At 47.0% G+C, this 72,089-nt stretch overlaps 1 protein-coding gene across 1 annotated transcript; it reads right to left on the bottom strand.

The window, feature by feature from the left end:
- Positions 1–15,325: 15,325 nt before the first annotated feature.
- LOC147700367 (uncharacterized) lies at positions 15,326–36,862 on the bottom strand. The gene is made up of 2 exons (XM_086935738.1): positions 36,712–36,862; positions 15,326–22,407 (listed from the first exon to the last, which is right to left on the bottom strand). Exon 2 carries the CDS (start codon positions 20,940–20,942, stop codon positions 19,716–19,718), a length of 1,227 nt encoding a protein of 408 aa, XP_086791864.1. The 5' UTR covers positions 20,943–22,407; positions 36,712–36,862; the 3' UTR covers positions 15,326–19,715.
- Positions 36,863–72,089: the final 35,227 nt, after the last annotated feature.

The raw sequence follows: 72,089 nt of genomic DNA, 5'->3' as shown, positions 1-72,089 counted from the left end.
GGTCCAACAAGGGAGCACTGGTCAGAAAAATCATGATGTGACTAAGATTCGTTGACGATATTTTTGTACTGTGACAGGGCACAGAGACTGAAGCGGATCATTTTATTTCAGAACTAAATGTCAATGATTTGAATCTGAAATTAGCAGAACACAAAAAGTAAAATATCTGTAGAATTTATCGACATTAATATTTGGGTAAATTGGAGACAACAATATTTAGAAAACCAACGGCGGGAAATACCTTTCTCCACGCCAGTCGTTCACATCCAACCGCATTGATAAAGAGTATACCTTTTAGAGAGTTCTGCAGAGCAAGGAGGGCATGTAGTACAATAGAATGGTACGATGAAGTAGAACAGAAGATGAAAACACAGTTTTTACAAAGAGGCTATCCATTCATCTTCAATTTGGGAAGCAGCCTAAAAAAAGCAAGGGGATTGAATAGGGAGAGTGTACTTTTTAACCCTTTAAAAACTGCTAGAAAAGGAAACATTTGAAGACACACAATGCACACAAATTTATAACTACAAATTGTGAGGATCATTTGCAAATTCATCAGATTTTAAACAAGCTTTGGTGCTTTGTTAAGGAGGGCCCGATTGTAAGTCCGATGACAACAAAACAACCTCAGATTACTTATAGAAAATCCAAACTGCTAAAATATTATTTGGTGACAAGCAATCTTTCAGGGGATGCACATAAAAAAACTTGGCTTCAAAAAATGAAGGCTTTAGAAAGTGTTTAAAATGCAAGGCCTGCCAGCATGGGGAGAATATCTTGACATTAAAAACAGTGTTTAATAAAACTATAAAAGTAAACGGAATACTACCATGTAAAACAGGTTTTGTAGTATATACACTCAAATGCCCGTGTGAGAAATTATATGTAGGGAGTACTACATTGTCAGTAGACAAAATAATTTTACAGTATAGGAGGGCCATAGTTAACAAAAATTGTAGTTATCCAGTGGGCAGGCATTTTGAGAAGGACCATCAGAGGAACCCAATATTACTGAGATATAGCTGCATTGCACAGATATCGTAGAGAAAAAGGGGTGGGGATAGAGAAAAGGAATTGAGGAAATTAGAAACTTTCCTCATTTTTTTTTATAATTCTTTTTATTAACAATAGGAATCAAATCTCAAGGCAGTATACAAAGTACAATAGCATGCCTCATCTGAATCAAGGTTTTCTGACATTTACAAATACTCAATGTAATTACTGGTGATACACATCATATCTACAACGGTTCATCTTGAGCTGGCACCAGCGGTGGGGTACAGAGATTCCCCCTATATTCATTCCAGCCCTCCCAGATTCTGGACCACTTCCTGGGACATCCCCTGGCCACATAGACATATTTTTCATGAAACATGCACCAGTCCATATCCTTTTTCCAATCACCCACAGCTGGTGTTGCCTGCGATGCCCCCCACTTCTGGGCTATGTTTCGTTTAGCGATCATAAGCCCCAATGTAACCCAGGTGACATGAGAGTTGTTCAGGTCTGTCGGTTCCCACACGTTCAGGAGACATCTCTTGGCCTCCCGGGGGAGTGTCTGATCTAACACTTCACTCAGAATCTCATGTATCGACTTCCAGTACCTCTGGAGATACGGGCTGTCCCATAGTATATGAAGGAACATACCTTCGCCTCCACAGCCCCTTCTGCATTTACCATCAGGTGCCCTACCAATGAGCACCATCCCAGGTCCCGTGATATAGATGCGGTGCAAAATTTTAAGTTGTACTAGCCTCAACTTTGCTGCGATGGCTACCTCTTGTGGCGAAGATACGGCCGCTACCCAGTCCTCATCATCTAGAATTATGCCGTCCCCTTCCCATTTCTCTCGCAATTTCACTAAGGGGTCCCCTGTGAGATTCACAAGCTTTTTGTATGTGAGCGAGATTGCCTTTGTCGGTAAGTAGCCATCAAGGAGCCTATCTTCGAGGGGTGCTGCATCAGGAGGGGCATCTCCCCTCTGAAGACAGGAGTACAGGGCATGACTGATTTGCATGTACCTAAAATGGTCTGTGGCGGCAAGCTCATACTCTTGTTGTAAAGGGGAAAATGACTTGACCTCCCCTTTCACCCATAGGTCGCCTTCTTTTGATATGCCAATGAGGTCCGATTTGTAAAAGCCTTTAGTTAGTGTACCATAGGTTCCCCAGTCTTTCGGAGTCCCACCGTTGCGTCGCAAGGGTTACTTTATTGTCCCATCCCATGCTCCTGGCGGCTGCCCTCCGCACCTGTACTGATTGTTTAGTCGGTCCGGTTAGAAGGTGCCCCCCGGTCTTTGAATAAAGCACCCAGTTATAGTTCCCTCCCGGTAGTATCCAGCAATCCAATGAATAGCCCAGGTCGCCGGCTTGCCTATGTGTGCCATGGTTAATAGCTGCCAAATGGGCAGCCCAATAGTACTTTTTGAGATCAGGGAGAGCGATTCCTCCCTCGTACCAGGTGAGGTTGAGTTTGGATAGCGCAATGCGCGGTTTCCCATTCCATAGCAGACGGCGTTGTAGGGTTTCGATCTCCTTAAAATAGCTGGTGGGAACCAAATCTAGCGAGTTTTGTAGCACATATAGGAATCAGGGCAGGGACATCATTTTGAACAGGGAGGCTCTACCTAGAAGTGAGAGTGGGAGTTGCCGCCAGCGCTCAGAGACTTTTTTAAGTCGCATGAGAGGTGGGAACTTTCCTCATTTTAGAGCTAGATAGCAAGGAACCAAATGGTTTTAATATAGAAGCAGAAATCTTCACCTGCTTATATTGAAAAATGCATCCCATTAAACCCAATCCTCAGAGAGAGCAAAATTTAATTATCAGGATAGAGAAAGGAAAATAGAAGGTGCTATGTTTATTAGCACTAAGTAATTTGTAGAGTATAGGCCCTTTATGTATAAAGCACTTTACACAAGTTTTAGTTATTTATTTTATAACATCAGCTAATACATTATGTAAGGCATTAGCCAAGTGTAAAGACTGATATACTGCTCTTTTAACATTGAGGACAGCCCTTTTGTTTTAAAAAAAGGGGGAATTTTCCAGATTGAATACATTCTAGTACAAAGATTACAAGTAAAATGAAAGGGATTTGGTCCAATAAGAGACGCTCATGAAGTTGAAGAAATTGAGTATTCATGAAATGTCTATTTTAAGGGTAAAAGTTAAAACTGGAATGAAATAGGTCACTTAATATGAGGAAAAAAAGAGCAATTTTGCGTACTGTAGAAAGTGGTGCTGGTTTTAATCAACTAAGCTGTATGAGGATGTTTATTAGTACTATGCACTTTATACAGTTTCTGCACTTTAAGTATAAAGCAATTTATAGAGTGTATGCACTGTTTGTATAAAACACTTTATAAATATATTGAGAACATTATAGAATGCACAATAAAAGGCACTAGCCAAGGAAAAGACTTACATGTGTGCAACATTCTTTTAATATGGAGGATAGCCTTTTTGTGGGAACGTTCTCAGTGGAATATATTGTATTATAAAGATTATATTTGTAATGAATTGATCTTTATTTATTGAGTAACATTCATGGAGTTAAAGAAATGTATCATCCATGAAATGTCTGTTAGGTAGGTTTTTAAACTCTGTATCAATAAGTCACCTGACAAAAGAAAAAAGAAGCATCTATGCATGTTTCAAAATGGTGCTTGTTTTTACGAGTTATAGTGTAAGGGGATGTTCCACATTTGCCCTCTCTATGTTTGATGTAAACAAGTTTGAACGTTTAAAAGGCTACAAAAAACTGGTGCTCGTCATCGTGAACAAAGCTGCGCCTGACAGCCGAAACTCATTAAATAAACTCTAGTGAAACCTACAGGAGTGCCGATTTCATCTTTGTTTTACAAAGGGTGATTTTGGAGGGTGATTTTTATGTGATATATACATACACAACTCCCTTGAAAGAAGAGAATATGCACAGGGGGACTGCAGGATCAAAGCTTTTTCTTTAATTTGTTGGGCCTCCCCCGACCCAGCATTTCACAGAGACGAGTTTTGGCAGATCAACTGTCTTTCTCATTATATGCATGCAGCACCTTAAAGGCAAAATCTCAAGCACTCTTTAGGTACATAGATTACTGTTATGCTATGTACTTGTTCTCGATTAAATGCAGAGTATTGTGGTGAAAAAGGAGTTTAGAAGTAATTGTAATTTCATACTTTTTCTGTAGCTCCTGGTTCCAGTGTTTCTGCCATACTGAAATATAGTACCTGGACAATATCTGAATCTTAAGTGTGAGCACCATCTCATGCACCTTTCCTGTATTGCAGATTTTACATCTTTCCAATATTCAGTTTTTCTATATACATTTAGTACATATAAATAATCTAGAACACGGGTACTCATGGTACAGCCCGCGGGCCGCCAGCGGCCCGGCAAGCCTTCCCTGGCGGCCCGCGGACCTTGCAGACAATTTACCCGTGTTATAAAAAAAATAAAAAATTAAAGAGTGTCTAAAAAATTAAAGAGTGTCTGCAAACACTGCGCGCCACGACTCTGAGAGAGACTGCTGATCTGTGGGGGCCCGGGCATTCCAGTGATACTCAGAGTGCAGCTGCAGGGGCGCTAAGAGGTGAAATACAAAAACCTCTGTTGGACTTGGCCTTTTTCCCCCAAAATTTTTCGCTTTTGACCCCCTTACCTAGGATGTCTCCCCATTGGGATTAAACCTGTATAAGCCATGAGTGGTGTGAGACACGTTGTAGAAAATGTAAAATTACATGTCATAATGTGAGCACTTGTAAATATCCCCCATTTTGAAAATGTATCTGACTAAAATGCTCTGTGATTTTAAAATGGATGCCATGGCACTGGGTAGTACCGCCTGACTGCGTTAGGTTGGCGGTCTAGTTAATATTACCCAGCTACCCCTAGCTTTTGGAGGAAAAGCCTGGCACCCAGGGTGCTCACCCCCTTCCCTAGAACCAGATTAGGCCAGATTTGCCAACATTCTAGAAGGTCCTGGCACTGCCTGGGAGGAGGGTATAAATAGGGGGAAGTGTCACCAGAGGTTCAGTCAGCGCTGGGACAAGGAAGGGAGGGGGACCTGCTGTGAGGTGCCACCGCCACATGGGCCTGTGAGCTGGGCCCTGCACCCCTATAAACCCCCCCGCTGCTGTCCCCATGGGCCCCTGACAAGGGAGGACCCTTCATAGGTCCCTGACGCCGTGGGACCTTGAACTACGCCAGCGCTGAAGGAAAAAGGTGCCCAGAAGAAGAGGAATGCTGTGGGCTTGAACCCCCCAGGAGGTGAGGAGTGTGCCCCTGGGGCTGGCTGTGGAGCTGTTCGCCCCCCCCCCTCCGTGAGGAGCCTACTTGGAAGCCCTGGTTTGCCTACCTAAGCGCTGTAAATTCCAAGACTGTTGCTGTCCTGACCTGAACTGTCCTGCCTGGGAAGCGTTATAAGTTGGAAGCGCTAGAGAAGGACTGGGAGGAGCTGCGTGTCCCTAGAAGCCCTGAACTGCCTCTATTCTGTTGGGCTAAGAGGGAGGAGCAGTGCGCTGTAAATAGCGTCATCTGCTGAGGAGAATCGCGCTGTGGCCTGAGGGCACTGTGAGGAGGATCGAGTGTGAGGAGCCTACCCTCGATTTGGTGCTGTCCGCCATTTAATTAATTAATTGAAAAGGGAGCCTACCCCTTGCACCGCCGATTTCACCGCCGCAGCCCGGCGCTGCGAGGAGTCCTTTCCCCGCTGTTTGGCGCATCGTTGCGGCGGCCCCCGGTGCCAGGAGAGGGCCGCCGATGTGAGAAGTGGGCCGCGCTAGGCCCTGAAGCTTGCCTGACCCGCATCACGTGACTGGGGCGCCGGTGACGTCTACCGCCACGCCCCCAGCCACGCCGCGCACAGATTGGTCCTTGCGGCCGCACCCCTGAAGGGCCGCATACGGATTGGTTGCCCCGCCGGGCAGCAGGAAGAGGCCCGAAAAGCCCCGGGTTCCCGTGAGGAAGAGGGAACCCGGGTGAAGCCACTGAGGTCGCTGCCGGCCGGGAGACCAGAGGAAGAGGCCTGAGACCGGAGCGGGAGCCTACCCCGCCGGTCCGGTGGGCCAGGAAGCCTGGAGTGAGCCGGAGGAAGACCGGAGCGGGAGCCTACCCCGCCGGTTTGCAGCCGAGGGGTGGAGTGGAGAAGGAGGCGGGGCCGGGGCACTCTGCCGGTGCCAGCCCCGCCGCCACAAGGGAAGCGCCACCGCCAGACCGGGAGTTGTATTGGGACCGGGGAGGGCTCGGGGGAACCAGAGAGCCCCTCCCTTCCAGCACCATCGCCGGAGGGCCCCAAAAGAAGCCTGGGCTCTCCCCACACCGGACACCTCCGCAAGGGGCCTAGTGAGCCCGAAGAGACGGGTAAACCCCCGAAAAGGGGAAGGTTGTGGTTGGGCCCCATTGGCCTTAACGAACTACCGCAGAGGGAGTTCGCCCCTCCCTGGGGGGGGAAACGAGTGACTATTGGGCCCTGGAAGCTAACCCCTGCCTGGGGTAGAGAGATTTATCAGGAAGTGCTGGGCCCAGCCCCAGGGATTAATCCTACTTCGCCTAGTAACCTGCTCAGCCTAGGCCTTGTGCATGGCTTATCTGTTATGAAATGTTTGCTCTTGCTCAGAGAGGTGGTTACTAGCCCTAATGAGATGGTTGCCTTCCACCAGGAGAGGGTTGTTCTTACATAAGGAGAAGTTGCCTGGTTCCTAAAATGCCTAGTTATCCCCCGGGTTGCTCCTTTGATGAAAAGTTTATGGAGATATGCTATGTCGAATATTGCGTTACCCCCTTTACTCCTGCAGTGAAATGATTCTTAAACTGAGCTGCATTGTGGTGACATGTTTAGTGTTATGCCTAAGCTAAGGTGATTGGTGCCCCTAAGCTGGCCTGACAAGTTATTCTAGGCCCTGTATATGCCCCTTGATAATGAGCCTGCCACACTGATTTCTGATAGGGGTTCCTGGCTAGTATGTGCTGTAATGCTATATCGTCTTTCCTTACAGGGGTGGGGATTGGCGTCATAACGCCTGAGGTGTATTGTTGCATGATGTGGGATTTTGAAAGTACAGCTTCCCTAAGGATGAGACCCTGAGTTGGCCCCGCCAGATTGGCCCCAGGTCTAGTGTTTAATTAACCATCCTTTTTCCTTACAGCTATGGACTATGGACTATGGACTCAACCCTTTTGTCCCATGTAGATAATTCCCCTGATGTACTTGGCTCCGGTGCCAGTTGGCGCCTTGTTGTGACTACCACTATTTTGTTCCTTTTTACCTTGCAGGTTGGAGACATAACTAAACTTAATCTTTTTCCAACCAAAGGTGGTGTCGTGACTCTTTTTGTAGTGTGATTTGTGTGTCGAAAGTGGGTACTGCGTGAGTGCTTCACATGTCCTCAAAGTTTGGCCTGCCCGCTTGATGCCATGCTACCCCCTTGAAGATTTGGGTAACACCCCATTTCCTACATTGGTGGCAAGCGGTGGGATAGGACTTGTGCTTGCGCAGTACCACAGCGGCCACGGGTTACACTGCAAATAGAGCTTTGGATGTAATCTGAGCCTTGTTGTGGGGATTATTGTTTTTTATTGCTTCCTCCTGAAGAGTGTTCTGAATTGTCCCCTTGTTCCACTGGGAGGGTGTGTCCCGGGTGTACCTCGCCACGATGGGGTTGATCTACCAGGAAGTGGAACTGATGGAGTACACCGAACAGGAGGTGATAGACTTCCTCCTGGAGAGAGGGATACCCCCAGTAGGGAACATTAGGAGGAACCTGTTTCTCTATGAGGCCCTCAAGAGGGGAGAGCCCTTAGAGATTGATGGGGACTTGTCTGACTAACCCCCGAGGTTTTAAAGGGTCAGTGGGTTAGAGACCAGAGAGAGGGCTCCCCATCCAGAACCCTGGGAGGTAGTTATTCCGATGAGGAGGAAGAGTTTGAGAGGGCGGAGACGCCAGTAGCTGTGGAGGACACCGAAGATAGGGAGTCTCGCACTGGGTCCAGCCCCGGGGGCACTGCCCCATCCCTTTCCCTGTCCCCAGAAGAGTGGGTAGATAGGAGGGAAGAGAGGGAGTATCAGCTGGCGCTGGCAAAGCTCAGGCATGCCGAGGGCTTAGCGCAGCTGAGGGTAGAAGAGCAGCGACTGGAGACTGAAAAAGTCCTAGCGCTGGAGAGGATGGCGGAGGCGGAGAGGGCCTTCGCCAGAGAGAGATCAGCTCAGGTGGGTAGGTTGACCCCTGAGAGTGGTTTCAGGAGTCTGGATTCACCGAGGTGGGTGGGATCCAGTGATGGCAGCGAGTGTAGGTCCAGTGCAAGGTTTCCCACTCCCGAAGCCCAGGAGACTGTGCCTGATTCCCCAGAGGAGGAGGACGGGTTAGTGTTGAGGGGCAGGGGAAAGCTGTCCCATCAGTCCTGGGGAGAGTTTGAGGAGGAGTGTTGGACTGTACTGGAGGATTGGGTGGTGAGGAGAGCAGTGGAGGATTGGGAAGGGCTGTGCCATGCCGTTATCCGGGAGCACATGCTGAGGAGTTGTTTCCCAAGACTGCGTCACCATCTGTTGCAGTGCGGGTTCTCAGACCCCAGGGAACTTGCACGGGAGGCAGACCTCTGGGTAAGTGCCAGAGCGTCTGGGAAGGCTGAGGGGAATGATCCCGAAGGGAGTGAGACGGGGAGGTGTCCCAAGGTACCCCAGCTGCGGCCACCAGGCCTGAAGTGTTCTTTAAGAGAACCCCAGCTTGGGAGGCTAGGCTGCCCCGATGTGTTATCCAGAGGGAGGGATCCCCTTATGTCAGGAGAACCCGGAGCATCATTAATCAGAGCTTCGGTGGTTCGGGGGACTGACCAGTCACAGGGTCTAGATCTTGGACTGGGGTTCCAGGTTCAGGAGTTGCCTGGCCTGGAGGGTGGGGTTCCTGTAAGGCAGGTCCCTACCAAGTTGACTCCCAGGGGTACCACTTCCAGTGGGAGGGTGCGGAACTCTGGGAGGGGGTGCAGAGGGAGGAAGGTCTCTTCTCTGTCACCAGCTCAGCCACAGGGCGCAGATCCCGGGTTGGGTGGCCAGGGACAGGAGTTGCCTGCCCTGGTGGGAGGGACATCTGTAATCAGAGTCCCCCCGGAAGTGACTCCCAGGGGTACTTCTCCGGGTAGGAGGGTGCAGAATTCTGGGAGGGGGTGCAGGGAGAGGGAGGACTCGCCCCTGTCACCGGGTCAGCCTGTGGGTTTCGACTCCAGGTTGGGGAGAGAGTGGTTGTGTGAGGGTGTCCCCAGGCGTAAGAGATGGAGGAACCCAAGGAGGAGAAGTAGGGGGAGGGGAGCCTCGCCCCTAAGGGCTGGTCAGCCTGAGGGTGTAGACCCCAGGTGGGTGGACCAGTGGAAATTTGGAGAGAGGAGAGTGGTTCAAGAGAATTCCAAGCCTGAGGCTAGAGCCTCCCACTCTAGGAAGGAGAAACATCCCACTAGGGAACACCAGTGGGGTGGTTTTGTTGGTGAAGGGAGGGTTGCGAAAGAGAACCATTGGGTTCCAGAGTGGAGGAGAGACTGCAGGTGCTCCTGTAGTTGCAGGCCTGTGCCCACCTTTTTCCGCCCCAAGCAGGGAAGCCCATCAAGGCATTGATCGGTCTACCCTGGCTTTTGGCTGGGGGGGAGTCGTGTTGGACTTGGCCTTTTTCCCCCAAAATTTTTCGCTTTTGACCCCCTTACCTAGGATGTCTCCCCCATGGGATTAAACCTGTATAGGCCATGAGTGGTGTGAGACACGTTGTAGAAAATGTAAAATTACATGTCATAATGTGAGCACTTGTAAATATCCCCCATTTTGAAAATGTATCTGACTAAAATGCTCTGTGATTTTAAAATGGATGCCATGGCCCTGGGTAGTACCGCCTGACTGCGTTAGGTTGGCGGTCTAGTTAATATTACCCAGCTACCCCTAGCTTTTGGAGGGAAAGCCTGGCACCCAGGGTGCTCACCCCCTTCCCTAGAACCAGATTAGGCCAGATTTGCCAACATTCTAGAAGGTCCTGGCACTGCCTGGAAGGAGGGTATAAATAGGGGGAAGTGTCACCAGAGGTTCAGTCAGCGCTGGGACAAGGAAGGGAGGGGGACCTGCTGTGAGGTGCCACCGCCACATGGGCCTGTGAGCTGGGCCCTGCACCCCTATAAACCCCCCCGCTGCTGTCCCCATGGGCCCCTGACAAGGGAGGACCCTTCATATATCCCTGACGCCGTGGGACCTTGAACTACGCCAGCGCTGAAGGAAAAAGGTGCCCAGAAGAAGAGGAATGCTGTGGGCTTGAACCCCCCAGGAGGTGAGGAGTGTGCCCCTGGGGCTGGCTGTGGAGCTGTTCGCCCCCCCCTCCGTGAGGAGCCTACTTGGAAGCCCTGGTTTGCCTACCTAAGCGCTGTAAATTCCAAGACTGTTGCTGTCCTGACCTGAACTGTCCTGCCTGGGAAGCGTTATAAGTTGGAAGCGCTAGAGAAGGACTGGGAGGAGCTGCGTGTCCCTAGAAGCCCTGAACTGCCTCTATTCTGTTGGGCTAAGAGGGAGGAGCAGTGCACTGTAAATAGCGTCATCTGCTGAGGAGAATCGCGCTGTGGCCTGAGGGCACTGTGAGGAGGATCGAGTGTGAGGAGCCTACCCTCGATTTGGCGCTGTCCGCCATTTAATTAATTAATTGAAAAGGGAGCCTACCCCTTGCACCGCCGATTTCACCGCCGCAGCCCGGCGCTGCGAGGAGTCCTTTCCCCGCTGTTTGGCGCATCGTTGCGGCGGCCCCCGGTGCCAGGAGAGGGCCGCCGATGTGAGAAGTGGGCCGCGCTAGGCCCTGAAGCCTGCCTGACCCGCATCACGTGACGGGGGCGCCGGTGACGTCTACCGCCACGCCCCCAGCCACGCCGCGCACAGATTGGTCCTTGCGGCCGCACCCCTGAAGGGCCGCATACGGATTGGTTGCCCCGCCGGGCAGCAGGAAGAGGCCCGAAAAGCCCCGGGTTCCCGTGAGGAAGAGGGAACCCGGGTGAAGCCACTGAGGTCGCTGCCGGCCGGGAGACCAGAGGAAGAGGCCTGAGACCGGAGCGGGAGCCTACCCCGCCGGTCCGGTGGGCCAGGAAGCCTGGAGTGAGCCGGAGGAAGACCGGAGCGGGAGCCTACCCCGCCGGTTTGCAGCCGAGGGGTGGAGTGGAGAAGGAGGCGGGGCCGGGGCACTCTGCCGGTGCCAGCCCCGCCGCCACAAGGGAAGCGCCGCCGCCAGACCGGGAGTTGTATTGGGACCGGGGAGGGCTCGGAGGAACCAGAGAGCCCCTCCCTTCCAGCACCATCGCCGGAGGGCCCCAAAAGAAGCCTGGGCTCTCCCCACACCGGACACCTCCGCAAGGGGCCTAGTGAGCCCGAAGAGACAGGTAAACCCCCGATAAGGGGAAGGTTGCGGTTGGGCCCCATTGGCCTTAACGAACTACCGCAGAGGGAGTTCGCCCCTCCCTGGGGGGGAAACGAGTGACTATTGGGCCCTGGAAGTTAACCCCTGCCTGGGGTAGAGAGATTTATCAGGAAGTGCTGGGCCCAGCCCCAGGGATTAATCCTACTTCGCCTAGTAACCTGCTCAGCCTAGGCCTTGTGCATGGCTTATCTGTTATGAAATGTTTGCTCTTGCTTAGAGAGGTGGTTACTAGCCCTAATGAGATGGTTGCCTTCCACCAGGAGAGGGTTGTTCTTACATAAGGAGAAGTTGCCTGATTCCTAAAATGCCGAGTTATCCCCTGGGTTGCTCCTTTGATGAAAAGTTTATGGAGATATGCTATGTCGAATATTGCGTTACCCCCTTTACTCCTGCAGTGAAATGATTCTTAAACTGAGCTGCATTGTGGTGACATGTTTAGTGTTATGCCTAAGCTAAGGTGATTGGTGCCCCTAAGCTGGCCTGACAAGTTATTCTAGGCCCTGTATATGCCCCTTGATAATGAGCCTGCCACACTGATTTCTGATAGGGGTTCCTGGCTAGTATGTGCTGTAATGCTATATTGTCTTACCTTACAGGGGTGGGGATTGGCGTCATAACGCCTGAGGTGTATTGTTGCATGATGTGGGATTTTGAAAGTACAGCTTCCCTAAGGATGAGACCCTGAGTTGGCCCCGCCAGATTGGCCCCAGGTCTAGTGTTTAATTAACCATCCTTTTTCCTTACAGCTATGGACTATGGACTATGGACTCAACCCTTTTGTCCCATGTAGATAATTCCCCTGATGTACTTGGCTCCGGTGCCAGTTGGCGCCTTGTTGTGACTACCACTATTTTGTTCCTTTTTACCTTGCAGGTTGGAGACATAACTAAACTTAATCTTTTTTCAACCAAAGGTGGTGTTGTGACTCTTTTTGTAGTGTGATTTGTGTGTCGTCAGTGGGTACTGCGTGAGTGCTTCACATGTCCTCAAAGTTTGGCCTGCCCGCTTGATGCCATGCTACCCCCTTGAAGATTTGGGTAACACCCCATTTCCTACAACCTCATTAACATACAAATGGTCTTTTAAAGACCTGTGAAGTGCTCGGGTGCGGCTGTGTGTGTGTGCCAGGAAACTGTCTCAGCCTGGGCACACACAGGCAGGTGAGATGAAGAGGGTGACAGAGGGAGGTAGAGGGAGGGAGACAGAGGGAGGGAAAGGGAGGGAGACAGAGGGAGAGCGAAGGAGGGAGTGAAAGGGAGGGAGAGGGAGGGAGAGCGAAGGAGTGAGATGAAGGGAGGGAGAGCGAGGGAGGGAGAGGGAGGCGGACAGTGGGAGAGCGAGGGAGGGAGGTAGACAGGGAGGAAGGGAAAAGGAGAGGAGGGAGAGCAAGGGAGGAAAAGGGAGAGAGAGCAAAGGAGAGGGAAGGAGGCCGACAGAGGGCGAGCAAGGGAGGGATGGAAAGGGAGGCACACAGAGGGAGAGCGAGGGAGGGAGGGAAGGGGGAGGGAGAGCGAGGGGGGGAGGGAAAGGGAGGGGGAGGGAGAGCGAAGGAGGGAAAGGAGGGAGAGGGAGGAGAGCGAGGGAGGGAGAGAAAGGGAGGCAGACAAAGGGAGAGCGAGGGAGGGAAGGAAAAAGAGAGGCAGACAGAGGGAGAGCGAGGGAGGGAGGGAAAGGAGGGAGGCAGACAGAGGGAGAGCAAGGGAGGGAGGGAAAGGGAGGCAGACACAGAGGGAGAGCGAAGGAGGGAGGAAGGGAGAGCAAGGGAGGGAAGGAAAAGAGGGAGGAAGAGGGAGGCAGACAGAGGGAGAGCGAGGGAGGGAGGAAAATGGAAGCAGAGAGAGGGAGACAGAGAAAGGGAGAGGGAGGGAGACAAAGAGAGGGAGAGGGAGGGAGACAGAGGGTGACAGAGAGAGAGGGAGGGAGACAGAGGGTGACAGACAGAGGGAGGGAGGAGGGAGACAGAGGGTGACAGACAGAGGGAGGAGGGTGACAGACAGAGAAGAGGGATGGAGGAGGCGACAGAGTGAGGAGGGTGACAGAAGGAGGAGGGCGACAGAGAGGGAGAGGAAAAGGAGGAGGGTGACAGACAGAGAGAGGGATGAGGGTGACAGACAGAGGGAGGGAGGAGGGTGACAGTCAGAAGGACATAGGGAGAAGGGCGACAGAGGGAGGAGAGCGACAGAGTGAGGAGGGCGACAGAGTGAGGAGGGCAACAGAGGGAGGAGGGCAACAGAGAGGGAGAGGAAAGGAGAGAGAGGGAGGCAGAGAGGGAGAGGGGAGGAGAGAGGGAGAAGAGAGAGAGAGAGGGAGACAGAGAGAGAGGGGGACAGAGGGAGAGAGGGAGTGAGACAGAGGGAGGAATAGGGAGAGATGGAGGGAGAGAGGGAGGGGGAGAGGGTGGGAGAGGGAGAGAGAGGGAAAGGGAGGAGAGCGAGGAAGGGAGAGAAAGGGAGGCAGACAGAGGGAGAGCGAGGGAGGGAAAGAGGGAAAGAGAGGCAGACAGAGGGAGAGCGAGGGAAGGAGGGAAAGGAGGGAGGGAAAGGAGGGAGGCAGACAGAGGGATAGCGAGGGAGGGAAGGAAAGGAGGGAGGGAAAGGTAGGCAGACACAGACAGAGGGAGAGCGAAGGAGGGAGGGAGGGAGAGCAAGGGAGGGAGAGCAAGGGAGGGAAGAAAAAGAGGGAGGAAGAGGGAGGCAGACAGAGGGAGAGCGAGAGAGGGAGGGAAATGGAAGCAGAGAGAGGGAGACAGAGAAAGGGAGAGGGAGGGAGACAAAGAAAGGGAGAGGGAGGGAGACAAAGAAAGGGAGAGGGAGGGAGACAGAGGGTGACAGAGGGAGAGGGAGGGAGACAGAGGGTGACAGACAGACGGAGGGAGGAGGGAGACAGAGGGTGACAGACAGAGGGAGGAGGGTGACAGAGAAGAGGGAGGGAGGAGGGCGACAGAGTGAGTAGGGTGTCAGAAGGAGGAGGGCGACAGAGAGGGAGAGGAAAGGGAGGAGGGTGACAGACAGAGGGAGGGAGGAGGGTGACAGGCAGAGGGACATAGGGAGGAGGGCGACAGAGGGAGGAGGGCGACAGAGTGAGGAGGGCAACAGAGAGGGAGAGGAAAGGAGAGAGAGGGAGGCAGAGAGGGAGAGGAAAGGAGAGAGAGAGAAGAGAGAGAGTGGAGACAGAGAGAGAGGGGGGCAGAGGGAGAGAGGGAGTGAGACAGTCTGAGTGAGACAGAGGGAGAAATAGGGAGGGATGGAGGGAGAGAGGGGGAGAGGGTGGGAGAGGGAGAGAGAGGGAGAGGGAGGGAGAGAGAGAGAGAGAGAGAGGATGACAGACAGAGGGAGGGTGACAGAGAGAGGGAGGAGGGCGACAGAGTGAGGAGGGCGATGGAGGGAGGAGGGTGACAGAGAGGGAGAGGAAAGGAGAGAGAGGGAGACAGAGAGGGAAGGAGAGACGGAGACAAAGAGAGAGCGAGACTGAGAGGGAGAGGGAGACAGAGAGAGGGAGTGAGAGGGAGTGAGAAAGTCTGAGTGAGACAGAGGGAGAAATAGGGAGAGATGGACGGAGAGGGAGAGAGCGGTCGAGAGAGGGAGGGAGAGAGAGATAGAGAGATAGAGAGAGAGAGAGAGAGATGTGTGTATGCCGGGTCTGGTGGCTTAGTGGACGAAGGCGTCCGCTGCAGGTACCGGTGTTCAACCTCATGGTCACAGTTTTTTTGTTCCTCTAGCTCCACCCCCTCCTCCACTGACACTGCCCCCATCAGGGCAGCCCTCGGACACAAACTAAACTGTCAGTTTGGCCCCCAAGAGAAAGTTTGTGAGTACCCATGATCTAGTAGAATGCCACCAATAGAATGTAAACAACCCGCTCATGTTTTCTTTTTTTTAAAACTGTTTTTAATAACATCATGGCAATACAGATTTAAGTGATCTAGGTTACATTACAGTACACAAGCTCTTCAAAGGTAATGCGGCATAACATCTTTGCTTGATTTTAGATGTTAACCTCTGAGAGTTCACTCATCCAAGGACAGGCAGTTGAACATGTTATATAGAAGCTGATATATCAGAAGAGGAGGTGAAGTAATGCCCAGTGTGAAAGGATAATACTCTCAAAGCAACTAAAGCACACCCCATGTTGCATACCTCCCCCACCTGCAATAAGCCAACCATTTTAGTTGTGCAGTAAAGTAATAAAGTTCTAGATCAGGGACTGCCAAACTGCTACTGTCAATGGGGAGCTAGAGTTTGACCAGTGCCAGTCGTCGACATCCCGTCCCCCAAATGAGATAAGCCGGATCCGGAGTGCTACAAACTAGTACAAAAGGTGGGCAAGAAATACCATTTTTGACAGCACAAGTATGTTGGCAACCATATGATAGATACGGACACCCAGGTAGCGAAATGAGCATGGTTTCCAACAGAGATCAATTCCTACTTCGGACAGTGAAGAGTTGTCTCTGAGGCATGTATCAGGTAAGCGTTCGATTTACCCCGAATCACATGAAGACCAGATAAACAATTAAAGATCTCCAGGGCGCGGCAAGCACCCTCAACATCTGAACGTTCCCCTCAGAGATATAATAAGATATTGCATGCATATAGAGAAACATAGAGGAGACGGCCATCCATTGGTTCCAAGTATAAAAGCTGTGTCAAGGTAAGGAAACCGCTCCCCAATAACATACTGGCCATAGTGGCATAGAGAAAGTCCCAGCACAAAGAATCAAAAGCTTTCTCCATATCTATGGATATCGCAAGAGCTTTACGATAGTCTGCTGGAGAGGTGTGAGAATGTACAGTAATTGAAGGATGTTAGGAATCATGCTGCATACGGGTATTATTTCTGTTTGATCTGGATGTTTAAGCTCGATAGCATCTTGGAGAAGTCTGGTAACCAGGATTTCGCTGAGTATTTTATAATCTACATTTAATATAGAAAGAGGTCTTTAAGACGTCAATTTTCCCCATCTTGGGCCTTCTTGAGCAGGGGCACCAATAGCTCCACCAGCTGTCTTTACCATACTATAAAGCATGGTTAAGACTGGGGCCAGGGCATCAGCACACGTTACCCAGAATTCTAGGGGAATCCCATCCAATCCTGCTACCTTGCCCCTGGCCAGGGCCTTACATGCCCTCCTGAATCCCTGGACCATGATTTCACTTTGAAGGGAAGCAGCTTCTGTAGGAGGCAGCTGTTTGTGTTTGCTGCTAGTATATAGTCGTAGAGTGGAGGTTGTGTTAGGATAGCTATAAAAGAAGTAGTAATAAGTCGAGAAGGTTGCATTTGCTGATCTCAGTATCAGGGACTGTCCGGGACTATGTCAGGAACACAGTCAGGGACTTGAGCAGGACTGGGGACTGGGTAAAAAATTTACTGTGCTCATAAACAGTAGTACAGTGCTGCCCAGGATCACACAAGGAGTCAAATGAGAAAAAGGGATCCAAAGGGGAAGCCTGTACAAGATGGCTAAGACTCAGAAAAGAGGGGCACTCACAAGGCAATTTAGCATTCAGACGAACTACACCCAGGACAGACATGCAAGACATATATATAATACAACTTGAACAATAAAGGGAATGTGGGTTAAAGCACTTAGTTGCTCCACATGGTAAGACTGAAGCTCAGTAAGTTCCTCACCCACAATTGCTGTTACAGATACTGACTGAAAATAACCACATATAGGATATGTATGCAAAGGCAGGGTCTGTGGAGCTTATACCTATGGTGATGTTATAACTGTAACTCAAAGACAATACTCACAGTGAACAAGAAACACCACCTAGGTAGTCGGCTGTGCTCATGGATCCTGGTGCTCAAACAGGAACACGCAAGGCAGTAACAGCAAAGGGGTAGAACTAAACACAAGCACAATAGACAAGGAGCTAGCAAGGAGGAGTGCTTAACGGGAAAGGAAGGAAATCACAGGGCACACTTGGCAGAAAGCAGGTAATAAACATACAAGGTAACAGAAGCAAGACAGTATAATAGAAAGACAGCAAATTAGAACTGGAACCAAGGAAATAGGAAGAAAGGAAGGGACAGGAAAAGAATATACAGAAAAGGAGGCTTCAAGGGTATATTAGATAGTGCAGGTTCAGGAATCAAGAAAACAAAGTAGCATAGAAGGCAGCGCTGGGGCAGGAACAAGAATTGAGCCAATGCTTAGGAGTCTAGGTAGCACTGTAGGCAGTGCTGATTCAAGAACAGGGAAATACTATAGCTAAGGAGTCAAGGTAGCACCGCAGGCAGATTACTAAAGCTTCAGGAGTCATGGTAGCACTGCAGGCAGTGCTAGTTCAGGAACAGGAAATTACTAAAGCTTCAGGAGTCAAGGTAGCACTGCAGGTAGTGCTAGTTCATGAACAGGGAAATGACTAAAGCTTCAGGAGCCAAGGTAGAACTGCATGCAGTACTGGTTCATGGAAACAGGAAATAGTTACAGCTAAGGAAAAAGGGAGTAGCTATAGCTCTGGAACTCGGGAAACAAGGTAGCACTGCAGGCAGTGCTAATTCGGGCACAAGGAATAGCTATAGCTCAGGAATCAAGGAACAAGGATTAACTAAATCTCAGGAAACACTGGAATCAAAGGCTCAGGAAACACTGGAACAAGGATCGGTCTCACCAGTATACAGCTACAATGACCAACACTGGGCTGAAGGGAGCTGGGGCTTAAAAGAGCTCACAGTATTCATGTGCATCAGGTGTGAGCAGGCTAGCAGCAGCCAGCCACAGGTGAGATGAATTCCTCCACCCATCCTTGGCCTGCAGGGGTGGAGACAAAGCAGTGAGCAGGGGATTATAGGTAATGGAGTTTCCAGCATGAGCAGACTGGCTTCCACAAAACCCGGTATGGATTGGGAATGGATGTCAATTCCTAAATGATGACCAAATGCCTGGAAGTCAAGATATGCATACAGGGGAGTATCTGGAAGCATATTAGAATACTGGAAAGCCCTACAATTCAGCCCCCTGGTGGTGGGAACGAGAGCACAGGGAGGGAATCGGGACACTCAGGCTAACTACAGACTAGGTCACCCGCCTGTTGTTCACAGATGAAGTATATGAGAGCCTTGGAGATCAGGGTAAGCCAACCATGCCAACAGTCTTCCAGTTTTGTTACATTCCCAATGAGTCCTAGTGATGTAGGCTTGATAGGTGTTCTACTGATTCAAACTGCTTCTCCCTTCAATCTTACATCAGTCCTGAGGCATTGGTCAGCCCTCTGTAAGAAATTCCAATCTTGTTAATAGCTGTTCCTGGGTCAAAAGTCAGAATCTCACTGTGCAGTTGGGCTCAGATCCCCACTGTGGTCAAGATGAAGCGGCCCTGTTCAACGGTTTTGAATGCTTCCCATTCCATCAACGGACAAGAGGTCATTCCAGTGTTTTTCCTGAAATAATTACCAATTTTGTCCCCTAATATTGCTTTGAAGATGGGGTCATCAAGGGTCACGCTGCTGAGCTTCAAGTTTGGGATGCAGGACCTGGCTTTTGTCCAGTTGAGGGGACACTAATAGCAGGTTATGGACAGAACATTTGTATTATTATAGAGTGTAATGTTTTCCTGATTCATTTTTCCTTGGTCTTGTTACCAAAATTAGATACAATGAAAGAAAGAAAAGGTCCTTCAACAATAATTGTAGAAATTGTATCCTTTTATTTGATATTTGCAGGTTATCCTGCTTAACTTTGCACTATATTCCTTATCCTTGCTCAGTAGTTTAATGAATATTTTTTGTTACTCCGATTGCATTACTGATTTTGTTCATGTTCCACTGGTTTACTAGAATAGCAACACATTAGCACTCAATCTTATCCTCGCAACACTGCAGAGTATTCAGAACATTTAGGTCACTACAATTGTCAGTACCTCTGTAGATTTAGGATGGTTTCCTGTACTCATGCAAAATCCTTAATGCCTGAGTCTCCCTCTGCTCTGTCAGGAGTAGCTTTTCAATTTAATTATTGTTGAAATGCAGACTTTTTACATGATTTACTGATTTCTATGATGTGAACTAACTGATGCCATAAAAGACGATAATTTGACTTGAAGGACTTGTCACATTCAGAACACCTATATGGTTTCTCACTAGAGTAAATTCTCATGTGTATTATTAGCTATATCTCTGTAATGAATGTTTTATCACATTCAGAATATTTACATGATTTCACTCTGCTAGGAATATCATAGGATATTTCTTCCCTATCTATTCTTAGATGGAGTGATAGATTACCTTTTTAATTCAAAAGCATTGCCACATTCAGAACATTAGCATGGTTTATCTACTGTAAATGATCCCCCATCATTGGATCTCCCACTTTAGTGTAGGTGTGTGGGTTATCAGATGATAGCATAGAAGACTCATTTGATTAAACGCTTTATCACATTCAGAACACTTAAATGGTTTTTCTCCAGTGTGAATCCTCTGATGAATTATGAGTGTTGCCTTTGTAATGAAAGCTTTGTCACATTCAGAACATTGATATGGTTTTTCCCCTGTGTGGATTTTTTGATGAACTGAAAGACTAATCTTTTGATTGAAGGCCTTGTCACATTCAGTACATTTATACGGCGTTTCCCCAGTGTGGATTCTCTGATGAACTGAAAGCCCACTCTTTTGCTTGAAAGCCTTGTCACATTCAGTACATTTATATGGTGTCTCCCCCGTGTGAGTTCTCTGGTGTGCATACAGATTACCATTTTCCTTGAAAACCTTATCACATTCAGAACATTTATATGGCTTCTCTCCAGTGTGAGTTCTCAGATGCATTGTCAGCATGGTTTTTCTAACGAATGCCTTGTCACATTCAGAACATTTGTAGGGTTTCTCTCCGGTGTGGTATCTCTGATGTACTATTAGTTCACCCTTCAGATTGAAAGCTTTGTCACATTCAGAGCATTGATATATTTTCACTCTGTTGTGATTTCTCTGGTGTAATGACAGCACATATTTTTGCTTGAAAGTCTTGCCACATTCAGTACACTTATAGGGTTTCTCTCCAGTGTGATCCATTTGATGTAGCATTAGATTGCATTTGTTTTTGAAAGTCCTATCACATTCAGAACATCCATAAGGTTTTGTCTCAGTGTGAACTCTCTGATGTACTGAAAGCTCACCTTTTTGCTTGAAAGCTTTGAGACATTCAGAACACTTATATGGTTTCTCACCGGTGTGATTTCTTTGATGTATTATTACCTCATTCTTTGTAATGAAGCATTTGTCACACTCAGAACATGTATATGGTTTCTCAGCAGTGTGTGTTCTGTGATGTCCTGTCAGTGTTTTCTTTGTAATAAAGGCCTTGTCACATTCATAACATTTGTAGGGTTTCTCTCCGCTATGATGTCTCTGGTGTACTATTAGTTGACCCTTCAGAATAAAAGCCTTGTCACATTCAGAACATTTATATGGTTTCTCCAGATGATGGTTTCTCTGGTGCAGTGACAGCACATATTTTTGCTTGAAAGCCTTGTCACACTCAGTACACTTATAGGGTTTCTCCCCAGTGAGATCCATCTGATGTTGCATTTTATTCCATGTGTTTTTAAAAGCCTTATCACATTCAGAACATCCCTAAGGTTTTGTCTCATTGTAAACTCTCTGATGTAATGAAAGTACGCTTTTATGCTTGAAAGCTTATGGACATACTGACCAGTTATATGGTTTCTCACTGGTGTGATTTCTTTGATGTATTATTAGCTTTTTTTTGTAATAAACACTTGTCACACACAGAACATTGATATGATTTCTCTCATGCCTTCTCAAATTAGTTTTTTGACTAAATCATTATGACATTCAGAACATCTATATGGCTTGTCCACAGTGTGAATTTTCTGTGACGATAAAGCATTCTTTAAATTGAAAATCTTAGCACATTTAGAACATTCATATGATTTCTCACCAGGATGATTTTGTTGATTTATCGTCAGCTGTGTTTTTGTAATGCATATCTCGTGATACTCAGTACAGTTATATGATCTTGGTTCAGTACAGCCAGTCGTTTGCCAGTGGGAGAGCCATTTGTGATTAAATATCTACATTCAAGACATTTTAAATATTTTTTTAAGAATGGATTTGTTTGTCTACCATTAAATAGCCTTTTCTAATAAAAGTATTGGTAAACACTGTATATTTATTCTGTCTTAATATGCTAAGTCTTTGATGTTTTCCAGATGGCTGTTTATATAGAAATCTATGTCACATTTCATGCATTTGTGCACCTCCTCCAATATGTACACATTATGTTTAAATAATTATGTCCTTGTAATAAAGTCCCATAGACACTGAGTAAATGCATGTACATTCACATGTGCCTGTGATAGTACTTTCATGTCAGGTGCATTTTTCCAACATATATTAATGGAAATGTAGAATCTCAGCACTATTGTAACTTCAAAGCGGCCGGTGATATCAGATGAAGTGCAAAAGTGTATTTGTTCTATATGGCACTTGATGTGTTATAAGACAGCCATTTCTCATCTTCTGAAAATTTCTCATTTGCAGTGTTTGTTTACCAGACATCACTCTTGCTAGCCTCTCATTCGGAGATATACTCATGTGTTTATAATGAGTTACCTTTTATACAGAAGACAGTAATAAGTAGTTCCTAGTTAATTTAGCCTGGAAAGATTTATCACATTCTATACATTAGTGTGGTCTTGTTCATTTGTATGTCACTTGGAAGCTTAGAGTTCCCTGGAATGTTAATATGTTGTCATATTCATCAGATACTCCTCACACCTTTGCTGTAGAGCACTGTGTCACATTCATCAGACACATCCTTCAACTGGAGTCTAGTACCAACTCTGTAACGAAACAGGCTGTCTGCATATGGAACACACATCAGTAACAATCGTAGAGCTTCTTTGATGGACTAGAGTCTCAAAAAGCACTTTCATCCTTTTCAGGCGGTTAGAGTCTCCAAAGTGGAATTGCAATTTCTGGTGTCCACGATATTTCTGAGACTATTGCTTTCATTCTGGAACTCTTTCACCTATGTGAAAAAAAAGGAATTAGCATTTTATGGGCCTAAAAATACACATTTCAGCATTGAAAAAAACAGTTGTTTTTCCTATATGGAACTGAAGTACTGAAAGCCAGGAATGGTTTTTAAAGTGACATTTACGGCACAGATTAGCATAGAAATAGTATGAATATGATTTAATGACCACCGTATTTTTCACACATAAACCAAAATATTAGCAAACCAATTAGAGCATAGATTAAACCTCATCCACTGACAATGCCCACAGCTCAAAACATTACAGCCACTGTGACACCTGTAAATCCAATGACCACTGATGCAGCAAAAAGAATATGCAAAACTTTTAAACATGAGTCTCTCGACAACATGAATGCAAATTAAACCCTGGATATCCAATGATTACAGCAAAAATGAACACTGACATAAAGATACCTGACATTAAATGGTGACATGCACTGCCTAAACTGAGATAAATAAGAATGTTTATATGAAATATTTAAAGTTATTCATTGAGCATGCAAATACCAGTTAACATTTTCGATATTAAAGTAGAGGAAGCTGCATCAAGAGTGTAAGGATTTAATGAATGAATGAATGACTGAGTTTGACATAGTAATGTGCATGGCTGGTCAGTGGGCTTCCCAGTGCAAAAGCAGAGGCTTGAGGCACACACAATGGTTAAAAAAGCCAGGTATTGAGTTTCTTATGGAAAACCTCAAGGGAGGCAGCAGTTTGAACTTGACAGGGAAGCATGATCTTTAAAAGACCAGCCTCCTAGCCTAACCAGCTTTACTCTAGGGACAGCCACAAAGCCTAGGTTACCTAAGCCTAAAGCTTAGGAACATAAGGAGAGACCAGCTTAATAAGCTCAGGAGCACTCTGGGCCATTGCTTTGTGCATGATACACAATGCTTGAACTGAATCAGTTTTTTAATGGGTAACCAGTGAAGCTCATGCAAGTGAGCGGAGACTGAAGAATGACGAGGACATGACAGAGTAGCCTAGCATGAACTCCAAAGCTGAGGCTGGTTGCCTACCACCAGGAACTCATTTTTATTTCCATTTAATTTTAAGCAGTTGTTTTTCATTCAGAGTGACACTGCTGTCAGACAGGGCCATAATTTAAGGCCACTTTTATACTTTGTAGGGGATAAATAAAAAAAAATTGAGTATCATCAGCTTAAGAAAACAAGGTAATAACAAAAGTCTCTACAAGATCTATCAGGTGTTGGATGTATACATTGAAAAACTTGGGTTTCAGAGAAGACCCCTAAGGAACCCCATAAAGCAGCTTGTAAAGTGCAGTGGAAAAGGTATTCAAGATCATTTGAAATATTCACTCCTGCAAAACGGAGTGAAATCAGAGTAGGGCGCACCCCCTATAATATATAGAAGGCTGGATTCATAGAGCTATTTATTCTTTTATTGAGATAGTTCACACACGTGTCTCGGCAAGCTTTGTGGTAAAGTTTTTTTGTTTTTTTTTGTCCTCATTAGCTGCATTGTCGTTCCAAGAAATATCCAACCACCATTAATGTCCTTGAAAGGCTGGAGACCAAAGTGGTCTCATTCTTTCCCAGGGCAAAGGTATCAAATTGGCGGGAGGTATCTTCTGGAAGGTCTTACTCCGTCGAGGCTTATTTCAAGCTGTCGGCCCAGTTTCGTCGTGGCACGGGGGCCTCCCTCTGGACCTGGAGTACAGGGCCTAATCATCGGACCCAGGGGGAAAAAAAAAAACTTGGATACCCAGATGATTTTTCATCTCCACTTAAGTAGAACATCCTGAAGGCGAGGCTTCTGGAACTGCATGATCTTGCCATGTCCACTTTAGATATTTCATAAAGCGATGTCATCCACTCTGCATGAGTCGGAGGGTTGGTGTTGACCCAGTTTTTACATATTTGCCGTCTTGCTAAAAGGATAGCATAGAACAGAAATATTCTTTCTGCCCTCACTATGTTGTTGCTCAGTCGGAACATAACTAGTGACAGGCAAAGAGGGATCGGAATTTTAAGGATTGACTCTAGAGAAGTCTTGACTTCCTCCCAAAATGTACTAATGTTAGGGCATTCCCAGAACATGTGGACATCGGAAGCTGCCAGAAGAAGGCATGTATTGCAGCACTTCCCTGGTTGGAACTTAGAGAGTCTTTGGGGAGAGAGATAGGCTCGATGCAGAGTAAATAGATGGTTACCCCTCAACCAGGCAGGCTTGATGATTTTGTACAGGAGGCTGAAAGATCTGGTCCATAAGTCCTCCGTCTGAACTTCACCATCACCTCCCCACAGTACCCTCGGGAGATCGAAATCTCCGTCAGCTTCCTCCATGATGGACCAATACCAAAAAGCCACCTCTTTGGGGCCCCTTGATCTATCTACCAGATGTTTTTCTAGAGAGCTATAACCCCCAGGTTTTACATTTTTCTTTAACTGTTCTCGGAACCAACTGGCCAATTGCATGTATTTAAACCAGGATAAAGCTGAACCGACCCTCTCAGAAAAAATTTCCCATTCTACCAAGATCCCTCCCGCCACCAACTCTCCCCATCTTAGTACCCCTGCATCCAATAAAGGAGGTGTAAGGCTATCAGCAAGACTGGGGAGGAGGTCCGGGGAATCCAGATTGAAGCAAGATTAGAAAAATATGCCAACCCAACCCTAGTTTTATTTGGGTCCATTCTTTTACGAAAAGGTATAGAATCTTTAACCTCACCCTCTTGAAACATCTCTGATGTCCAAATTTGAACAAAAAAAATTCAGTGGTAGATTAGAGCCAGATAGCATTGCCTTAAACATACACCCGTTTGAGTTGTCTTCGGGGGTCTTCAGCAGCATCCTGGAATGAGACAGGTGGAATGCCCAGGCGTAATATTCCAGGTCTGGCAGTGCAAGGCCTCCCTTCTCCCTCCTTCTCCTTAGTTTTTTCCAGGCCAGCCTGGCGGACCTAAATCCCCAGATGAAGGAGTTAATATATTGTTGGCATTTGTGGGGTTGTTTAGAGTCGAATGTCAGAGGGATAGCATTAAAGATAAATGTATATTTGGGGAGGATGGTCATTTTCACTAAGCTTGTTCTCCCATAAACCGTAGGAGGGAGGAAGGACCATGCTTTCAGCTGTGCCTTGGACTCGCGGGAAACCCGATCTAGATTCGTCTGGGCCAAAATACCGATATCATGGGTAATTCTGACTCCCAGGTAGCGAATTGAAGGTGTTACTGGAAGTTGAAGGTTATCGATATTCCAGGTCATGAGATTGGTTTTCCCAGCATTCATTTCATAACCAGAGTACCTCCCAAACTCCTCTGCCCTCCTTACGACCGTGGGGAAGGCCTGACCGGAGTCCGTTGTATAGATAAGAATGTCGTCAGCATAGAGCCCGACCTTTTTTTCCCAACCATGGAAAGAGAAAGGCGGTATGCTGCAGTCATCCCTAAGAGTCTGAACAAAGGGTTTGAAGTATAAATTAAACAGGAGGGGGGAAAGCGGTCACCCCTGTCTTGTCCCCCTCATAATTTGAAAAGGCTCTGTATGGGCGCCGTTGACCAAGAGGCTGGCCCTAGGATCACTATATAACAGGTTTATTGCTCGACAAAATTTAGGACCGAGTTGGAATTTCCTCATTACGGCATCTAGATAGGGCCAGTTGACCCTATCGAATGCTTTTGTGGCGTCGAGCGTCATGATCGCGAGAGGAAGAACAAAAGTTGAGGCGATATCAATCGCCCCAACCAGGTCATAAGTCAGGTCAGCCAGTTGGCGTCCCCGGATAAAACCCTTTTGGTCATGATGGATAATCGTACCGATCTCGCTCCCAAGACGTGCTGCCAAAATTGCTGCAAAGATCTTATAGTCGTTATTTAGGAGCGAGATCGGGCGATAAGATCTTCAATCAACCGGATCCTTTCCCGTTTTTAGAACTAGGGCAATATTTGCCTCACCCCATGACATGGGAGGCGCCACTCCGTTCATTAAGATGTTATTAAACATGTCAGTTAAAGTTGGAACAATAGTCGTGTCTAGAACCCGATATAGTTCGCCGGGTATGTCATCAGGCCCTACGGCCTTCCCCCGTTTCAACTGTTTGATTGCTCTGGTGACTTACGCTTCTGTTACCTCCTTATCAAGACGATCGCTCTGTTCCTTGGTCAGCATAGGGAGGTCCACCTTCCCTAGCCACGCATCCCTCTCCCTTGCGTTAATTGCGATTCCATCAGTATATATGTTCTGGAAAAACGCCCGAAAGGCTTCCCCTATTTCTGAGTTAGAGATTCTAGTGGTGGCTTCCCCCTCTACTCTCACCTCTTTAATGTAATTTCTAGCCTGGTCTGCTTTGATTTTCCAGGCAAGCAATTTGCCTGCAGCCTCACCATATTCGAAGTGTGAGAGCTTACTGGCCTCCCACCTCTTCGCCACTCTCTCCTGCAGTATAGAATCCAGTTTATCTTTTAGGTCGTTACGTCTTGTTAGATTTACTGGAGACACAGGGTCATTTGAGTCTATGAGTGCCAAATCCCGCTCTATGTTTAATATCTCTTCTCTGTATTTCCTCTTTCTATAAGAGGCACGGTTGGTGATACATCCTCTTACATACGCCTTCCATGTCTCCCACACAGACACTAAGGGGCAGAATTTAGATTATGTTCTAAGAATGCGGCGGACTCTTTTATAAGAAATTCCCTCTCGTCTTCTTCGAGTAAGATGGTACGATCAAAGGACCATGATGTGTGTGTGACATTCTGGCCTAATACTAACGTGAAGAGAATAGCCGAATGATCGGACAGATGAGAGGGAAGGTAGGTCAAATTTTTCAAAGTGTCCTTGAGAATAAAACTGAACAGGGCATGGAAAGAAACCCCCAAGGTGTTACCGGCTCTCTCCCGCCAAAAATCCACTAACCCCAAGTTCGACATACATGTAAGAAGGGTTGACCTTGCCTTACTATGTGGTTGTGCTCTAGAACTAGCTGATTTATCCAATTTTGGATTTAAGACAAGGTTGAAATCGCCCATCCATATCACAGGGTTCTGAGAGGTGATCAAGTGGTTCTGGATTGTATTGAGGTGGGGAGGGTCGTCCTGATTGGGACCATAATACCCAGCCAGGGTGAATGCCCTCCCATCAAACTGGACATTGGCTATTAGTATTAGTATTAGTACGAAATACAACAGGCGGGTGCGTCCATGTATGAGCGGAGCCTGGTGGTACAAGGTACAGCCGTTGCTCGTCTGGCACCAGGCTCCTCTCATACACAGACACACCCGCCCATTGTATTTCGTTTTCCCAGACGCCCTCATCTGCGGCGGCTCCTTGCACACGTACACCGGGTTGGAATTATCACCGGTCCTTCGATTCTGGCACAACGCGTTTCAAGCCCTGAAGAGTCACAGGTAGCGACCTGTTGACGAAACACATGTCGGCTGGCGTTGTTTTCTTTTACGAACATTCTTGCATAAAACAACCTTCAAGAAACTATCGGTGTCGACTGTACTATAATTTCAGATTTGTATCAACTGTGTACTATATACATGTGCCCAGGATTTGTACATATTTATCTGGCTTTGAGCTCTTTACTCATTCCTTACTCAGGGGATTGGGTTCTCCCCTGACCTGGTTGCACGGTGAAGCATTTGTCCTTCGTTTCCTTATAACCCTACACTGTTACCTGCCTGAGCGCCACACATCTGCTACCTCAAAACCCTTGCAGAAATCAACTCCATGATGAATGCTGCCATGTAGATTTTTGTCACAAATGCAAGACCACAAAAGTACAGATTAAAACACAAACATTGAAATATATGATCTAAATAACACACCATGGATAATTCATGGATGGGAGATTGAAGTGTTCGTCCCCCTGTGAGGTACAATGATATGGGCTGTTTTCTATCATTAAGCAGAACCCAAGGAAGGTATCAATACTAGCGATCCTGACCAAGTGTGGACACTGATCGCCGTAGGGAGAACTATCTCACTGTGGTGGACTACAATTTGATTGTTATTGTTATTGTACCTATATGTTGAAGCATCTACTTCTTACCACAATATTGTATTATGCCAAACTGCTCTGAATATATCAAGGTTTTCATTTGCTAATTGTCTCAACATTGTATGTCATGATGAAAACAATAAAAATGGAAAAAAGTGGATAAGCCATGGAAAGGCATGGTCAGCATGGATATATTTTAATACAATGATCAGAACTTCAGTTAACATAAAAACCAAGGGCCTGGTCTAGTGTTTGGTGGAGGGACTACTTTGTGCCTAATTTAAAGTTTGTTGCCGCCCCAGCTGTGATTTCTGTACCTTATCAGGAACCACAGTTATGGCTGTTCCTGTCAAGGCCAACATGTTTACTGGACAGCCACTGTCAGTCGTGACGGCTGTTCACCAAACTTAACTATAGAGTTTGTTTTCAAACACAAACTTCCAAATAGGGAGTTGTTATAAAAAAATTTAAAAGTTAAAAAACATTTAAAAAAATTTAAAAAAGTTGAATGACCATCACACCTTGGGAGTTTTTATCCAGGGTGTGGGCGTCCTTATCTGTTTTTTCCTATCTCTCACTGCAGGTTTTATCGCCAGGTGAAAGACAGAAAATAAAACATCACATTGTCCACCCTAAATTGGACAGGCAGTGCAATGTCCTTCCTTTGTCGGCCACTACTCTGTCTGGCTGTTGGAGGGTGTTTTCCTTCACAGCCAATGAGGACATTGTCAACAGAAAACTGGTGATACTCCCAACCTTAAATAGGGTGGGAGGAGGGACCATTAGTTTGGCATACAGGGTGCTCCATCACATTTATGGTGTAGTACTCTCTCCACCAAACTCTACATGTACCCATAAGATACTTGTAATCAAATGTACACAGAACTGAATTACAAAGAAACCAAAATATCTGTAATGCAATCAGCAAGTGATCAGCATTGATTTTCTCATCATTTGCAAATTATATGACTAGTTAGCAAAGAAATTCAGTTAAAATGTGATTTATTCATGCTTATATGCTACATACAAGCCATAAACAGGTTAGCACACATTTAAGTCGAACATTAACATTTTTAACCATCAAGTTGTTTCTAATACTTACCCTTTCTAAAGTTTCTCTCGCCTCATTATCTATTTTTTAAGAGTTTTATATAGCGCAAACTAGACCCGAAGATATCAGGTATCAGAGCGCTTTACATGAGCACTAAGTTTTGTTACAGACGGTATATCCTCTCTATGAATCGTAAGGGTCTGAGGCACAAAAACTCCACTAAGATTAGATGAATTCATGGTTATATTAGTGAAATAACATACAAACCGTAAACAGATTAGCACATATTCAAGTCTATCATTTACATTTTTTACCCTTATGTTGTCTTTAATACTCACCCTTTTCAATTGTTTTTGTCACCATATTCCACAACCATCCCCTACTTTTATACCCATATCTATTTCTTAAAAGTATTCTTTTCCGGTCCCTCTCCAATACTCTGTTTGAAACCTAAATATTACACATATCCTTAGCTTTAATTACCTTAAACTATTGCCAACCACCTCTTTTAATAAGTATTCCCCTCTAGGCAGCATATTAACCCCTTGGCTGCGGGGGGTTATTTCCCTGCTGTGCTGGGGGGCGCGCACAGTGCCCGGGTGCTCATGGCAAGCTCAGCTCGTCATGAGCCACGGTGCTCATGACGAGCTGAGCTCGTCACAACCACACCCGTTTTCTTAGAACGCTAGGCACAGCAGGGGAATTAGCCCCGCGTGTGAGCGTTCTAACCGCCATGACGAGTTCAGCTCGTCACGAGCACCGTGGCTCATGACGAGATGAGCTCGTCATGAGCATGGGAGGCATGAGCATGGGAGGGGTTAAAGATGTTAACTTTGTCAGAGTAAAATCCCATATAACGTAGCAATCGTCATAATGTATCAGTGATCCATGTTAGTATTAATGAAGACTCAGAGGTAATGGATGGGATGCTTACAAAAGCCTGTACCATTGGCAATCATTCTGGGCCGCATTGCAATCTATCATTTTTCATCAACTATGCCCCTCAGCCAGAGACCAATCATATGCAAATCAGCATTCGTCCTGCACCAGTAACAACAGTCCAGGCTAAATGGTCACGCCAGGTCTTCTCTGCATGGAAACACAAGCAATCTCAAACTAGTTTTGGCCTACTTAGCATTGCGTTTGTGTCCTGAGGCGCAATAAGCCTGTGGTCCATTTCTGGGCATAACGAACTTAAGTCATCACATCGAAGAAAACACAAAAGTGATGCGTAGGATCCTCAGCTACTGCTGATTGCTTGATCGCACATTCCAACCTATTGTTTATAACCCACTTTGCCACTTAAGACCAGCCATATGTGCTCTATTAGGAGCAGTTCAGCATAACTGTTAGACTAGATCCCATAAAAACTGGAGCACAAGCAACACCGGCCACTTCTGACCTAATCAGACCTCATCAATGTTAGTGCTCCTTCATCTTGGGCATAGTACCTCTGCCCGTACTGCGGTCTAACTTTTAGAACCGTAGTGCGCATGTGCAGCAGACCCTCAACACATACAGGACAAACCTTTGTGTGATCGTACTGAATTCTTGTTCACAATCATTACGCTTATGCTGATTAATCCTGTAGTGTAATTTAGCCGATCAAGTCTACTGCCAGCCTACAGGCAATGATCTTGTGCTGCTATTTTTAGTCATCTTAAATTGTTTGCCTATGTTTTACCTTATTTGTTGGGCTTATTTGCTGTTTATACAGCTTCTTTTGACTTTCTACCATAGCTCCGTTCCTATATTGAGAGTAATACCTTTTAGTAGCTTTTAGGACTATACTCAACATGTGCAGAAGGCCCTCAACACATATAAGGCCTAATGCTTCGCAGAATGTCCTCCAGAGCACCAACTCTGCTTTTCTGTCCCCAGTCACCACTAAAAACAATGCACAATGGTCTGGGAAGCTTTCAAAACCGTACTGAATAGTTGCTTGCACATACCACGAGGAAAAGGAGGGCTAAGATAAGGGAGGTGGAGGCTCTTGAGGGCCAACTGTTTTTCCGTGAGGCTCAATATGTGATGACCCCCACACCACTACTCCTACATCAGGTCCACATGGCCAGGGTCAAATTCCAGTGATTGGGGAGGATACAGCAAAGGCACATTACAGAGCACACCAACACTGTAGGAAGTCAGAAAGAAAACCGAGAAACTGCTGACATGGGTAGAAAGATTGGTTAGGGACAGAGGTGGATCAGAACGCTAGAAACCGTGGGGGGTATGATAGTCAGCAGGGCACTGCGATACCCCAGACATTTGCGTTGCACTTAGCCGAGCTGTACTGGGCCCAGTGTGGGGGACCAGGGGAGTGAGAGAGAAATTTGTAGTGGATACACCCCTACAGATCGTCAAAGAGGATGGCAGACCAATACTCGACTGTGACCAAGTTAGGGGAATCAATCAGACAACTTAAGAGGGGAATAATTCAAGGCCCAAATGTTTCCTTTTCTGAGTTTTTGAAAGTGTGGGAGGGAAGCTAATGGTCCCACTCCAAGACATATTTTAGATGGTTAAAGAAAAGGGATGACTTCCGTGTGATCTACCATCCACAACTGTAGTTCTTATACATAAACAGGGCAAACCAGCGAAGCACTGCTAATTTTGCAGGCAGATTACGCTGCTTAACACGGAAGTTAAGATTTTGGCGAAGGTTCTTGCGAATCGTCTTCTACTTGTCATAGATTAATTGGTATCCCCTGATTAGTCTAGCTTTGTGCCCTTACAGTGATTTGCATCTCTATTACTGGTAGACCCAATTGCATGTGGTTAATGAAGTGCATTCGCTGCCCAGCATGCAAATTATGGACTTGGAGGGATACATCTGTAGGTTGTACAGTACATGACTGGTCAGACCTCTCTCCCCGATAGACTTAGTAATTACAATATGGAAGACAGACACACATTGGATGGGATGGGAGGATGATGCTGGAAACCCCATTGTGGGACACGAACGAGCTGACAGAGCTCCGATCCCTGGAGTGGCGGAAACTATGGGATATGCTGGGCATCTCCAAGGTGGGAGATGTGTGGGGCTCCCAAGGGATGATCTCCTTCCTGGAGCTCTTGGGACAGTTTGAGCTCTTCAACAGTCAATAACTGAGCTACATACAAGTACACTACACACTCAAGAGATAGAGTGATAAAGAGCAAGACACCGCAGAGGAGACACCTCTACAAAATATACTGCTTGAAGCCTCACTGAGGACACACAGTCTCCCAGAAAAACAAGACACTTATCCCACACACTAAACCACAGTAGGTGGCTTTGAAAGAGAGATAGGATAAGGATCTGGGGATCCTAGAGGAGGGGGCTGGGATGAATCATGCCGATACTCCAAAGAGGTGGCCATTAGTGTTGGGTTTCCCCAAGTCCAAGTCAAAATTCGACACAGGGCATACATCACCAGAACTAATTTATGACACATGAGGAAGATAGACAATGACAGATGTATGAGAGGGTGCTGTTTCCCCAGGTACTCTGCTTCACACAATTTGGGACTATCCAAAGTTATGCTCCTACTGGGTGCAAGTGGAGAAAGGGATCACAAGGGTGGTAGGGAAAAGTGTGCTCTGACCTAAACGCTGGTCATCCTGGCATTTTGAGGAGAAACAACACTGTTGAGATATACACTGCTATTCTGCAATCTAGCCCTGACTTTATCTCATGGAGATTTGTAGAAGTCTACCAGGTAGCTCTAGAGTGAGTTCTGTATACAAATTGATCTGCTCAACAATATAATCCAAAAACCCACCAGCAATAAAGAGGTTGAAGAAATTTATAGGCAAGAACTCTACACCCTGCAGCACCACTAAAAACAGGAAAAACAGGCTGCACCAGGGTTCAGCACTTCTAATTGGAAGCCTTCCAGCCTCTGGCTACAATCCAGCTTTCTCATGCTGCACTACATGCACATCAATATCCTTCTCTAAATGAAGAACTTCATTAGGCCTAATAGTGGATTCATCACCAGATGAATCTTCTCAAATAGATATCTCACTGCAAGAATCTTGCGCTTGGTCCTCTGTCTCACTTGCAGCATCAGTCTCAGAGCCATGTCTAGAAGCAGATACCAAAAGCAAACCAAATACCTGTTGTGCGGTCAACCTGAGAGCAGTCACAATGCTCATTAATAAACCTGTCGCAAAAAACAGACAACTATAAACATCACTGCGTTCAAATTAGAACTCAACTAACTGTGGCTGTATCAAATAGTAAATACAACTATTGAAATATGACACTATGCAAAGAAACTATCAATACAGACCACGCAATGAATCGTTTAGGAACTTTTACAATTATGGTGATATGTTGCATCTATCCTCTCTAAAGTGTGTGTGGTGCATGGAAATCTGATTTCAGAGCCACTAAAGAATTAGCAGGGACTCTTTAGACTGCATTTCAAAAGTCTGGTTATGACCATAACCTAACAGACTTATTAGTGAGAACATCCTTAATATTGTGGAGGTGTAACTAACTATCAACTGGTCAATTTGAGAATTTGGTGATTGTGATGGTTCAAGTTAAGTTACAAAACTAGGATGAAACAAAAGATTTGGACAGGGAGGTATTTGATATATTTGATATTTAATAATGTATACAATGCCTGAATCACCCCATCAGGGATATCACCGCGCTAGGACTGCTAACTTCAGCCAAGCAAGCACACATTAGAACAGATAAGTCTTTAGCAGCTTTCTAAATTGTAAGTAGTCCAGACAGTGACGTAAGTGAAGGGGAAGTTGGTTCCAAAAAAAGGGGGCTAGATGAGAAAAGGCTTTGCCACCCATGCAGGCTTTTTTCGAACCGACGGGTGCAAAGAAGTGATTCAGATCCTGACCGTAGGGACCTGGAAGGTAAGTACCTTACAAATTTGTCTGATAGATAATTCGGACCCAGGTCATAAAGAACTTTGAAAACAATGCAGCAGATCTTAAATTCAATCCGCTTCCGCACTAGGAGCCACTGTAGTTGTTGCAGAAGGGGTAAAGATGCAGAGGTGATAAGGATTTTGCTACACTGTCTGATGGGCCGTTCATTTATAATTATCAGGAACATGAATCTGAGTAATCAATTTATATTTTCTGCCATCAAGCATTCCGTTTTATTGTGAGACATTTTCCAATGTAAATTAAATGCTTGCATCATATGTATGGACATATTCTTTGATGTGTCGGTGGCTCTTATCTGTACTGCAGGAGGGACGTGACAAGTCTGATATAAGGAGGGACATTTTCCAAGATCGAGCGTGCATTACTGGATTAGCTTTGCCTTCAAGAAATTATTTTATTTGAAATTATTCTCTCTTTATGTTGAAATAAGATGCAGTGGTCCAGAGCTGTTTAGTTCTGCAAATGGGGGTGAGAGGGGTCGGAGTGCTAAGTGATGCAGCAAGTCCAGAAGAGGATGCAGATTTGAGGGGCAGCCATTGTACACCTCCCACCATTGGATGGATGTGATTATAATTCCTTGCTCCTTTTATCAGACGCCCACACATCTGGTGGTCGCTCTTCTATCAGGTAAACTTCCAATAAAATGATATAGATCGCACTTTACACGGATTCACATTTTCAATATTTCACTGCATTGTGTATTAACAGATATGCTGAGCTCCTTCAGATGTGATCACTAGACATAACGTAACTTTTGTTCGCCAGGTATTAATTTACAACCTGATAAACACTAAGTGCAGTGAAATGAATCACCATCAATATCCAAACTTTATTTACAGCCAAATAATATCTCATTTTCTAAGGTAATGAGATTCTTATACTGATGAAAATAGTTAAACTACAGAGATCTGAATACAAAAAGAAGATGAGCATTTTGGACAAACTTCACTTAAGAGCACTATATAACAAATGGAGAACCGAGGGTTGAGGCACAAGCAAACACCCCTCTCTACTCCCTATTTGGAAGACCCAAAAACCAATACAACAATGAAGGAATTCCGCACACACAGAAATTCTCATGAACAGTCCATCAAATACCAGTCATTCCTGGCCATAAGAAGAAATTCACAGTCTTAGGCTTTTGAACTTTATCAAGTTTGATGCATCTTCATTGTCAATAAAGAGATATATCTGGGTATAAAATATCAATATAATGACTGTGCATTTCTTCTAATCTCCAGAAATTACTGTTATTTGATGGACTCTTTATAATTGTTCAGGAGATTTTCTTTGTGTTCGGAATTCCTTCATTATTGTATTCACTTGAGAGCACCTTCACTTGGTTTCTAGTTGTCCCTACACTCTCTCCTGTGAGCCTCATATTATGTTCAAACTGCAAAGAGGATCAGGGCCTGGAAAGATGGGCCTTCAGAGACTGCCTGATCTATGCTTGCCATGCACTGCTAAGCACACCACACTAGAAAATTTTGTTTTACCCAGGGCTTTAAGTGGGCCGGGTCTCAAGGGGTCTGAGCACCGGCAGTTTTTTTCAGGGGGCCTCGAAACGGGTCTCTATCGGGCTCTGTTTTGAGCCCTGACACAGGCAGTCCGTTTTTTCCCCAGACTGCAGTGACAGCTGTTTGCTATCACTGCAGTCCGGAAAAAGTGCCAGGGCGCAAAACAAAGCCTGATAGAGACCCGTTTCGAGACAGCAGGCACATGGATGTGCTCTGCTCACACTGCTCACTTCTCAGTAGTAGAGAAGTTACAGCATGACGTCATGCCAGGTGAGCGTGTGGTGTAAGGGAAATCCTTTAAGAGTCATTTATTTTCTTTCTGGATTTCCCTTCTCTTTCTGAAACTCAGGAGCAGCAACATTGTGGTGGGGTCACCAAGGATTTAAGTGGAAGCTTTGTCAATATTATATACAAGTCATAGTTGCAGCTTATTTATCTTCTGCAAGTAATAACCATTGACAAAGTCAATATCCTTTGCTTAATGTAGGTATGATGTTACTTGTATCAAATATATGGATGCAATGACAGATACAGCAAAATACCAGTCGGGCGGCGCACTATGCTAAACACAGATTTTTTGCGCAAGTGATTTTAAGCCACGCACCGAATTACACTGACCACGCCCCTTTGAGAGACCCCCCCCCCCCCCAGTTTTTTCATCCCACTTAAAGCCCTGGTTTTACCCCCAGGAGTTGCAGCGAAACAGTGTGATCCTCTGCAGCTTTAGAACAGACGTGGCCTGTGGGTCCACCCCATGAAACAACACTGCTTCCCCCACTGAGAATCCGCTTCCTGTAAACTGAGCAGCAGTTTAGTTATTAGGCAAAGGTTTATCCAAATTCAGTGACCTTTACTTACCGGATCTTAACGCGGGTGGGTTACCTCCTCTCTGTTTGTAGAAGAGAGTTTACCATCAGACTAGGACAGCAGGGCTGATGGAAGACAGCCAACAAGACCCCGGGAAGGCTATAAATAAGGATCAGAAAAGCATAAAACTACACATTCTCTACAGAAGTTAGGACCACTTAAGCATGGGTTGAGATTTGTTCTTTAGAGTTCCCCAAAAACAGGACATGGTCATGCAATAGTCAGACACGGGCTACTGAGCATGCGCAGAAAAAGGATACCGACTGAAGCGCATGCGTACTAAAGACGCAGAAGTCGTATTACGTTACAAAGTTTACGTATGCGTGAGACACCGCTCTTCAAAACGAAGGTCCAAATTTGACATGCGTAGAAATGAAATACTGCTCCATATAGCATGCGCAGATAAGCACGATTCTTAATCTGACAGGCGCAGAAGTGAGATACGACTTCTTGGCGCATGCGCAGAGAGGAGTTGCTGTCGTGCTTTGGATAATTGAAACACTACTTGGTAGAGCGTGCGCAGTAGTGTACAGTTGCATCATGTATCAAAACCAGATGTGGTGTCTACTCTTCCGCTTGACCCTGTGCAGTGGTTTTCGAAAGAGGTTTCAGGATGTGCTTTCAAACGTCCAACACTCGGTTTAGGTCAGGCACGCCATGTTTAAAAATCCCCAAAATGACACTTTTTACCGTTCCAGCAACTTGAATTTATTTATTGCATAAGTTAATTAAAACCATTGCATTACAATAAAACCATTAAAAGTACAGAACAAAGCTCAGTGTTTAAAGAACTCTAGGCTTTACTAAACACAGTGGAGAAGTGTGGCTCACTGGTTAGAGGAGGCAGACCTGGAAGCAGAAGTCAGCCCGGGACCAGGGTTCAATTCCCGGCTCGGCGGGGTCTTGAGTCCTAAAATGTCAATGGACTCGACAATTCTTGCTCCCCGCGGCGGGATGCCTGGCTTTCACCTTGCGGATACCCTGCCGGGGTTATCTCACAGGGGAATACCAGGACGGGTTCCCTACGCAAGCGCTTAGAGACCGGTTGGTGATTTGCGCTATATAAATTCCTGTACGTTTACATTTACAACATTGTGTACGGTCATTCCTAGGTCCTCACTGAATATACATCAATTTTAGCGTGAAGAGTTTGCCGTACTCTAGGCGTGGAGTGAACTGCATTCAAAAACACGATAAGGGTACTGGGATGCTGCATGCTGTGGGGGCAGGGGGCAGTGAAGCGAGGGATGGGGTGAAATGTGTAGCCAAAAATCACCTTCATGTAACTACATATAATATAACGTGCTGCTTAATTTGTACTTTTTTTTTGCAGATTTATATAGGTCGAACTCAGCTTGAAGGTATTGGAGCGCTTTACATGAGCACCAGTTATGTTACACAAGGGCACATTCATTTTTTTATTTTTTTGTAGGTGCGGGGGGATTAAGTGATTTGCCCAAAATCACAGGATGCTGAGCTGACACCGAGGCTCGAACCCAGTTGCCCAGATCCAAAGTCAGCAGCTCTAGCCATAAGGTTACATCCTCTCCCAGAAAAATCGAATAAAGTTAGTCGGATATGCAATATGGTACATTATGAACATAATTAGTTATTGCACTGTAGATATCAGTGTGTGTAACCAGAGAGAGTCTTCATTGGTGCAGTGCAGAATAGTGACTTGTATATTTTTAGTGCTACAAGGTCCCAGCCTGTGACTGAACGCACTGTGAATATGTAAGTCATTATTTTAAACTTGTGTTACACACAGTATAAGAAACAATGCTAGAAAACGTGCAAAAAGGTTTAATATCTAAAGGTGCTTCCAAAATATAGATTTTAGTAATAGCTAGACTGTGCAATGTGCAATAAAAAAAAAATAGCTGCCCCTTAAAAGCACCACATCACAGCTCTGCTAGTAACTCCCTTGCACATACTTGCCACCATTTTAGGACAGGGATGTGGGAGATTTTGAAACAAAAATCAGAATAATGAAACTTACTCGTTGACTAAAATAAAGCAATTTCTGGCTTGAAAAATCAGGATTCTCCCGCCGGAAACAGGTCTATTGGCATGTACCCTTGTACTACCACTCAAAAAGAATAAGTCTGTGTTATCAGGAAGCTTTAATTTCATCAAATAAAGCCTATACTGGCTTCCAAGCACACTTAACATTTGCAGATTAACCAGTTGCACACATTTACATTTTTTCAGGCAAGCAGGCACCGTGGCAAGAAGGATTGTTTCTTGTTTAGCTGTTTGTCCCGTCTTCCATTTCACAGCAGAGGAGACTCCGGGCCCGATTCACAGAAGTAACTTAAGACAACATCCTAAACTTACTACCATTTGATATTCACAGAAGGCACTTACTCATTTTGGTATTCACAGAAGGCACTTACTCATTTCGGTCCTAACTTTAGGACTCCTAAACTGAGAAAATCCTAACTTTAAGACCTTCGGTATTCACAGAAGGCATTTAGGAGTCCTAAAGTTAGGAGTCCTAACTTTACTACTCCTAAACTGAGAAAAATCCTAACTTTAAGACTTTCGGTATTCACAGAAGGCATTTAAGAGTCCTAAAGTTAGGACTCCTAACTTCTGTGAATACCGAAATGAGTAAGTGCCTTTTGTGAATACCAAAATCGTAGGAAGTTTAGGATTTTGTCTTAAATTAGTTCTGTGAATCGGGCCCTCCCTGTCTGACACTTCAGCTGAAGCCCTTAAACTATCGAAATTGACCATCCGGGGGCAGTAGTCTTTTCATAATAAGTCGGGGAACTGTTTTTCAAAATTAAAAAAAGTTTGGACACATCGTGCCCCTCCAATCATGCTACTTCGACCTCCGAGGTGACCAGACATCCTGGATTTGGCTGGAGGATTGTGTTTTTTGAAGATTATTTCCCAGCACCCCAACAGTTCCCATTAAAATAAATTTGTGTCTCGGTTTTTAAGAGACACTCATTAGCACCTTAGGAAATAATATCGTTTATGCTCATGTTTCTACTGGTCTTTAGGATCGCTGCTTGGCCAGTATCTTTCCAGCACCACCAGTAATTTAAAGTACTTTTTTAGTTACTGTGACTTACAAGGGGCTGCTTGTCTCCAGTAATCAGCGTCTGTCAATGATTTGACTGTTGAAGTGAAGAACCGGTTAAACCCACTTATTGGGTCTCGGCGGAGGGGGAACCGCCCAAGTCTTCCATACCTTCCATACTTAGTAAAAGAAGACACAGGAGCCTTCGTCTACAGGAGGAACACAGATTTATTCAATAGCCCGGGCTATGGAACAGAGTCCCAAGCTAGTCAGAGACAAGACAGAGGAGGCTGCTGCTTTACTCAGCAGCTTACAAGCCTTTTATACTTTTTCATCTCAGTCTTTTGGCTGTTAGTTCATTGTTGAATTAGGGCAGTGTTCGCAGTTGATAACCAGACCCAGACGACGTTTGTAGATGGTGACCTGGTCAAGGCTTGGTACACAAATCATTGTTCACTTTGCTTGATCAAGGCTCAGTCTTGCAGGTCATTGTTTAATCACCTTGATCAAAGCCCGGTCTTTCAGGTCATTGCTTAATCACCCTGATCAAGGCCCAGCAGTCAGACCGTTGTCCAGATAACCTGATCACGGTGTAAAGGATATTTACCAGGCTGGGAGCAGGAGATGGAAAACAAATCATTTACACAGGGTGTGAGTGTCTCATGGCTTTCTGGTGAACCGCAAAGAACAGGGGGGGTTGGGTGTGCGACAGTTCCTGGGCAGAAATGCAGGCTGCAAGATGGTTTCTGTCGTGTCAGTTAGAATGTCCTTAGGCATCAGCAGAAACGACCAGGTGGGTCGTGTGGAAGGGTTTGACACGAGATGGTAATGAAAAAGCAATGGAGTCCAGGTACATATGATGCAGATCAGAAGAACACTTTTCCTCAGAAGTAACAGTGTAGGATGGAGTTTGTAGGCATTACTGTTAGCCCCTCCGTAGCTTTACAATATACACTTCACACTACACTCATAGCCATAGTAACCTTGAATTTATTTCATTAACAAAATGAACAAAATGCTAAAATTATCGCGATACGAGACTTCATTCCTGACGTTTATTCAGGTCGACTCCCAACCACTCCCAACCACTGATCTCCATTCACGAAGGGACAAGTGTTGAGCAGGAAACCTGCATTCAAATGAGCACGGCTTATGAAAAGGAGAATTAAAAATTCATATTTCTGGTGTAGGAAGGTGAAGTATTATGTGGTGATGCGGGTTAGGCTTCATCAAGCAATACTCTCACAGATCCCAAAGATGGTCCTTGGATTCACAACAAGAATCCTTTCCAAAGAGTTTCATACATTAGGAATAATGATTCGGAGAGAATTGCAATTAGGAAATCGGTATTCCTAATTTTAGTACATCTAGCATCTAGTTAACAAATGCAAATAATGATAAGAAATGAAACCGTTAACATTATAAAACATAATGAAGGCTGCTCCTGGGGTCAGACCAGCATCGAAAATGGCTGATCTTCTCTCAAAGGGGCGACAAAGCGAAGGAAAAGAATTGGCACCCCAAAGTGAAGGACTGGGTTATTTAAGACCCAGTGGTGCCAGGGGACAACACCTGAAACCTTCGTGGGTAACCTGTTCCGGCGTACAAATGACAGAGACACGGGACACTTCCTTCGGCGTCAAAGATTCGGGGTTTATTTACTGCAGGGAACACAGAAGTCACGTGAAGTACACAGCAGGTATGTTCGCGGGATCTGATTCAATTTGCTACTGTGGATCGCTCCTTTTTATACACATTTCTCTCATAGGTTAACATGGTACACAAAGGTTTACAACTTGGTTCCCATAATTATCCCCGAGAGGGGTCGCTTTGATGTATTCAAGGTCCGGAACATAAGTACAGAAACATTTGGTGGTTCCCAACTGTAAAAACCATCTTCCCACCATTAGTACATTCTAATCGGCAGTAAACAGATCGAAGAAGGAACAGAGACAGGTGCAGAGGAAGGCAGGACAGTGGGGAGATCGGAAAGGGTGTAAAAGGGGTGGTATCGGGAAACACGAGCTACAGGCATCAAAGGGACGTGCCTAATGAGATGCACGGCTGAGACAATAGTCCGGCACGGCAAGATGAGCCTCGAGCGGGGCCATCTGCCTTACAGTATCATCCCCCTCATCATAAAGACACTTTCAAAGGAAATGTGTCTTCCGCAAGAGTCTTGGGAATCCCAGGGTCGCGAAGCGGACAGCGTCCGTTCGCTGGCTACTTGAGGGCAAGAGACAAAATGGATGCCGTATCTAAGATGGAACCCGTGGGTACAGACAGAAACCCACGAAACAAACGAACGGTTCAGGTTAGCACAGCGAAACTGCGCACACCCACTAAACTCGTCATTTGCGGTTCATAGATACCAGACTCGACCATATTCGTGCGAGTCGAAAACACCACTTACGATCGTCACGGAACCTCAGACGCTCCTTTTGCCCTCATGTAGGCAAGCACTAGTCAGAATCATACTCGATATTCATCAGACCATCTAGATGTTGCTGTAACATAGCTCTGTCCAACCGAGCTCCTTTGGTAACAGGCGGCTGTCTCATACACGTCGTAGCACAGAGGCCACATAAGGCAGGACCACACTGCACACAAAGGCAACACGTGAACAGGAACGCCACAACAACTCCGATGATCATCAGAATCTTCCAGCCCCAAGTCGACATTAGGCCCCAAAACCACCCAAGCAGCGTCCAATCCCCTACGTCCACGTGTATGGACTCAGAGATTTTATGCAACTTTGAGATGGCTTGATAAACAGTCGGAGCGTTATCTGGAATGAAAATGCAGCAGCTCGAATGGATCACCTTACATACTCCACCTCGATCTGCTAAGACCACGTCTAAAATCATACGGTTTTGTAACGTCATAAGCCTATCCGCCTGAAGTTCTGTGGTGATATTACCAAGGGCACTGGCAGTGATATTAGCTGTCGATTCCACCACTCGAGTCAATTGTCTCAGGTTCCTACTATTGACCATAGGTCCCCAAAACGGGAGGAAACCCTTGAAAAAGTCTCCTGCCTCTTGACCGGCAGTGTCCTCTTCGCTAATCACGCCTCTCACAACTCTAGTCTTGTGATAGTCTGCATCAACAGTGAACGTCGGGGGCAACAGATTTGCGATATAACATGAGCCCACAAAGTCGGAGGGCAATCACGTATACGCACGATCATGGCAGACAAAGTATGTACCCTTGGCAGCCAGAAACACAGGGGACGAGACCATCGGCAGGATATAAGTCTCGGAGCAAGCACTCTCTCCAAGACGAGCTTTCGATCTTCGGCCACGACCCATTAGACAGAAATTACCAAGGTGGGGTACGACCCATATAGGAGGCGAGCTTCTAAGCTGTTTTTCACCAGTGAGCGCACTATACTCGACCTTACTCAGGACCCTATAGGCTTGTACTTCTTCTTCTGGAATGAGCGACGGTTCATAGATATCTCTATCTAAGTCCTCTATCGCTATAAACAACGGCTTCTGATACGAGCCAGGACCAGAGTAGGGAGAACGTGGCTCTCGATTGGGGTAGGAATCTAGTGCACTTCGAAACATTGTTTGAAATGCTCGAGCTGAACCCTGGGAACTATAAGGTAGGACCAGATATGGAATTCCCTTATCTGTGGTATGTGGCATTAACCCACACACCCAACAATTAGTAGTGTTAACCACTAACTGATGCTGATGAAGGAGCTGAATAAAGGAATTATTTCTGAATTCCGCACGTCTAGCATGTTCGTGTTCGGGTAAGATATGGAAAGAATGAGGGGATGCAGTGGAGGTAGATTTAGGTTCAGAAGTAGGATTAGGTAAGGCAGAGGGTAAGAAGTACGACATCATGTAATACACCCCACCCGCCAATAACGAAGAAAGAACCAGAAACAGAAGAAACACTTGAAACACAAAACATTTGGTACAAGTTATCTGCTGTAGTTTGAATCTTTGCGCCTGAGCTTCTTCCAAGTCCATCAGCTTCGAGAACGCCATCCCCTAAGACCGTCCGCAACGTTTCTTGACGCACTTCGTTCTGTGTAGCAGTAGTCAATCCCTAGGAGTTCCCAGGAACCGACGGTCTTTGACCTAGTGTCAAGACCTACTAACCAGAAGGAAGTACACGCGCGGCCCTACGGTACACCTGGATGCAAGGTATCTTATTCACAATGTATATACAAAAAGTCTCTTAGCTGTGGAAGTAAAAACACATATGTGGAACGAAACTCAATATTTACAAGAATAATCACAGTTATACGGGTGTTTTTGACTGAGAGTGGCAAATGGGATAATGTAGATGTCGAGGGACAAAACGAAATCTTTATTAGTCTCTGGTGCTGGTTCGCAAAAAGTATCGAGTTTTCCCAGGACGTGTCTGTTCGTCAAACAAAGAATCCGATGAGGGGACAGAGTTCTGCTGATCAGTCGATTGTTCAGATCTTGAGTCTTGCGATGGCGAATGTTCAACAATGTCTTTCTGCTGCACTGAGGATTCTCCGACAGGCTGTGCGTCGCTAAAGGGTACAAAGGTCTGTAGTCCTTCGGTTTCAGATGAAGCAATGCCCTTCCTCACCCACGAGTCTGCCGGTAAAGGTATAGGAACCTTCTTCGTATGGGTGGCGTGCACCCAATTTTTGCGCCCTTCCAAACGGACAGCAGTTCTCGTGGCAAGGAGGACCTGGAAGGGTCCAGTAAAGCGGGGTTCCAAATTCTTTTTTCGAGCAAAATTGCGAGTAACCACACAATCTCCGGGTTGGAGCTGGTGGCCTGGACCCTCCGTCTGCGTCGGCAGTGCTTCGTAAACCTGTTGGTGAATTAACCTCAGTTTAGCAGTCAGATCATGAAGATAATCAATCAACATTGGATACTCAAGATTGGAAAATACACCCGGTCTAGGGACCCCCCAAACATTCGCAGGACGGCCGAACACTATTTCATAGGGACTGAGCCCTACTCGGGAGTGTACGGTCGCCCTTGTTGACAACAAAGCAAGGGGCAAAGCGTCAGGCCACGAAAGACCAGTCGTAGCCTGAATCTTAGCCAGTTTGAGTTTAAGGGTGCCATTATATCCCTCAACCAAACCTGCTGACTGGGGATGATTGGCGCTATGGAATTTTTGATTAATTCCAAGGCCCTTACACACACTCTTCATCACACTCCCCAAAAACTCACTTCCGTTATCAGACCATACAATCCGAGGCATTCCATACCGAGGGAAGTATTCCTTCAGCAGGATTTTCGCAGTAGACAGGGCAGTATTGTCTTTAAGAGGGTAGGCTTCAATCCATCGGGAGAATGCGCAAACCACAACTAAAACGTATTTCAGGTTATTGCATCGCTCCATATGGATGAAGTCTAGCTGGATTACCTCAAAGGGATATGAAGGGGGAGCAAAATGGCCAGGAGGTGTGGGGGTTCCCTTACCAGGATTGTACAACATACATATCATGCAATTCTTCACCAATCTCTCAGCACATTTCGTAATACCGTCATTCTTCCACACAGGAGACAACAACTTACAAATACCTTTCGCACTAATATGTGCTAACCCGTGTGCCATCGTCACAACAGCCAGCACATACGCATCTGGCAACATCCACCTCTTATGCTCCGACAAATCGACCCAACAACCATTCGCATCCAACTTTCCCGTACTCTCTTTCCACTTCGTCTTTTCAGTATCAGTGGCCTCATTCTGAATCGTTTTCACACTTTGGATGGTATCCTCACACATACTAGTCTCTGTAGGCCACCTAACCGAACTCGTCACATACATTCTAGTGCTAAGGTTCCGGGCAGTCTCCTTAGCAGTCTCATCCGCAAACGCATCACCACGGCCAACATCATCCGTCACCTTACGATGCGCACTACATTTAACAATCGCTACCTGCTTAGGCAACGTAAGTGCCTCCAAAAGATCATTCACAAGCTGTCCATGCTGAATCTTCGTGTCATGCGACGTCATAAAACCTCTCTCTCCACAATCGTCCAAAGCTATGAGCGACGCCAAAAGCATATTGGCTGTCGGTAAACACATTCACACGTTTCCCTTTCGCCAAGACACACGCTCTAGTTAAAGCGATCAGCTCTGCAGCCTGGGCAGAGTTCTGATTCAATCTTGCAGCTTCCACAACAGTATTCAAAGTTACAACAGCATACGCAGTCGTGACATCACCATTTGGCAATTTAAAACATGAACCATCCACATACAAAGTTCCATCGGGATCTTCCAAAGGAGTGTTTTTAAGGTCCACTCGACCTTTTGTTTCCTCCTCAGTCCTTAAGTAACAGTCATGCACTGCTACTTCATCTGACTCTGTACTGATTGGCAATAAGGTCGCCGGGTTTAGAACATTGCAACGTTTTATCTGAATATGACTTGCCAACAACGTCAACTCGTACCCTGACAACCTCACACTCGTCAAGTGTTGGGTTTTCGTACGATTCAAAAGAGTGTCAACTGCATGTGGCACCATCACCGTAAGCATATTATCCATGACCAATCCTGCTGATTGTCGGATGGACACCGCAGCTGCCGCTGTTGCTCTTAAACAACTCGGTAATGCTCTAGCTACCGGGTCCAAGGTCGAGGAAAAATATGCACATGGACGCTGCTTATCACCGAAAGGTTGCGTTAAGACACTCAACGCACAACCTTCCCTCTCGTGAACGTATAGTGTAAACGGCTTGCTATAATCAGGAGTACCTAACACAGGAGCCGAACACAACGCATCACGTAGTTCAGAAAAACTTTTCTGACATTCTTCCGTCCATGGTAAAGGAGTCGAAACATCCTTGCACGTAAGAGCCACCAATGGTTTCGCTAACAATGAAAAATTCGGAATCCACTGTCTGCAGTATGACGTGATACCTAAAAAGGCACGCACATCTCTTTGGGTTGTTGGCACAGATATTCGTGCAATGGCTGCAATTCTCTCTGGGGTCAACCTTCTTCCCTCCTTTGACAATAAGTGACCGAGATAGGTCACTTCTTGACAACAATATTGAAGTTTAGAAGGGGACACCTTGTGATGTAAGTCACAGAGATGTTGCAACAACGACACCGTAGCTATTTTACAAATGTCCTGAGTATCTGCGGCCACCAATAAGTCATCAACGTATTGGATTAAAGCCGCACCAGCCGGCAACATAAACGCATCCAGTTGACCCTTCAAGGCTTGACTGTAAATCGATGGACTCTCAAGGTAGCCCTGAGGAGCACGTTTAAACCGGAAGCTACGACCACCAAGAGAGAAACTGAAAAGGTCTCTACTTTCTTCAGCAATCGGGATACTGAAGAACGCATTTTTCAGATCGATCACTGAAAACCATGATGCTGAAGCTGGAATCAGAGTCAGTAACGCTGTGATGTCAGGCACAACAGGGAACTGAGGAATCACAATTTTATTTACCTCCTGTAAATCGATAACAAAACGATAAACAGGTGGTTTGGAAGGATTGGTACGTTTCAGAATAGGCAGTACAGGGCTGTTGCACACGTTTCCCCGAGTCTCCTCAATAACATCTTTCTCGATCAGATCATAGATGATCGCCAACAGCGCCCGTTCACCGTCAAGAGAGATTCGATACTGGGGAATACGTGGCAGTCGCACGTTAGATTTCAGCTGAACAACATAAGGGGAGATGTCAAGCAGGCCCACGTCATTGGGACCTGTTGCCCACAAAGATGCAGGAAGAGAACTCAATTCCGGTGGAAGCTTATCGAGAGACAAATACATTGGAGAGACAACTCTCTCACCCAAAGTAAGCTTTACTCCCGCAGGAGAACAGTACAAAGTCGCATACAAACGTTTTAGCAAATCCAGGCCCAAAAGATTTTCACCACAGCCAGTGGTCAAAATCAACGGAGCTTTGAGCTCACGTGGCCCAATTGTAAGTGGCAAAGGGCACGAAACCGGATTGCTAACAGGGGCGCCAGAGAATCCAACGGAAACATTTGTTAAGCCAGACAAAGGTGCGCCAGGGAGTTTCGAATGCATGATGGAACTTTTCGCTGCACCAGTGTCCAACAGAAAAGGCTCAACGACGCCCGATGTGGCAACTGCGACGTAAGGCCCTCTCTGATCAACCGGAACTGATACTACTCCCTCTCCTTGTCTACGGCTGTCCTAGTAATTACCGTCGTCAGTTCCCTGATCGACGTAATAATCATCTACATTGTACTGCGCAGATCGTCCTTGCGATGATCCACGTTGATCAAAACAATTGTTGGAATTTGACGAATTGTCTGAACGATCATTGGGAGCACCACGACCCCTACCACGTGATGTCTGCTGAGAACCACCACGACCTCCTCTAGATACATTACCACTGTTACGCTCATTTAGGACCGGACAGTTGAATTTTAAATGACCCTCCTGTCTACAATAGGCACACTGATTGTACCCTAATGGAGATCTCTGCGAAGAGGAGTCATTTCGCGATTGCGACCTATTAGATTGAGACTGCGATCAATTACGTTGTTGCGAATCATTCTGATTCGAACGCGGAGGATACGCTTGCTGCAACAACACTTTAGTTTTAAGTTCTTTCGTCTTTTTATCAGCACGGTCATTCTCTTCTTTCTCCCTGTTCTCATAATATTGTGCCGTAGCCAATATTTGAGCGGAAGTAGAGACAGCCCACGCACTCTCAGAATTTTTTAATTTATTGCTCAGGTCGGGGAATAAGTTTGAGACAAATTTATCCACAAACAACCGCTGACCACCCTCAGTGCCCATATCCTGACCACTATGGTCGATGAATGCCTCCTCAAATCTCGTAAAGAAGTCGGAGACACTCTCGTCTTTCTTCTGTCTGCAAGCTGACAGCTTGTCCCAGTTCACCCTCATAGCTGGCATGAGTGTTTTCATGAGGGTAATAATTCTCTGAGGGAGATCCGTAATAAGCTGTTCAGGTTTAGCCCCGCCAATTTGTCGTGTATCTGCCGCCGTAAGAGCAGCCCAATCACCACCTAATTCGTTTGCATGGTCTTCGTGAAGAATCTTGGCCCACACCGGTTGCGGTACGACATTGCCAAACAGCATATCAATATCGGCAAGATTCATTATCGTAGCGTCTACGAGCTGCGACAATTCCTTATAGTACCCTGCAGGATTTTTGCGAGGGTCAGGCAAAGATTGCTTCACCTGTAAAACTTCTGATCGTTTCCATGGGAGATGTATCCATACTCTCTGGAAATGTGCCAATACCGGAGGTTGAGCCTGAGGATTAGCTGGCATCCATACTGGAGGAACCTCGCGCATGGGATACTGACCAGACGCATCTAACTGTCTCTCAACGTCCTCAACGAACAATGCTTGAGGTATCGGAGAGGGACGGAGGGCCAACAACTGCTCGATGGCACGTCGAACATTGGTACCCACTACCATTCCACTCGAAAACTGAAGCTGTAAGTTGGTCAAAGCAGTTAATACATCTTCCGATGCATCTGCCGATATTTGATCGCGCAAAACCTTGCACATTTCTTCAAAAACATACCTCTGTGTCGGTATATTGAACTGACTAAACGTATTCAACACCGAACGTGGAGGATTTCTATAAGGATGCAACATCCATGACATCGCCATATTATACAACGCGGCACGTTCCCTATTACCAGGAAGCTGACTACGTCTTTGTGGACCATCCGAATCAGCGGATTCAAGAATAGGTCCAAGAGAATTAGCAAAAGTTGCAGCCATTGAAGGGGTAGGACGTCGAGTAGTTGGAGAAGTATACGATAGAGTAGTAACGAGAGAAGGAGTAGGAACAGAAGAAGCAGTAGGAGTAAGTAGAACAGGAGCAGTAGCGGGAGCAGGAGTATGTGGAAGTACAAGCGGAGGAGCAGTAGGGACAGCAATAGGCAAGGGAGCAGGAACAGTCGGAAGAACAGGTTGAGGAGCAGGTACAGGAGCGGGTACAGGAGCAGGGGCAGGGGGAACCACAGGAGCTGCGGTACCCTGTACGTACGGAGGTGGCGACTTCATAAGATAGGAGATTAAAGGATCCTCAACTAATTCCTCCTTCTTATCCGACTCCGTTGGCAAAGCGGGATAACATTTATCTATAGTCATACGCTGAAGCCTGTCAAAAACTTCCTTTTCCTTTTCCTCCTTATCACGCTGAAACTGCTCTGCTTTCTTTACAATGGTAGCAACACCATCTCTCTGATTACGTTTTGTCTGTCTGATCTCTTTCTGTCTGGCTTCTTTGCGCCATAACCGAAAGGCATCAAACATGGCCGGCCTCGACTTTTTCTTAAACAATTTAGCCTCAAGATTATCTAAAATCGGGGTCTCAAAACTACCATGAGGTGGCCAACTAAGAACACCATCTTTTTTGGTATAGCGAATCCAATATTCATTAAAGGTAATCGGGCCTAACCCGTGCTTACTATAGAGCTCATAAGTGGGAGTTCCAACCGGAGGTATCGGACACGAGTCCTCCAGTCGGGAATCCGCACCACAACGTTTGAAACAACTGAACAAAGTACTGCGACCAGGCATCTTGCACACTAGCCGAGTTTCACAAACTTCAAGGGTTACGGGATTTACCAAGTCCCAGCAAAGAACAAAAACCCTCGGTTTTTGGCAGCTGCAGTCGTCAAATATCACAACAAAGAACCAAGTACGAAGAACCACAAATGCAATGGAACCATGCAACAACTAAGCAACCACAACCAAGAACTTTGGGAGCGACCCACAAATACTTAACTCAAAGATCGATGGCGTCACCAGGAAGGCCCGTCAATCGTCTCGCTGTACCAAGGTCTACGCCAGGCGCCAAAACAGGTCTACAGTCAGGGCAGCAGTCCGTCGCAGCCGTCAGGAGGCGGGAATCTTCGCGGGAAAAGTCGTCGGGCCACTTATTTCGACAACAGGATCGATGAAGCGGGGTGCACCTTCCCTCGGAGATTTCACACGAAGTTCCTCACGATCGTCGGGCTTGGACCGGTACCACTGATGCAGCCCCACGTTGGGCGCCAACTGAAGGACTGGGTTATTTAAGACCCAGCGGTGCCAGGGGACAACACCTGAAACCTTCGTGGGTAACCTGTTCCGGCGTACAAATGACAGAGACACGGGACACTTCCTTCGGCGTCAAAGATTCGGGGTTTATTTACTGCAGGGAACACAGAAGTCACGTGAAGTACACAGCAGGTATGTTCGCGGGATCTGATTCAATTTGCTACTGTGGATCGCTCCTTTTTATACACATTTCTCTCATAGGTTAACATGGTACACAAAGGTTTACAACTTGGTTCCCATAATTATCCCCGAGAGGGGTCGCTTTGATGTATTCAAGGTCCGGAACATAAGTACAGAACCATTTGGTGGTTCCCAACTGTAAAAACCATCTTCCCACCATTAGTACATTCTAATCGGCAGTAAACAGATCGAAGAAGGAACAGAGACAGGTGCAGAGGAAGGCAGGACAGTGGGGAGATCGGAAAGGGTATAAAAGGGGTGGTATCGGGAAACACGAGCTACAGGCATCAAAGGGACGTGCCTAATGAGATGCACTGCTGAGACAATAGTCCGGCACGGCAAGATGAGCCTCGAGCGGGGCCATCTGCCTTACAGTATCATCCCCCTCGTCATAAAGACACTTTCAAAGGAAATGTGTCTTCCGCAAGAGTCTTGGGAATCCCAGGGTCGCGAAGCGGACAGCGTCCGTTCGCTGGCTACTTGAGGGCAAGAGACAAAATGGATGCCGTATCTAAGATGGAACCCGTGGGTACAGACAGAAACCCACGAAACAAACGAACGGTTCAGGTTAGCACAGCGAAACTGCGCACACCCACTAAACTCGTCATTTGCGGTTCATAGATACCAGACTCAACCATATTCGTGCGAGTCGAAAACACCACTTACGATCGTCACGGAACCTCAAAAGGGAAGTGACCCCAGGGGCAGCTTCTCTAACATACAGAAACGTATTCCCTGGTGTCTAGTGATTCTCCAACACCCCCTGGGGCAGAGCAGCCTAAAATCTGGCTGATCTGCCTCCCGGGGGGGAGGGAGGTGTAGAAAACATAGGATGTAGATGGCTAATACTGTGGAACTCTAAATTTGCTCAACTCAAATGTTTGCTTTTCTATCAACGTCTTTAAGCATAGGATTAGCACAGTGCTATCCACGCCGAGCTGCAAAATGACAAAAGCATTTTACCACTCCAGGCGCAGTATTACAGCTTTGAATTAGCAAAGTACCAACCAAGCCAACCTGAAATGAATAAAAGCAACCTCTGACATGTGTTTCGCTATCATTATAGCTCTTCAGAGAAGTTTAGCTTTATCCAGATGTGAGAAGTTGGCCTGATATGTAGTGCTCACTATTCTAGTGATCACTGTGTATCATTCCAAACGACCCTTATTGATGATTGGTTGTAAGTCAACCGTTAGACCAGCTATCCTAGTAGCATGGACAAGAGCAGTCTTTAGGCTAAACTCTAGAGGGCGTGTTAAGCCAGCTGTTATACCATCACATATACCCCTTGAACACCAAGTGAAAGGACACCACACAAGTTGTTATGAAAATAAAGTATATTTATTTAGAACACAACAGCCCTGGACTCTTTATGAGGACAGGGCGCTAAGCACAATACAAAGCTCTTAGGAAAATACGCAAAGTCGCACAATTTACACAAATGCCCGAGGTGCACGAAAAACCATATACTCTAAAAGTGGAATGCAAAATTACTAGCAGGTAAGTACTACTCTAATAGGCTTTAGGATCGCTAGGACTTGACTACCGAACCTTCAGATTACTAGCAGGAGGCCTAGGGAGATCGGGTTCAGAGTGTGCACTCTCACGCGGGATGCGGGACAAAGTCTATGGATGCTAGATTTCGTAAAGTTAGTGTTATCGGACGAATCCGACTAGGTAGAGCTGAAACGAAAAAGGATCTGGACCTTTGGATAGCAAAGCTATGCTGGAGCACCGAAATGCTGAGTTTACCTAGCCCAGGGGCTGCGGATGCATAGGTCTGGAAAGACGTTGGGAATCCTCGTTGCAGTCTATGGAGCCTGAAAGAAGAAGTTGCTGGCAGGCGACCAGTGTTGAAGTTCGAAGTGATCCAAGCCTGGATCGAAGATGGAAGACACCTGTAAGCAGAGGGGACAAACTTCTGAATCACTAGCCAGTGATTAGATGGGCACCAGGATGGCACCGGATGGAGTCACCTCGACCAGGTGAGTGGGCGACGCTGGGCTCTGCAGTCTCACGGACCAGGAGGCGTTGTCGGCGACCAGGATGGAGGTGCGAGCTGTCCCACGATGGTATCTGCTGTCGACGTTGCTGGACCCAGGATTGGGGCAACAAGTCTTGGCAAATGCAAGCCCACGCGGTGGACTTTAAATGGCGCCTGGAGTAGACCAGGAGGGTCCGGGGTGCTCCTCTGTTGGAGGGGAGCAAGGGCCAGTCTGGAGCAACCAGACCAGTGTTGGAAATGTCGTCGTTCGTCGTCGGGAAGGCCACAAGCCAGCAGGCAAGTAGCCAGACAACGAGGTGAGCAGCAAAGAGCAGAAGGGCCCCACGCAGACCTCGTGGATGCTGGGGGGCTGGACTTCGGTGCTGGAGCTGCTCAGGGTTAGGGCTTCTCACACCCCAAAGCACTCACTCGAGGATCCCTCGGCGGTCGTGCTGGGCAAGCGCCGTGCAGTCCTGAAGATGGCCGGTCCCTCGAGGTCTCGTCACACCCATGAATCTCAGCTGGGCTGATGATGCAGGTAGAGGTCAGAGGTGCCAGGGAAGCCGGTTCTCGTCGAGCTGGGCAGTCTTGATCCGGAGGAGAGTCTTACAGCAAACCGCGATGCTTGGATGGTGCCTGCGGGTGCAGGGTGGCTACTCCTTAGCCACAAGGGAGAGTCTTCTGAAAGGTTCAAGAGTTCTTTCGTGGAAAGTCATCAAGATTCGGAATTATCTAATTTGGAAGGGGTCCCCTCTCCCACCTTTATACTAAAGAAAGGGGCTGGTACGGGACTAGGTCCTGCTCATGGTTGGGACCAGGAAGGGGGGTGATTACACCCCTCTCCTATGCCGGACTTTCCCCAGCTCAGGGGCTGGTGTGCCCCTGGAACCGGTTCAGACTGGCAGATGCATAGTGAGCACCGGGGTGCCACTTGCAGTCACCTTCCTATTCAGCCCTGCCTACCTAGGATACACAAAACCCTGTCTGGGTCGGTGCTAGCACCGCCCCTGACAGGAAACCCTTTGTCCAAGCTCTCCTCGCTGGAAGGACTCCCAGCAGCAGGAGGTCAGACTTGTGTCTGTGGTGGCAGCATCCATTTTGTGATGCTGAGGCTCGAGTTAACTTTAACCGGGGTTCACAGTTACATACATGTTGTGTCCCTCTAGAAGGGTGGAAGGCTAACCCCGTCGCCAGAATTGGTGAGGGGTTAGTATTCCAATTCGTATGACACCTTACTCGACATGTTTTGATAAAGCGATACCAAAGATAGCAAATAACCGCGAGGATTATAATGCACTTAAGAGTATATGGTACGCGTTATCATAGAACAGCTATTAGGACTTGGTTCCGCAAGCTGCAGACGGGCTCAGCTCATGCCAGAGCACCATCTCACATGATTCCACGCACTCTGCCTTCAGGATTGTTAAGGCCTGCCATAGGAGTGACTGATAGGAATCTATGTGTCCATTTTAGGGTTAGATATAGGTATACTATATCTACAGCAAAGGGTGATTACACCACCTTGCCCCAGCTGTCGTGCAGCCAGTTGTGTCAGATTTAGATGGCCAGCCAGGGGTGGCATAATACATGCTGCAGCCCCTGATAGGCCCTGGGTACACCTATGCCCTGAGTTACAGGGTCTGATAAGGTGGCCCAGTACCAATTGGTAAATGCACCTAAGGTACATGGAATCCATTTTACAGAGAGAGCAGTAGGCCTGGGATCCTGATTGGCAGGGTCCCAGGTGAACTAAGTCGAAAAACCAGCAAAACACCAGGCAAAAAGTTGGGGGTAACCATAGTCAGGTATCCATCTTCCTACACAACCCCCCCCCCCCCCAAACGAAAGGAGATAAGGCTATCCTTGACCAGGTAAGCCTATATTGCCTGAGTGGCCATATGAGGTGGTACATGCACTGGCATGGTTACCCCCTGTATCATGGTCCACTAAGCAATCCCTCACCCTAAGGGTATCTGAGGGTCTCCACCATAGGGAATCACTACCTGTGGTGTGTTTTGGCAAAGTAAAAGGCTGGTGCTGGGATGGAGTACTGAAGTGAGGCTCCACTAAGGTTGGGCTTAACTTCCTCCAATCACTATCCACCATATATGCCTTTCTTTCCATGACTGAGTTGCTGTGAGCTTTCAGGGTCAACCTCTGGCTACCTAAAGCTGGAGGCTGGGTCCCTCTGTTTGGCTTACTGGAGGGACAGGTCAGGTTTGGGGTTTTTAGGCCCTAGGTTTGGCTGTGCCCAACAGTGTCCAGCTGTGGGAGGTCCCTAACTAAGTTTAAGGGGGATCCCTCAGGAGTCTGCTTTATTTTCACTTGGCTAGGTCTACTAGCTTCAGTGACCCTAATCTGCTGATTGGGGAGTTCTTTTGGACAGGGGGCCCTTTGGGGTCCACCACTGGCCTCCCTGACCTCTACAGCCCTGGGCTGACTGAGGCAGGGTAGAGAGGGGCAGGTTACCTGCTCCAGACTGGGTCCCACCTTGGAAGGGTCCACTGACATCAGGGGCTCTGCCAGGCTAGGCCTGGCTACCTCTGGGGCAGTTCCTTCACAAGGGGTCAGATCAGTTCCCTGAGGAGGCTGATCCTTTCCTAGAGTCTGGTGGGAGGGAGATTTCTCTTCCTCATCAATGCTCTCTGTCTGAGTGGAGTGATCCATAGTTTCAGGCTTCACAACACTATCTGTTTGAGTAGAGGCTGAGACCATTACAGCCTTACCAACCTTTTCAGGAAGGCACTCAGTTTGTGTTTGGGCTGTGACTGTCACAGCCCTCCTATCCTGTTCTGGAAAGTCTGTCTGAGCCTGGGCAGTGGCTACCACTGCACTTCCAACCTTTTCAGGGAGGAATGGTGCTTGGACTGGGGCTGTAGCTATTACTGCCCGCTAACCTTTCTGGGTAGGCCTATCATCCTGGAGTGGGTTTCTTGCTCCACCTCAGCCCATGCTGAGAGTTCCAGGTCATTCCCCAGTAAGCAATCTACAGGTAGGTTGTCTGCCACTGCCACTCTAATGGGCCCTGTGACATTACCCCAGCTGAGCTCGATTACTGCCATGGGATGCCTTCTTTTCACTCCATGAATGTCTGTCACCTGATAAATGAAAACAGGGGTCAGTTGAGCAGAGGGGACCAGATGGTCAATCACCATGGTGATGCTGGCCCCTGTGTCTCTGAATGCCTCAACTTTCTGACCATTGATAAGGGGCTCCTGTCTATACTTTCCCAAAGTGTGGGAGCCAGTAGTGAAGTTGGCAAAGGCCATGCCGTTCTCACAGACAAGAGTTGAGTTAGGGGACCTGGCTAGGCCATAGTCCACCTGGTTTCCCAAAGTAATGCCCACCACATTCTTGGGGGCACTCCCACCACCTGGGGGATTACCACTAGTGGTAACAGGAGGTCTGAGAGTAGTACCTGGGGGTATGTTTTCCTTATTGTTGTTGGCCTTTGGGCAACTGCTGTCACTTTTGTAATGCCTACCTGTTTGCAGGTATGACAATAAGGTTTCTTTTGGGTGTTGGGAGATGTTTGGGACCCACCCTTTTCAGAGGATTTTTGGGGCCCTGTGGTTTGATCAGAAGATTTATTACCACCCTTCTCTTGAGGCTTGGTTGATTCCTTCTTTTAGTCACCACCCTGGTTCTTAGGCCTAATCCTGGTTCTGACCCATTTGTCTGCCCTCTTACCCAATTCTTGTGGAGAGGTCAGATCAGAGTCTACCAGGTGCTGGTGTAATAACTGGTTCTGACAATTATTTAAGACTTGCTCTCTCATAATCAGATTGTGCAATCCTGTGTAATCAGTAACCTTACTACCCAATAGCCAGCCTTCTAGAGCCTTAGTGGCACAATCAACAAAGTCAGCCCAATCCTGAGACTGAGTTTTCTGGGTGTCTCTGAACATCAACCTGTACTGTTCAGTTGTTAAGCCAAACCCATCAATCAGTGTATTCTTCAGGACTTGGTAATTGTTAGCATCCTCAGCTCTAGTAGTGAGGAGCTTATCTCTACCTTTGCCTTCAAAGGAGAGCCACAAGACAGCTGCCCACTGACTCTGGGGGACGCACTGGACAGTGCAGGCCCTCTCCAAAGCAGTTATCCATTTGTGGATATCATCCCCTTGCTTAAAGGGGGGCACTATCTTACTCAGGTGTCTAGTGTCTAAACTCCTGTCCTTCTCTCTAGGTAAAATGCTGCCCCCAGTGGGGTCTACCCCACTCAATTTCTGCCCTCTGGCAAAGGCAAGTCTCTCTTTGGCCAGGGCAAGTTCTTCCCTTTCAATCCTCAGATTGACTTCCCTCATTTTAGCTTCATGCTCTCTTCTCTGAGGGGAGGTCATCCCTCTGTGAGAAGAGGTCTGAGAGCCATTGGTTCGAATGGATCTGTTAGAACCTCTGGATAGAGACCTAACTCGTCCATTCCCAATGTTAAGTCTGCCTGAGAGTGGCCCTGGGGGTCCCCCAAATCCATTCTCATGCCTACTTAAGTTGGTCCTGGTTAGTCTACTGACTTCTCCCTGACCCTTGTCTGCCTCATCCTCTGACAACTCCTGATCCTCCTCCTCACCTTCACTCACTGTTCTATTGTTTTGGAGGTCAGGGTCCCCAAGGGTTCCCTCTAAGGGGGGCATATTCCCATCTGGATGAGAAAGATCTGTGTTGGCAGTCCTCCTGGCATCATAAGTCTCTCAAAGACCAATCAGAAAAGGAATGGTAGGGTTAGAACCCTGTTTTAGCTTCCTGGATGTACAGATTTGTCTCATCTCCTGGAAGCTAAGAGCAGCATATCGTGAAGTGACCTGTGGAGGGTCCACTGACACAAGGGGGGCTTCTGAGTTCCCTCCTTTGTCCGACATGCTTCTAGTGTGGTGTAAGTGATGCACCTACCTACACTATTTGTTTGCCTACTGATCCCTTGCTAAGAGTTGTAGTCAGGGTGTGCTAGGACCTGTTGAACTACAACAGCTGGTTCAGTAGAACTCAGAGTATTCTAAGCTAAGTTATATGTACCTTGGTACTTATGTGATCTTTCACAATGATATTCTTAGGATACGTGTGGTAAAACAACAGCAAGCTCAAATCCCAACCGCTGCTCACCAATGTGAGAAGTTGGCCTGATATGTAGTGCTCACTATTCTAGAGATCACTGTGTATCATTCCAAACGACCCTTATTGATGATTGGTTGTAAGTCAACCGTTAGACCAGCTATCCTAGTAGCATGGACAAGAGCAGTCTTTAGGCTAAACTCTAGAGTGCGTGTTAAGCCAGCTGTTATACCATCACATATACCCCTTGAACACCAAGTGAAAGGACACCACACAAGTTGTTATGAAAATAAAGTATATTTATTTAGAACACAACAGCCCTGGACTCTTTATGAGGACAGGGCGCTAAGCACAATACAAAGCTCTTAGGAAAATACGCAAAGTCGCACAATTTACACAAATGCCCGAGGGGCACGAAAAACCATATACTCTAAAAGTGGAATGCAAAATTACTAGCAGGTAAGTACTACTCTAATAGGCTTTAGGATCGCTAAGACTTGACTACTGAACCTTCAGATTACTAGCAGGAGGCCTAGGGAGATCGGGTGCAGAGTGTGCACTCTCACGCGGGATGCGGGACAAAGTCTATGGATGCTAGATTTCGTAAAGTTAGTGTTATCGGACGAATCCGACTAGGTAGAGCTGAAACGAAAAAGGATCTGGACCTTTGGATAGCAAAGCTATGCTGGAGCACCGAAATGCTGAGTTTACCTAGCCCAGGGGCTGCGGATGCATAGGTCTGAAAAGACGTCGGGAACCCTCGTTGCAGTCTACGGAGCCTGAAAGAAGAAGTTGCTGGCAGGCGACCAGTGTTGACGTTCGAAGTGATCCAAGCCTGGATCGAAGATGGAAGACACCTGTAAGCAGAGGGGACCAAGTTCTGAATCACTAGCCAGTGATTGGATGGGCACCAGGATGGCACCGGATGGAGTCACCTCGACCAGGTGAGTGGGCGACGCTGGGCTCTGCAGTCTCACGGACCAGGAGGCGTTGTCGGTGACCAGGATGGAGGTGCGAGCTGTCCCACGATGGTATCTGCTGTCGACGTCGCTGGACCCAGGATTGGGGCAACAAGTCTTGGCAAATGCAAGCCCACGCGGTGGACTTAAAATGGCGTCTGGAGTGGACCAGGAGGGTCCGGGGTGCTCTTCTGTTGGGGGGGAGCAAGGGCCAGTCTGGAGCAACCAGACCAGCATTGGAAATGTCGTCGTTCGTCGTCGGGAAGGCCACAAGCCAGCAGGCAAGTAGCCAGACAACGCGGTGAGCAGCAAAGAGCAGAGGGGCCCCACACAGATCTCATGGATGCTGGGGGGCTGGACTTCGGTGCTGGAGCTGCTCAGGGTTAGGGCTTCTCACACCCCAAAGCACTCACTCGAGGATCCCTCGGCAGTCGTGCTGGGCAAGCGTCGTGCAGTCCTGAAGATGGCCGGTCCCTCGAGGTCTCGTCACACCCACGAATCTCAGCTGGGCTGATGATGCAGGTAGAGGTCAGAGGTGCCAGGGAAGCCGGTTCTCATCAAGCTGGGCAGTCTTGATCCGGAGGAGAGACTTACAGCAAACCGCAATGCTTGGATGGTGCCTGCGGGTGCAGGGTGGCTACTCCTTAGCCACAAGGGAGAGTCTTCTGAAAGGTTCAAGAGTTCTTTCGTGGAAAGTCATCAAGATTCGGAATTATCTAATTTGGAAGGGGTCCCCGCTCCCACCTTTATACTAAAGAAAGGGGCTGGTACGGGACTAGGTCCTGCCCATGGGTGGGACCAGGAAGGGGGTGGTTACACCCCTCTCCCATGCCGGACTTTCCCCAGCTCAGGGGCTGGTGTGCCCCTGGAACCGGTTCAGACTGGCAGATGCATAGTGAGCACCGGGGTGCCACTTGCAGTCACCTTCCTATTCAGCCCTGCCTACCTAGGATACACAAAACCCTGTCTGGGTCGGTGCTAGCACCGCCCCTGACAGGAAACCCTTTGTCCAAGCTCTCCTCGCTGGAAGGACTCCCAGCAGCAGGAGGTCAGACTTGTGTCTGTGGTGGCAGCATCCATTTTGTGATGCTGCGGCTCGAGTTAACTTTAACCGGGGTTCACAGTTACATACATGTCGTGTCCCTCTAGAAGGGTGGAAGGCTAACCCCGTCACCAGAATTGGCGAGGGGTTAGTATTTCAATTTGTATGACACCTTACTCGACATGTTTTGATAAAGCGATACCAAAGATAGCAAATAACCGCGAGGATTATAATGCACTTAAGAGTATATGGTATGCGTTATCATAGAACAGCTATTAGGACTTGGTTCCGCAAGCTGCAGACGGGCTCAGCTCATGCCAGAGCACCATCTCACATGATTCCACGCACTCTGCCTTCAGGATTGTTAAGGCCTGCCATAGGAGTGACTGATAGGAATCTATGTGTCCATTTTAGGGTTAGATATAGGTATACTATATCTACAGCAAAGGGTGATTACACCACCTTGCCCCAGCTGTTGTGCAGCCAGTTGTGTCAGATTTAGATGGCCAGCCAGGGGTGGCATAATACATGCTGCAGCCCCTGGTAGGCCCTGGGTACACCTATGCCCTGAGTTACAGGGTCTGATAAGGTGGCCCAGTACCAATTGGTAAATGCACCTAAGGTACATGGAATCCATTTTACAGAGAGAGCAGTAGGCCTGGGGTCCTGATTGGCAGGGTCCCAGGTCAACTAAGTCGAAAAACCAGCAAAACACCAGGCAAAAAGTTGGGGGTAACCATAGTCAGGTATCCACCTTCCTACACCAGACACAAAGGAGCACCCAGTATAAGTCAAAACAATACCCTTTCAGACATAGAGTGACCATAAATTATGCAAACAAGTAGCAGAGAACTCTAGGTAGTTTTCAAGTTTAGGTGGAGAACAGCCCCTGTATATAGCACCCTCAATTCCAGCAGCACTCTAAATTTGCTCACCTCAAATGTCTGCTTTTCTATCAATATCTTTAAGCATAGGATAAGCACATTGCCACCCATGCCGAGATAGAAAGGGACAAATAATTACGCCATTTCTACAGCAAAGTTTTTCAACATAGGATTAGCACAGTGCCATCCATGCCAACCTACTACAATAGTTAAATTGGTATAGTAGGTGGACTCCTACTGAGTAACACTACTTCTAAGATATATTAAGTGGGTGGCTGTGTGACTATGTATCCTTGTGTGTATGGGAGTGTAAGTGACTGTATGGGTGTATAAGTTGGTGTGTGAGTAGCTGTGTGGGTGAGTGACACACTGTGTGATGCGCGGTACTAGTGACTGAGTGAATGAGTCAGTGGCTGTATGGGTGAGTGAGTGGTTGTGGCTCCACCGGTAGGTAAGTGGGTGTGTAGTGACTGCATGGGTGAGTGAGTGGGTGTCTGAATGGCTGTATGAGTGAGTGACATTGTGTGTAAGTGGCTGTATGGGTGAGTGAGTGGCTGATTGAGTGGGTGTTTAGTTAAGTGAGTGTCTGTGTGAATGGATGTATGGGTGAGTGAGCAGATGTCTGAGTGCTTCTATGGATGGTTGTATGGATGTGTGAGTGAGTGTTTGAATGCTTATCTATGTGAGTGAGTGGGTGTATGAGGTTCTGTGTAGGTAAATAAGTAGGTTTGTGAGTAGCTGTATGAGTGAGTGTGCGGCTAGGTGAGTGGCTGGACTGGTGAGTGACTGGTTGTATTAGTGGTTTTATGGGTGAGTGAATGGTTGTGTGAGTGGTTGTATGGGTGAGTGGGTGTGTGAGTGCCTCTATGGAGGAGTGAGTGAGTGTGTGAGTTCTGGTATTTGTCTGTGAATGGGTAAGTGAGTGTTTGTGTGGGAGTGGGCATACAAGAGATTGTATGGGGGTGTGAATGGGTATGTGAGGGGTTCTGCCGATGATGCCATCATTGATTTCACTCACCATGTCATGAGTGATGTGATATGTGAGGTCATAAGCAGTGCATTGCGGGGGCATACGTTACAGTTAACCCAGGTAACTATAATTGCTGAATTCCACTGGTTTTGTACGAGTGAAATCTGAGCCTAACTGTATTGTCCCTGATTTTTCAGTGAACTACGTTTTTTAAGATTCTATTTCCTAACTATAACAACCCTGTACCCTTTGGTTTATAAGGTTCTAAGGTTTTTCAAAATTCTATTTTCTAACTATAGCGTCCCTGTAACCTTTGTTTTTTCAAATTAATTTCTATGGTTTTTAAATTAGTAGTCATGTTTGCAAAGTGGTGGAGAAAGGGAGCTGGGCCTCTGAAGACCTCTCAGCAATTCCTCTGTGTGGGACTCACTGCAGGTAACAGGTGGGCTTGGTGGCCCCCGAGGACACTCTAGAGCCAAGAGGACTCTATCCCCCAACCTGCAGTGTACCAGGAGGCACGTTTGCAGAGTGGCGGTGAAAGGGGGAGTGGCCTCCTGAGTCTTCTCAGGAATCGCACCCTGTGGGACTTTCTGGAGGTAACAGGACAGTTTGTTGGACCACAAGGACCCTCTGGTGCAAAGGGGACTTCATCCTCAACCAGCAGCGCACCAAGCAGCACTTTTGTAAAGTGGTGGAGAAAGGGGGCGTCGCCTCCAACAACCTCTCAGCAATCCTGCAGTGTTGGACTTACTAGAGGAAACAGGAGGGGCAGTTGGCCCTCAAGGACCATTAAAAGGGATGGGGACTTTATTCCCCAAATAGTAGTGCGCCAGGAGGTACATTTGCAGAGTGGTGGAGACATGGGGTGTGGCCTCCAACAACCTCCCAGCAATCTCACTGTGTGGGACTCACTGGAGGCAACAGCAAGGGTAGTTGGCCCCCAAGAATCCTATGGAGTCAAGGGGACTTCATCCTGCAATTAGTAATGCACCAAGAGGTGCGTTTGCATAGTGGTGGTAAAAGGGTACAGGGCCTCTGGTGATTGCTGAGCTTTTTTTAATAATGTTTACTATTAGAGAAAGGGAACCGCGTGACCCCCTTCCTTGGGCCGGTTTCAGACCTGGGGACTCCATCCCCTGGGGCCCGGTCTTTTAAAAAAATGTAAAACATTTGGGCTGTTTCTTTTCGGTTTATTGAAAAAAAACAAGGGGTTGCGTGCCCCTTCCCCTGGGCCGATTTCAGCCTGGTAACCCAATTCCCACGGCGCCCAGCCTCTATTATGGGTGCCCTGGTCCTACCCAGGACACCTACTCTGATGGCTCTGTGGGGGGATCATCAAGGCCCCCAGTAGTCCCTGACAGCTCCCTGCCACCTGCAAGAGCCACCTTGCTTTTACAGAGAGAGAGCTGCAAAACATGCAGCTCCCTCTCTGTAAAAGCAATTGTGCTCTGCTTTCAGCAAGCAAGAGCATTTTTTATGTTCTTGCTTGCTGAAAGAGGAGCACAGTTTGCTATGGCTTGGCGGGAGAAGTAAAGTTACTTCCAAGCCACAGCAAACAGCTATGTCCCAGGGGTGGGCACCCTGGGACATAGCAGGAGCAGTCCCTGTGGGTGGCGGTCCCCAGGGCCATGTAGTGCACAAAACAGCTCCGGAGGTGGTGGTCCCCGGGGCTGCAGGGGCCGTGTGGGTCCCTAAATTTAAGTTTAAAGAATTTCATTTTAGCCCCAGTGAGGATGATGTTCCCTGGGTCTGCAGGGAGGGCGGTGTGCCCCCCAGCATCAATGTTTTATTTTACCTCAGGAGTTGGTGGTCCCCGGGGCTGTAGGGGGCCACAAGGACCCCCGCATTAATTGCAGATTTTGCCCTGGGGAGGTGGCTGTCCCCAGGGGCATTGGGGGTCCAAGAGGACCCCCAATTATGTTTTGCATGTAGCCCCAGGGAGGTGGTGGTCTCCAGGGCCTGGTGGGGTCGGAGAGACCACCCGCTTATTAAGAAATAAGCCTCTGGGAGGTGTTGTCCCCAGGACAGTAAGCTGCCTGGAGGGGCCTGCACGCCCTCCTCCCTTATCTGAATCACCCCTGGACCTGGCCCAGATGGGGCCAATAACTAAATAAGTGAGGGAGCCCTTGCTTCATTTTCTTAAACATTTTCTGAAGGATCCATGGATCCCACAATTAAAAATAAAAAAACAATATGCTTTTTTTGCTTTGCCTGTGGGAAGTTTCTACCCCCTCCCCATTTTTTCAGTGACTCGGTTCAAGCTGAGTGACAAGATGCCTGCCAACACTTCCTGGCTTCAAGTGTTGGCAGCCAATCAGATCTTGGCATGAAATCGGGAGGGGTCGCGGATCCTCCGCATCCCTAGATATACAATTAGAAATTTCCACGAATTACTCCGCAACTACTGAATTGATTTACACCATTAACAAAAAGGTCGCTTTCAGGACCAACAGCTACCTTTCTGCTAAATTTGATGTAATACCATTCAGCAGTTCGGACTGTAGCCATGTCTGAAGTTCCTATGGAAAATAACATGGGGAAACGTTTTGTGACTCCCCTTTACAGATCACGCCGAAACTGTCAAAAATTACGCCAAGGTTATTGGCAAATGAAACAAAACGCTCTTCCTATGTAAACTATATCCTAACTATAATTACTTACAGATTTTAAATATATATTACAGTTATAGTTAGGACCTTGTTTCTATTCAAAAAGCGTTTTTTTCTTTTCACAATAACTTTGGCGCCGGTTGATGAATCTTCACGAAATTTTCATAACTTATGGCCTGCTCCGGACCGCTCCTATCTTGAAAGCGTTTCGGCAAGCAGGGGGCGAGAAAAAAGGGGGGTCCCAAAACGTGTTTTCTCCATGTTAATTCCCATGGGAAACTTTAGACACGGCTACAGCCCGAACTGCTGAACGGAATTACACCAAATTTGGCAAAAAGGTGACAGTGAAGCTTCCGAAGTTGGGGAGAACCGCCAAAAAGCTCGGCTGATGGCGGGCAGTGTACGGCAACGCTAATTGCAAGAGCGCAACTGGGCTGCAGTTGCACCTGTGCGGGACTGTTGTCGGCGGCTACAGTGTGTGTGTTACAGAGCTCGCGGTCAGGTTCGGACCCAAACAGCAAGTAAAGGGCAACTCGTGCGATTCCTGTTGGCTGGTGAGAGGTAGAGAGGTGAGAGGTAGACTTCTTGTTTAATTACATTTTCTTTTCTTGCTACAAAGCCACCGATACTGGTTTAAGACTGAGTGATCTGCTTTACCCAGTAAGGCTCCCGAGACTGTGCTAGGAGCTGGTTAGCCTGTGATTTAAACCTTTTATAGGAGCCTGGTCTCTTTCCTTTTTGCTTTAACTTCAGCCCATTCCAGCATATTCACTCACCTCCCACGCTGACTGCTACCCTTGGGGGACCTGTGTTGGGCCGTTTTGTTGCTGAACGCTGCCGGGGAGTCGCCATTGTCCAGTTGACAGCAGGGACTACACTCCCCAGCAGACTTTGCTGCTGTGACGCCGGGAACACGCTGCTTTTCGCCAGGAGGCGCATAAGGAGAGCCGCGCCCGTCAGCGATCGAAAGAGGCCGGGCTGGGCCACCCCCCTTCTATTTGACTTTCACCATGGATTGACTGCTGAGCCAAGCACCTTGCATTCCAGACGGTCAGACTTGTGGACTCAGGGGACGCCCTAAACAAACCATCAACTCGCCATGAGGGGAAAGGCTGCCCATACGCTGCACTGTGTCCTGCTAATCGTGCCGTGAGGGGAACGGCTCCATCGGTCACAACAGCGCCGTGAGAGAAACGGCTTCCCGGTAACTCACAGCAACCGCCTATAACTCCCAGCGGCCCAAGGGGAGCAACGTCAGCTGCACGCCGGTGCCAGCCCTTATAGCGCTCCCGCCCCCACGCATCACGGGATGCATGCGTGCGGCGCCCTTCTAACCCCGGTCAAAGGGCGGGCTGTCTGTGGCCGTCAGGGGCCAAATGAGGCCGGGCTGGGCCACCCCATTTAACTTTTGTTTTAAAGCTCTCAGTCTCAAGGAACCCAGGTATGTGACATTCGCACTCAGTGCCACTTGAAATACTTTGCTGTATAAACGCTGCCCACTGTCTGATCTCATATAACAATGGAAACCTCTGCCAAAACGAGTAAACGGAAGGGGGTTGTTGGTACCTTAGATGATTTTTTTGCAAGAGCGGAATCTGTGATAATACACGAAATACAGGCAACCGATAGACGTCTGTCACTAGACCTTGTTCCGCTACATCCCCGTCTGTCAACTGGGGGGACCAAGGATGTAACGTCAACAGGGTGTTTAACGCCCATACCTGTGCCCTTAAGCCCCACTATTGTTATCACAAACAATAATTCTTAACCAGCACTCAACAACCAGGACCTAAGTGCACCTGCCAACAACACCAGAGGGACCCTGAGTAAGATGGCCAGAGGGCAGTTATTGGTTGCCACAGCCGTTGGGGTAAAGAACATTGCTGCTAAACCAAACCAATGAAAGCTGAGGCAAATACATATAGACCCTAATATTGGCACCCCATGTAGCAGTGATGTCACTGGAGGTGATGGCCTGGTTGCAGTTCGACAATGCAATTCTACCTCAACCCAGACTGAAGAACTGTGGGATCCTAACCCTAATACTACTGACACGGGAATTGAGATTTTAAATATCATGATGGAAGCTTTTGAGTCAAGACTGGAGGATGTGATGGACATCTTTGTAAAGAAACTCGATGTCCTTTGGATGTCTATGTCTAAGAAACATACTGATATAGTTAACATAAACAAGGGTGGGGTTCAGTCAAATGGTCAAATTACCAGTGATCCCAAAACCCAAAGGTCAGTAGACCCCATAGCTCTTTCCCAAGCCAGCGTCTGCCACTGTTGTGGGACGGAGGGAGCCTCTTTGGTTACACACGACAGCAACCTATATGGAAGTAGTAGGTCAACACTAAAGGCCGGGACAAGCATCCCTAGGGGGGGTATCACTCAGGGCAGGCAGCCAAATCATGCCCTAGGGCCAGTTAATATTATCACCACGGGGAATAGAGATATTGGGAAATCTGGCTCCCACCGCACCCTAAGGAACAACCCTAACCCAGACGCCCTGCACCTCCACCCAGCCTCCGCCCCATATGTACTTGTGCTAGTAGGAATCCCGGCACTTAGGGAGGGGCAGACAGAGTCCTGGAGCGATCTGCATAATAAATCGGCAGACTGGCTCCATAAACATAAAAAGTTTGACTTGCGTAGGATGGATGAAATTATTATGGCTAGGCGAGTGGGTTGGGTCGGACCTTCAAATAAATTTATAGAAGGGGACTGCATTGACCTAAACTTCAGGAGACCCCAGATGGTCCGTCGTTTACAGTCCATTATGGATGAATCATTTAATCACCCCACCAATATTAGCTCACTTCCCCTGGGCTACTTCTATAAGCCACCACTAATCCAAAATGGAAGTATTGACACAACCATGCCCCTTTCTAACGGTTACCATGCTCTTTCCTCTCTGGAGTCACAAGATTGACTACTAGATATGGTCCCCAATGCAGGTGCAAATGTCAGGCCACCCATAAATAATCCACCTAGAGCTAATTATACAGAAAAAAGGACATACCCACTAATAAGCGACAAAGATATTAGCCTGAGCGTTTTGAGCTGGAACGTGGCAGGTCTACGCTCAAAGCTTGATAATATAGATTGGGTAAATATGATTAGGTCCTACGACATTGTAATGTTTCAAGAAACGTGGGCCACAGAAGAGTTATTTATCGAGGGCATACCATCCCAAGTCCCTAGGATGGGGAGACCCTCTAGAGGTCTCTTCCCGGGAATTAATGTGGCCACTGGTGGTAGAGCTAAGGTAATCCCATCAGACAGCCTAGACTACCAAGCAGTCTTGTACAAAAGAGGAATTCATTTCCATCTGCTAAGTTTTTATAACAAAGATTTTCAGTCAGTCCCAAATAAGAGCTTTATAAAGCTCTTTGATTTTATATCGGAACTGAATAACCATTCTATTAATGGGGATCCACTGGACCTTATACTAGGCGGGGATTTTAATGCCAAACTCTCGGAAATAGACTCTGAAACTGAGTTAGCCTCTCACAGCCGATCACTATGTAGAGGCAGAGAATTGTCCAGATTCATAGCATCACATAATTTGTCTAATGTTATGGATCTGGGAAGGAGGGTCAACTAAGAACAATTGTCTGACCTATAGGGGAAGGGGCTGTAGCACCACCATAGATTTTATTTTTGTATGCCCACTAATAGAATATCAACTGGGAGCCGCCGAGGTGGTACCATCCGATTTGGGTGATCACAACCCAATGACAATAGCGATACACACTGCCCAACGGCCAACCTTCCAGATTGAATGTGGGGCCACAAATCTAACAGTGTCATTGGACAGCTTAAGACTATGTTGGAGGGGGGTCGACAATTTTAAAATCTTTAGTAAACTAGTAAGGAATAACTCGCCATTGATAGAGTCTTGCCTCTCACTCGACCATTCACCAGGGCAGATAGTCGGGGATTTTGGGAAGATCTGTCAGACGATCAAGACCTTTCTTTCCAAACCCTCTGTAGAAATGGCAACTAACCCTAGATGGTTCAATAAGGAGTGCTCTTTAGCCAATAGGAAGCTCCACTGTGCCCTCTCAGCTACTCCAAGGTGCCCGTCAGAGGTTAAATTGGCCAGGAAAATCTACAAGGAGGTAACTAATGATAGGAAGAAGGAGTTTCTGATAGACAAATGGGAGAAACTAATTGTGGCCGCTAACCTGAACAAGGGCAGTAACTTCTGGGCAGCGATCCGTGACGTTCGATCAACTGGTCAATCGGCATCGCCCATCGGCTGTAATATAGCCAGTGAGGCATGGGTGGAACACTTCTCGGGTATTTATACCCCTCCGCCCCCACATGATGAAATTTTTAAACCTGGCAGTCCAGTCCCCATAGATATAAGTATCTCTGAAGTAACGGAAGCTATTAATCAGAGCTTAGGCAGTAAGTCCCCGGGCCCGGATGGGCTCCCAATTGACTTAATTAAGTGGAACCCGGTATTTTGGGCCCCCTTACTCCTGAACGTTTTTAATAATCAAACCCAGACCACCATACCTGCGACCTGGGCAAGAAGCATTACAGTGCCGATTTTTAAGAAGGGAGATAGATCACTCCCATGTAATTACAGGCCGATCTCTCTCATAGATAATGCCCTTAAATTTTAGGGAGAGTCCTATATAACAAAATCTTGGAATGGACAGAGGTAAATGCTATATTGGACCCATGTCAGCTGGGGTTTAGGGGTAGGGTAGGAACAGTTGAACAATGCCTCAATTTAAATTTACTTCTAGGAAAATACAACATTGCTAGGAGGGCCTCCATCTGCATGGCTTTCATGGATTTGTCCACAGCTTTTGACCTAGTTAATAGGTCGAAGCTGTGGGCTATCCTTGTGGCTGGTGGGTTGGACGTAGCATTGATAAACTTCCTAGCCTACCTACACCGTGATCTTCAAGCCCAAGTAAGGATAGGGAAGGGTGGTGAGGTTTCAGGGACCATTCATATTGGCAGGGGTGTCAGACAAGGGTGCGTGTTGGCACCCCTGCTTTTTATCATATATATAAATGGGCTCAATTCTTCCCTGAAAATGGCTACCAAAGATGTCCCATATGTTGGAAAAGAGCCCATCCCGGTATTTCTCTATGCGGATGACGTGGTTCTGATAGGTCGTACCCCTAATTCCCTGCGTCTTCTTGTCCAAAGTTTTAATCATTACATGAAGGAACTAGACCTCCGGGTAAATTTAAAAAATCTTTTCTTATGAGCAGTGGGCCTGGGAAGCGCGACATGGAATCCTTAAGAATAGATGGTCAAAAACGGACCTCTGTAAAATCTTTTGTTTATTTAGGGCTGGCCTTTGCTGCGAACGGCTCCTGGAGCGAGCATATTACTCACGCCAGGAGCAAGTTCTCAAAGGCCTCCAATTCTATTTTAAGTTTACCTCGCCCTAAGACCACGGGTGCCCTCGCAGCAATCCAGAAAATATATAAATTACAATGTGCCCTTGTGGCAACATACGGCGCAGAGATTTGGGGAATTGCTGATTGTTCAGCAATCCAGCTAGAAGAGAACAGGTTCTGCAGGAAATTGCTGTGCACCCCTATCTCTACTCCCCAATACATATGTCACAAGGAGCTTAACATTGATTTTATAATTGATTTTATTCGAGCACGCCCGGCACTTATGTGGGTCTCAGTGTGGAAGAACGAGGCAGCACCTCTGACACAACAGATTATAAAGGATTGTCTCCTGTGCGACAAAGGCCTCGAAATTCCATGGCTAAGCAGTGTCACTTCTAGTTTGCTTAGCATAAATAGAGAAAGTCTTTTCCTGGCTACCACTCCGGTCGTATCAGTCCCAAAAAAGGAAATTCGGGACGCCCTTTATCAACTTTATAATAATGAGCGGTTAGTGGTGGAGTCCAGGAAAACCATGGTGTACAACTACCTGGCCATAGAAGAGTATAACCTTCCGCTTCACCTGTATCTGACCCTCCCAATGAGTCGCTGGGAAAGAAGTGTCCTGTTGCGATTCAGGGCAGGTACAATTCGATTTGCACTTTGTTTCCCATTAGGCTTTAACAAAAATGGAAATCAAATTTTGTGTCCGTGTGATGATCGGAGTGAGCAAACCACCATGCGCTTTATATTTCTTTGTAAATATTACTGTATATACTCTAAACAGCTGCTTTACCAATACTTTAACAAGCGAAGACCAATTAGCCTGGAGCAAGCATATCATCACAGGATAGACTTAGACAATGTTGATTTGATTTTTCGCACAGGCACTTTTCTTATGAGGGCTATAAGGGCCCGTAGGTCAATGCTGGTTCCCTGACCCCCATTAAATTTACTAACAGCTCCATTTTATTAATTGTATCCATTGTTTGTCGACTGCCCACGCACTAGCCACTTTCTGATATACATATATTCGTATTTTATCTTTTTTAGGATACATGTCTATCATATTTTATATTTGTAATTACTGTAATGTTTTATATATTGTGCTTTTATGGTTACGATTGTATCCGAATAAAGATGTTCTGACTGACTGACAAAAAGGTAGCCCTTGGGCTAGTTGGACCCCAGGGACCTTCAGGATTCAAATAGACTTTATCCCCCAAGTTAAAAAGCACCACTGGGCGAGTTTGCACAGTGGTGAAGGGAGGGGGCGAGGCTTGAGGTGATATGTGTGCCAACACGTCCTGTGATTCAGAAAAGGGGGTGGTGATGAACAGAGTGTCTGAATTAAGCAGACCACTCTTACCCAGTCCAAAGATCAGGGCTTGATCCATCACCGTTTTTTAGCTCACTGCACCATCCCAGCTCAGAACTTGGCTATATGCAAATTAGTCTGACCCTGGCCCAGTGCATCATGGGAACAGGGCAGACCAAACTACCAAGCCAATTCTTATACTGGGAAGGAAACAAGCTACCGGGGACCGGTTTCTGGCATTTCAGCCGTCTTCGGCCCGGCTTGCTTGAATCCTGATGGTGCAATGAGCTAGGGACTCACATCTGAGTATACCCTTCCACGCTTATGGTGGACAAAAATGATTCAGAAAAGGGGGTGGTGATGAACAGAGTGTCTGAATTAAGCAGACCACTCTTACCCAGTCCAAAGATCAGGGCTTGATCCATCACCGTTTTTTAGCTCACTGCACCATCCCAGGTCAGAACTTGGCTATATGCAAATTAGTCTGACCCTGGCCCAGTGCATCATGGGAACAGGGCAGACCAAACTACCAAGCCAATTCTTATACTGGGAAGGAAACAAGCTACCGGGGACCGGTTTCTGGCATTTCAGCCGTCTTCGGCCCGGCTTGCTTGAATCCTGATGGTGCAATGAGCTAGGGACTCACATCTGAGTATACCCTTCCACGCTTATGGTGGACAAAAATGATTCAGAAAAGGGGGTGGTGATGAACAGAGTGTCTGAATTAAGCAGACCACTCTTACCCAGTCCAAAGATCATAAAGAGATAAATAACGGTGATGGATCAAGCCCTGATCTTTGGACTGGGTAAGAGTGGTCTGCTCAATTCAGACACTCTGTTCATCACCACCCCCTTTTGTAAATCGATTTTGGCCACTATAGGTGTGGCAGGGTATACTCAGGGTATACTCAGACATGAGTCCCTTTCTCACTGC

The sequence above is a fragment of the Lissotriton vulgaris genome, chromosome 8 (genome assembly GCF_964263255.1).
Source record: "Lissotriton vulgaris chromosome 8, aLisVul1.2, whole genome shotgun sequence".
In the NCBI taxonomy this organism is placed as follows: domain Eukaryota; kingdom Metazoa; phylum Chordata; class Amphibia; order Caudata; family Salamandridae; genus Lissotriton; species Lissotriton vulgaris.
Note: the sequence above shows the minus strand (reverse complement) of the source record. Positions and strands in the feature narration are given on the sequence as shown.

Coding starts and splice junctions, on each gene's coding strand:
- LOC147700367 (XM_086935738.1), bottom strand. CDS start 20,942: ATGCAACATCAGATGGATCTCACTGGGGAGAAACCCTATAAGTGTACT.